A 72,089-nucleotide genomic window follows, 5' to 3' on the forward strand; every position below is an offset into this window, starting at 1 on the left:
TTCCACGCAGTCTTCCACCCCCAGTCTGCTGGACTTGTTGAGCGACACAATGCCACACTAAAACTAAAACTAGCCAAGATAGTGGCTACCACAGGACTGAAATGGCCAGACGCTCTCCCACTGGCATTGCTATTGATGCGTTCCACCCCCACCAAACACCACTTGACACCTTACGAGGTCGTTTTCGGCCGACCCATGAGCGTCTGGTCTGCACCAAAACCGACTTCAATTCATGACGTCCCGGATGTCCTAATGTCTGATTACTTGTATAAATTGACTGAAACTCTGTCATTCACCAACAGGTGCTGCATGCCATCCCAGATGCTTCCAGGGGTCCCGGACACGACCTGCAACCCGGGGATTTCGTGTTAATAAAGAACTTCAAGCGCGCCAAGAGTCTGGAACCCCGGTGGACGGGCCCCTGGCAAGTCCTCCTCACCACCTGAACAGCTCTTCGAGTGGAAGGAAAGCGGACCTGGGTGCATGCGCACCACTGCAAACGGATCCCCCCGACTCTCACGACGACCGAAGACGTGACCGTCCAGGAAGAGCTCCTGAACAAAGACCGACCATCACTGAACTGCTATCCAGACACAGAGACACTTGAACGTGCAAAGATTCCTGACCCCTCCGTGCCATCCAAAGAAGGGTATAACCTGCGACGAAAGGAGGGAGTTTCGGCTAAGCAGACCATTGACTAAGTCATAATTCTCAGATCGGTGGCCTAACACTACAAAGGCTGTCAGGAGAGAAAGCCAGACGAGGTTTTTGGTTCTGCCCGCTACCGAGCTCCCTTGAAGATGATGGAAGCGCCCGATAAGAAGATGATGGAAGCGCCCGATAAGAAGATGATGGAAGCAACCGGACATCCGAAAATTCGCGACAGAAACCCAAAGACAGACCAAATCCACAGTTCAAAGACAATTGCACTTTTTATCACGATCCTCTTCTGCCTTCTCCTCATGACCACACTCTGGATTGTGGAAGAAAACGCACCCGCTCATGAGACTTTCCTGACCACTGCACAGCCTACCACCATGAAGGAACATTATTTGATTTCTCTCTCACCCCAACTCAGAGAAAGGCGAAAGGAGTTTTGGAACAACTCCTTCGTGCAGCTGCTGCACCAGCACAATCTTGTCACCAATGCCACCAACTGCTGGATCTGTGGGTTGCTACCCCACGACACTGGACATTCGGTACACCTTCATCCCTTCACCCTTCTCAATTCACGGCTCCTGCCTTGCTTGGCTGATCCTTTTGCAAGAGAGCTATAGGGACAATGCCACCTCCAGCAAAACTATGACACATTTATTTCATGAGGTCCTACGAAACAAAATGAAGACACATTTCTGCCCGCAGACCTCCAACGACTCTATCCACATGGACATCCCTGCCAAAGAACAAATTGAAATGCAGGTGTTCAACAATCCGACCAGACCCACCTTCTCCTACCTTCGGAAGCGAACAGCCGCCTCCCTGACTGTGGCCCTATCTGTCATCATTGCACAGGCCTTATGTGCATAGAAGGGCTTGGGACACAGCTGGTGGGCCGCAGTGCTTGCCGCTTCACAAGGACTTTGGACTCCACCGATCCACCTTCCTTTGTATCCTCTCCAAACATGTACTTTGTTTGCGGCACAAAATCCTACACCTGGCTCCCCAAAGGCTGGGGGGGCACCTGTTTTATCTCCTTCATCCTTCCTCCGACCTACGTGGCTCCGGCGAATCACCATAGACAAAAATGAGCCAAGGACATTGAACAAGCCGACTCTACAGGAGCACAGTTCCTCGATGCAATGAAGGGACTTGTTCCACTCTGAGGCCCGATGGCAAACAGCCGTGCCATCCGACATTTGACTCAGGCAGTCGAGACAACAATGAACATCACTGCTGGTATCCTTGCAAACAACACAGCCGAGCTCCAAGCGGTCCGCCTGGTGGCTCTCCAGAACCGCCTTGTTCTAGATGTGGTTCTAGCGGATCGTGGTGGAGCATGCTGCATTATTGGGTCCCGCTGCTGTACATATATACCGGACAATTCACCCTCAGTGTACAAAGCCATCGAACATCTCCACAGACTCTCCTCAGAAGTTCACCAGGAGCAGGAAGAATGGTCGCTTGGTGGATGGTTTTGGAGTACTGTTAAGAACTGGGGCTGGAGACTGTTTACCATTATCCTGATTCCTGTGGTTGTAATATGTGGGTTCTGCCTAGGGATTCAATGCCTGCCGCCTCTGTGTTCATTATCTGCGAATTGTATCTGCCCTAAGACTGTGGACTTTGGAAAGGAACGCATGAGAGCACTGTATGATGTCGAGGTTAGGAATCTAATGCAGATAGACATTGATTAGACAAGCTGGCTAGATATGTTGAAAAGGGAGCACTGTTAAAACCTAGACTGCAGTGTCAACATTATCGGCGCCATCTTGTTCCCCTTTTGAGTCCATTCATACGCGTAAGCTGCAGCCATTTTAAAATACCATGGCCTCTCTGCCCATCGCCCACAGCCAGCGCGTCTCTCTCTCTCTCTCTCTCTCGACTTCCCAGGTATCCCCCGCGCGCTGACAGCCCCCGCTCTCACATGCCTTGGGCCATAAACCCCTCTTCAGCGCAACTCTGCCTCTGAACCCCATCCTGTTCCCAGCTCAACACCTCCCTCCATTCCTTTCATGATCCCGGGACCTTTGATAAAACCCCCTTTCCTCTGTGCCCGATTGTCTTACTCGTTCCCAGGCCGCCACCTGGCCCGGCGGATGCTGTTTATTGCCCCCCCCCCATACAGTAGGAAGCTTCTCCCATCAAAGGGTCCACGAGTTGATCAAAGCCCCCACCCCATGAGATCCGATCAACCACATACATTCTGTGAATCGGCGGAATATCCAGCTGCGCAACAATTGTCACCTGTTGTGACCGGGGTGGGGACTTCAACTGTATATGTGTGTGGGAACGGGCCTGAAGCGGGGATTCCCCCATTTTTTCTTTAAAGCCTACACCAGTCCCTCCCTGTCCCCCTGTATAATATTGTATATAGATTGTGAATGGGTAGGCTTTACTTGTGCAATGTAAAATTATTCTCTTTGTTGCACTGAATCACCCTAAAACCTTTACTTACACCTTCTTTCACCTGAGCACCAACTTCCTCCTTTCCTTTTCTTGCTGAAATTTTATGAAATTGTAAATAAACTGCAGTAGAATTGTTGTGATACGTTTGTGTTGGGTTCCTTGCATTTTTTGCGTTTTGTTGCATTTATAGCTGAATTAGCTAACCAATACATCTCCATGTGTTTGTATGTTCAGATTAAGTCTGACTATTTGTTGACTGTGAAGAAGTAATACTCACATCACTAGCCGTGTTTAAAATTGTGTCTAGGACCACTTTCTTTATATATAAACTTTAGTTAGGAGGTTGTACTATATGAAAACTCCCACTTTATATTTAGGAGAAATGAATAGAGCACCTTTTCATGGTACTGTGGCAGACATAGAAAAGGTTTGTGATGAAGTGCAGTTTTGTTTCTTTGGTCCTAAGCAGGATTCTAGGGAAAATAAAAAGCTGCTAAGAGGAGGAGTTTCAAAACAGGACTCATATATTACAGTTGATAGTTTTGAAAAGAGATTACAAAATTTAACACAGTGTGGTCTTAAAAACCAGAGTATATTTGTATATGTTGCCGATGTACTCACTAGAAGATTCAAACACTGAATGTTGACTTGTATTTAAAAAGTGAAAAAGTAAATAACGATGACTGGCAAAAGTTAGCTGTGCCTTTATTTGTAGAGGAACACTTTGACTTCTCCATATGGCAAGTTATATCTAAGTAGTGTTACGTTATATTAGAAGATAATAAAATGAACAACTCATAGATATTAGATACCCATTTTGTAAGATAATAAAATGTCTTCTGATGTAGAAAAACTATGAAGGGCCAACCATGAAAATAAATAAACATTTATGATTCTTTGCAGCATTGATAAGGGCTATTATGGACTGCGCTCCAGCACTCACCACAACTCCACAATCCATGCAGTATGATGCCATCCAGGTAAAGTGTGGAGCCGAATCTAGACGTTTACATTGGACCTCTGTAGGGACTCTCTGCCCAAGTGTTGTTGCGGCTGCCATTGAAGAGGTTCCTTCAGCCTTGCATTGCCTTTTTGCTGCTTTTACTCTATTGCTATGGTATGTTTGTAGGTGGTAGAGCATGGACATAATCCTACAAGAATATTTTCTATTTTTACCCCTTGACAATGTTTTGTGACATATTGTATATTGCGCAAATCTGCTCACAATGAACTCTCTTAGAGGATGTTCAAGATAGAAAAATGGCATGTTCTTCTTATTCTTTTAGTTGAAAAGTGTACTATCCAATGATATTCCTTCATCTCCTGGGGACACTATATTCTGTTTTGATTTTTTTTTTGCGGTTTTGTAAAGTCTTAAAATATTTGTGTTCTTTTTTATGATAAGGAAAAAGGCAACTGAGAGAGGAGGAATTTTCAGAAATGTGCACTGAGAAATGTGAAAAAAATGTGAAATAACACTACAGTCCCATGCAAAAAGTGGCCATTTTTTTTAAAGATATGGAACCATGTCTTTTGTAATAGTCTATACCTCTGAAGGGATTTTCTGGCTGCAGCCACTGGTGTAGATGCTCCTCCAGTTTCCCACCAATACTAGATCTCCAGTTGTAGATGTTTTTTATGATAGTTTTCTGGATGATATAAGATAGACATCGTCCCACATGAATATTTTCTGTTTGTCCCTCTAGAGAGGGTCTTGTCACAGATTGGGCATTGCACTAGTTTTGCAGCAGTTTTTAGTTCCCCATAAGTTTGGGTAACAATGGGTAGTTTGATGAGTGTTTGGTAATTATGTTCTATTTCTGAGTTCAGATGGTGAAAGTTATTTTTTTACCTGTTGTTTTTTTTTTACAAATGTGTTGTTAAAATTCAGTTAAACCAATATGTTACTTAACAGCTAGACTCAAACTATTTATAAAATATGTCTATATATCTTTTTTACATTTTGTCATTTGTATTCGTGACTACTGATGTCATTGCGACCTCAGGTGTTGGTGTGAAGAAAAAAAACAATTTTTTCAACAAATGAATACAAAGTGCAAAGTTAAATTAGTATCTGACTCAATAGCTACACTGAAAATGTATGTAAAATAAGTCTATATATATGTTTTACACTTTGTCAAAAACACCCTGGGCCTTATTTATGAAGGCCTTGCGCCACCGATGCGTCACTTTTTCCCATTTTAAAAGTGGCGCACCGGCGGCGCAAGGCCTTCATAAATAAGGCCCCCTGTATTTGCAGTGTGTCCTTGGCAATTGCACTCATAGAATCACAGAGGTACCACCTATGCAATCATAATCACCCAGGCACTACTCATGAACTTACGTAATTACCCAGTCATTACACACTCACTCACAGACCCATACAGCCACTCACACACCCAGTCACCAACTTTACAGCAACTCACAAACCCCCTTTCAAAGTTTATAAGTTACAGTTAGTAAATACAATTAAAAGTACCTTAAAATTCACTGAAAAAAACAAAAGTTATAGCTAGGAATTAGCATTTAAAGCTTAGAAATTCACTGAAAAAAAACAAAATATACAGGGACATTATAGATAGGAAATATATTTTTAAAAACTTAGAAATTCACTGAAAAAACAAAGGTTACAGAGATGTTATAGTTAGACTCAAGTTTCTCTTGTATACAACCAGTGAAATTCAGCAGTACTCGCGTCCTGTAATGCACTACTTATGAACTCACGTATTACATCACTCATGACATGGTCAGTAACATCCCTGATGACATCACTTATGACATCTCAAATGACATCATCCACAGAATGTGCGACACACCCACTCACACCCCAATATAACCTTTCATACACCCACTTCAACTTCTACACTATTGTTCTCAGAACCATTGACACACCCATATCAGTACTACACACCTACTCTCGGATTCATAGGTCTACACACACATCCACTCATACATGAATACAGCTACTCATACACCGACTCACACACTAATACAGCTACTGATATAACCACTCATACAGCCATACAGCCACTCACACACTGTCAGTCACCCATAGAGCTACATACACACCTACTCACACACCCATAGGGTAAATCACACAACCATGTATTCACGTATACAGTTATAGACACACACATTCACCTATTCATAAGATATTAACACACACTCTCTCATCCATACTGCCAGTGATACAAGCAAACATTCATCCATACAGCCACTCTCACAATCACTCATTTACCACTGACACAACCATACACCCTTTCAGCCACTCACATGTCCACTCACAGATCCATGCAGCCACTTAGACACCAACTGACAAACTGATACAGACATTCAGACAACTTAGTTACTCACCCAAACATTGACTGAGACACCTAATAACTCATGTATGCAGTCAGTTAACCAACCACTAAATCATTTATACACTCACCGATTCACCAATACACCTTGGTACATATATTTAACTTTCATAAACTGTTTAAAAACAGTCATAGTCCCTAGATGATGTCAGCAGTGATGTCATTTAAGATGTCATGACTGATGTCACTGACCATGTTATGAGTAATGTAATATGTGAGGTCATAAGCAGTGCATTGCTGGGGCACGAGTTATAGTTAGCTCAGCTTACTATAACTGCTCAATTTCACTGGTTTCACTTGTTATGTACGAGTGAAAAGTGAACCTAACTATAACTTCTCTGTAACCTTTGTTTTTTTCAGTGAAAACAAATAATTATATATATATATATATATATATATATATATATATATATATATATATATATATATATATATATTGACACCAAACTCCCACCAACGTAGGAAACGGAGTCGCACACCAACGGGTTGTCAAACAGGTAATTTATTCACTTAACGGGGGAATTTCCTGACGCGTTTCGTCCACCATTGGACTTTTTCAAAGGTTACCCCTTACACCATTGCTGCTGCCAATCCACAGGTGATTGCCAAAGTTCCTTTTATTGACCCCCAGTGGTCAAGACCTTCAATGGTCATTACGTGGTTTTCGAGGCATGCTGGATCCTGTAGTTTTAATGGCAACAGTAGTTTAACTGCCCTCCATTAGGCGGTGTTGTTTGGAAGTGTCTGTTTGTTCCGTGTTGCTGTTGGCGAACCATTTTCAAGTCCGCTTACAGAGTCATACCGATGCCGGTCATCGGTGGCAACCGCTTTCCCTCTCGTGCGTCACGACCAGGAAGAGGTGGTTCAGGTCGGGAAAGCCTCTGGCGCGCTTGCTGACTGTGCGTCCTCCCGCGGCAGAACCACACCGCCAAATATTGACACCAAACTCCCACCAACGTAGGAAACGGAGTCGCACACCAACGGGTTGTCAAACAGGTAATTTATTCACTTAACGGGGGAATTTCCTGACGCGTTTCGTCCACCATTGGACTTTTTCAAAGGTTACCCCTTACACCATTGCTGCTGCCAATCCACAGGTGATTGCCAAAGTTCCTTTTATTGACCCCCAGTGGTCAAGACCTTCAATGGTCATTACGTGGTTTTCGAGACATGCTGGATCCTGTAGTTTTAATGGCAACAGTAGTTTAACTGCCCTCCATTAGGCGGTGTTGTTTGGAAGTGTCTGTTTGTTCCGTGTTGCTGTTGGCGAACCATTTTCAAGTCCGCTTACAGAGTCATACCGATGCCGGTCATCGGTGGCAACCGCTTTCCCTCTCGTGCGTCACGACCAGGAAGAGGTGGTTCAGGTCGGGAAAGCCTCTGGCGCGCTTGCTGACTGTGCGTCCTCCCGCGGCAGAACCACACCGCCAAATATTGACACCAAACTCCCACCAACGTAGGAAACGGAGTCGCACACCAACGGGTTGTCAAACAGGTAATTTATTCACTTAACGGGGGAATTTCCTGAAGCGTTTCGTCCACCATTGGACTTTTTCAAAGGTTACCCCTTACACCATTGCTGCTGCCAATCCACAGGTGATTGCCAAAGTTCCTTTTATTGACCCCCAGTGGTCAAGACCTTCAATGGTCATTACGTGGTTTTCGAGGCATGCTGGATCCTGTAGTTTTAATGGCAACAGTAGTTTAACTGCCCTCCATTAGGCGGTGTTGTTTGGAAGTGTCTGTTTGTTCCGTGTTGCTGTTGGCGAACCATTTTCAAGTCCGCTTACAGAGTCATACCGATACCGGTCATCGGTGGCAACCGCTTTCCCTCTCGTGCGTCACGACCAGGAAGAGGTGGTTCAGGTCGGGAAAGCCTCTGGCGCGCTTGCTGACTGTGCGTCCTCCCGCGGCAGAACCACACCGCCAAATATTGACACCAAACTCCCACCAACGTAGGAAACGGAGTCGCACACCAACGGGTTGTCAAACAGGTAATTTATTCACTTAACGGGGGAATTTCCTGACGCGTTTCGTCCACCATTGGACTTTTTCAAAGGTTACCCCTTACACCATTGCTGCTGCCAATCCACAGGTGATTGCCAAAGTTCCTTTTATTGACCCCCAGTGGTCAAGACCTTCAATGGTCATTACGTGGTTTTCGAGGCATGCTGGATCCTGTAGTTTTAATGGCAACAGTAGTTTAACTGCCCTCCATTAGGCGGTGTTGTTTGGAAGTGTCTGTTTGTTCCGTGTTGCTGTTGGCGAACCATTTTCAAGTCCGCTTACAGAGTCATACCGATGCCGGTCATCGGTGGCAACCGCTTTCCCTCTCGTGCGTCACGACCAGGAAGAGGTGGTTCAGGTCGGGAAAGCCTCTGGCGCGCTTGCTGACTGTGCGTCCTCCCGCGGCAGAACCACACCGCCAAATATTGACACCAAACTCCCACCAACGTAGGAAACGGAGTCGCACACCAACGGGTTGTCAAACAGGTAATTTATTCACTTAACGGGGGAATTTCCTGACGCGTTTCGTCCACCATTGGACTTTTTCAAAGGTTACCCCTTACACCATTGCTGCTGCCAATCCACAGGTGATTGCCAAAGTTCCTTTTATTGACCCCCAGTGGTCAAGACCTTCAATGGTCATTACGTGGATATATATATATATATATATATATATATCACAGCTTCAAACATCCACGGACCATCTGTCCATAAAGAAAGCAGCACACGCAGGGGGTAGTTCCACGCTTAGATTTTATTCGGGAACTTCACAGCATACGACGCGTTTCGCCAGAGGGCTTCATCAAGATATGCAAAGAGCGAAGGCGCTCAACTCATTTAAATAAAATGTCTTACATCCGCATTTAGAGTAGAGAACAAAAAAGGACTATACAATCGATAAGAATGGATCGGTGTGATAATTTACAAGTTTAACCCAGTCTTAAGTTAAACAAATGTAATTCTATGTACAATACATAAACATAATCACAATAGGTGATGTATAAGAGCATATACTCGTTATCCAGCCCATGATGGGCAACAATAGTCCAAATGTCCTCCTCACACATGTGACGCCCTGAATGGGCTAGCCGTCGAACAGATTTAATATACTAGATGCTTGGGTGCAAACAATTGTGTATGTAATACTAAACAGTATGCAATCTAATAAACCATAGGAAACCACAATCATGGCAATAAGAGCCCTTAGTTAAATACTCAAGGCACATATTAGTCTCACAATATAAAGAATCGTGCTATAGTGTATGAGCGTACCCAAGTTCAAAATTGCGTTCATAGCAAACCACATATCGCCCTGGATGGGCAAGAATAAAACCCCTGTTCGGAGGTGCTCGAAATTGCGTGGGATGTTAAAACCAAGTTATCGGTACATAAGTTGCAGTCAAAAATTTCTTAAATACCAGATATCCTAACTTCATATACAGACAATGGAAGATACCAATCAAGAATACAGTGCATAAACCAGCATAAAAAGTCCATCATTATCAGAAGTGCATATAACTTAACCCAAATGAACTGAGAGTTCTTCATGCATATTGAGGCCGTTCGGGTGTTTGCTCTGCAAGTCTATTATATATCTGGACTCTAGCCTTCTAAGCTTAAGAAGGCGATCACCTCTCCAGCTGGTAGCCGGAACGCTAACGAGATAAATGTAACATAACAGATCCTTGTTACTATTGTGCTTCTTTTCGAAGTGCCTTGCTACGGGGTAGGTGACATCTTTTTTGGCAATAGCACGCATGTGCTCTAATATTCTCAATTTAACGGCATTGGTGGTACTACCGATATAATTTAAGCCACAAGGGCAGGTGAGACAATAGATGACATATGCTGTAGAGCACGTCAGGAATTTGGTAATCTTTTTCGGTGTAGAAAGACCTGGTATCTTAAAAGTAAGCGTCCGCCTACTATGTTTACAGGCCTTACACCGGCCACAAGGGTAGAAACCATTCAATGCAGGAAGTTTGGGGATATTGTCAGGAGCAGTGTAATGACTAGAGACCAAGTGGTCCCTAAGAGATCTGGCCTTTCTAAAGGTCACTAAAGGATTGCTAGGCAAATCTGCTTTAATGATGTTGTCGGACATTAAAATGTTCCAGTTCTTTTTAAGTATCTTTTTGACCTGCCCTGCATTCCGTGAAAAGGTGGTGATAAGGCGAAATGCCCCGTTATTGGATTTTACAGTCTTCTTAGGTTCTAACAGTGCTTTTCTCTGCATCTTGGTTGCTCTATCATAAGCACTGGCTAGAACCCCATCACTGTAACCCCTTATCCTGAATCGTTGAAGACTAGCCTCCGCTGCCTTCTTAAAATCATCCTCATTGGAATTATTGCGCCTTAGCCTCAAAAGTTCTCCATAGGGGATACTTTCAACTAATTGGCGAGGATGACTGCTTGTAGCAAAGAGGGTGGAGTTCCCTGCCGTCTCTTTCCTGAATAATTTGGTTTGCACTGTTCCTTTGTCATCTATGTATACAGTAAGATCAAGGTAGTTAACTGAGGTCCTGCTTATATGACCTGAGAATTTTAAATTCATGTCATTGTTATTGAGTACGTCTATGAACACACTGGCAGTTTCTACAGGACTGTCTAAGATGATAAAAAGATCGTCTATATAACGATGCCATCCTATAATTCTATTGTCCCACTCATGATTAGTGATACTCCAGGGAGCCTGCTCCTCCCACCAACCTACAAAGAGGTTGGCAAAACTAGGAGCAGAGCAAGCTCCCATGTCGACTCCAGAAATCTGCTTGTACAGTTGTTTACTGAAAAGAAAGATGTTATTATTCAGACTAAAGTTCATAAAGTCCATCAACATCTTATTATGTTCATAGTAACGTACAGGACGTCGATCCAGAAAACTGGCCATCGATCTCAAACCATCGTCATGTGCTATCAATTTCAATTCAATTTTATTAAATATGTTTTTGGAACTCCGTAGAGATCCACATATTATACAATTACAAACAAAATATGAAAATTTAAACCGTATATAACAACTCATGCAGGCAGTAATTATACAAAAACAATATACAGTTCAACTAATAAAGTTCTAAGAAACATTTAAAAAATTAAAAATTTTGTTACAAAAGATTCCATTTGGGGGACTGCAGATAGCATCCAACAAGGCTGTTGCGGAAGAAATACCAAACTGGATACATGCCGGTTTTATCCAGAGTCGACGGTAAGTCAATAATGCTGGACAAACTAGCAGGACGTGTTTAGAATCTTGAATTGCAAGGTTACAGTAATTGCATACATTAGATATGCCATACCATTTGGCCAACAACTTATTCAGGGGGAGCAAGTCCTGCCTGAGGAGTAGCCAAAAGCGGCGTAAGCCGTGGGGGATGTTCCATGACAGGTAAGGTTGTACTTGTCTAATTATATAGGAATCAACAACTTGTATGGCCCCCTTTTTTTGTATTATTAAACTCCGATCCCTCTCATAACTTAGCTTCCATGTAGCTTGTTTTAATTGTAATTTTAATTGGTTCATGGAAAGCTCTAGGATAGATGCTTCCTCCAAATCCAAGAGAGTGATGGCTCTCCTATAGTTCTTTATTAGAGTCGAATATTCATTTAGTGGGCCCATCAACTCTTTTGTGATAAGAGATCTGAGAGTAGTTGGCTTTCCTTTGATTAGACAAATAACCCAGCGAATCACTCCTGCAAGTCCCTGTGCCCAGCTACTCCTTAGGCCGAGTTCTAAACGCAGGGTTGCAACGCTACAACTGTTGTTAACCGAGGATACATTTCTCAGTAGGGAGCCCTCCACTGAGTCCAGGAAGCCCCATTCCGCTAGGTCAATTAATTCAACTCCATAAAGCAGAGTCGGGGGGACTTTTGCCCGAAAGGCCTCCAGCAAATGAACAAAGTGTCTTTGGCCTGTTGATTTATACAGTGCTCTTAGGCCTTTACCCTGAGACTTTGCTTTTCGGGAGCTGCTTTCAATATGTGATTTATTGCCCAAACTACTGGTGACTACCATACCTAGAAAGACATACGATTTTACTCTTTCTAATTTTTGACCTCCCAATTCCCAACTAATGTGGTCCAGCTTTAGTTTATTTCGTCCTTCCAAGCACATTATCTTACTTTTAGAAATTTTTATTTTCAGAAAGTGCTCTTCGGAGAAGGTGTGTAGTGCATGTAGACGATTATTAAGACCCTTAGGGGTGAGATCTAGGATTAAAATGTCGTCCGCATACATTAGACAGGAGATGTGTCTTTCGCCTAAGCGTGGTGCAATTCCTACACATGTCGATAAAGTGAGGGGAAGGTCGCTAACATAGAGGGAAAATAAGAGGGGAGCTAATAGGCAGCCCTGTTTGAGGCCATTTGCTGATGGGATGAGCCGGGAGAGACCTCTTTCTCCTCCCAACAGTACTTTACACCATGTGTTGTCATGCAGATCCTGGACCAAACATAAGAGTCTATGTGGCATTCCTAAGTTGTGTAGCTTTCTCCACAATACCTGACGGTCGACATATCAAAGGCCGTGGAGAAATCTATGAAGGCCGCATAGACTCTCCCTTTTCTTGCTCTTATGTACCTGTCAACTATTACCTGGAGGGCGGTTAAATTGTCCATGGTCCCGTGGTTTTTTCTAAAGCCTGTCTGTTCGAGTGGAAGGACATTTGAAGACTCCACCCATGCATTTATCCGTTTAAGCAGGCATCTAGTAAAAACTTTGCCGATTGCATCCAGCAATGCAATCTGGCGATAGTTCTGGGGGAGGAGACGGTCACCCTTTTTGAACAATGGGACCAGGATGCTTCCCTTCCAGGAAGGTAGAACCTTTCCGCTTAATAGGCAGGTATTGAAAATTGGACACAAAAGCTTGCTCCATTTGACCCTGTTCTGCTTTAACACATTGATGGGAACTTCATCGGGGCCCATAGCCCCTGAGCGTCTCATTTCCCCAATGGCAAGATCTATGTCTTTTTCTGAAAAAGCCTCTAACGGCGGACTTGTTTCTATTAGCCGTGCTTGGGGTGAAGCCGCGTGGTTACTGGCATAGAGGTTTGAGACAAAATCCCTCCATATATGTTCCTCAATAGGGATGGGAAGCGGACTCGTTCTCGTTCCGCACCCCTCACCTATAAGGGACCAAAATTGTCTCATTACCCCATTGGATGCTGCTTCCCTTATTTTTACCCAGATGGCGTCCTCTTTTTCTTTGCGAAGTGCGAATAAGAGTCTTCTCCTTCTCCTTTTTAGTATTGTTATTTGTCGAGATATAGCGTCAGTTCTATTTAAATATTGGGCCCTTATTAATTTATTCAGATCTACGTTGAGCAGTTTCAGGGGACAGGGGATTGTTTTGATGGACTTTTTCTTATTCTGTTTTTGTGCCCCTGTTATTATCGACTTCAAAAACAGGGAAAAAAGCTAGTTTTCGCGGCCATACCAGGAGGGGAGCTCAGAAATTGCTATATCTAGCATATCCTCCAGGAATCGATGAGCCCTTGCGTTCCAGTAGCATCTTCCGGAACTGTTACCAAAGTTTATTTGGTTACTGTTCAAAGTCCATTGATCACATTTGGGAGGGTTTACGTTCATCGAGATGGATAGGATTTTATGATCGCTGAATATGGTATCAGTTACAGCGATATCCTTTAATAACTCAAATGAATGAGACCCTATTATGACATAATCAAGAATCGATTCCCCTTGATACGATTTGTGAGTAAAATTAGCTGGGGAGTCCGAGGGAAGACGCCCATTTGCGATTATCCCATCGGTTTCTGCCAACTCATTTAATAATAGTTTACCCCGTTTATTTGTTAATATGCTTTCAGGGAACGTTGCTCGAGGGATATGGAGTGTTTCTTCTCTTATTTTGTCAGAAAATAAATTTAAACTAAAGTTGGAGATCTTGCAGTTCAGGTCCCCGGTTAGGATGATAACCGTTCTAGGGTCTTTCTCCTTAATACTCTGTATATGGAGGAAGATTTTGTTTAAAATTGCATTAAAACCTGCTTCAGGTGGAATGTAAGCATTTATCAAGGCCAGGCGGATTCCGGCTAAGAGGTTGCCTGACCCAAACAGAGTTACTACCTGGAAAAGTTTACTCGGGTCTATGAAGTGACCATAGTCCCAGTTGATACGGTTTGATAGAAGGCAAGCTATGCCCCCACTGGCGTGGCCTTTTTTATTTGCAGTGGCGCTACCTTCCAATGCAATATAATCCTTCCCTATTTGGATATTTCCATCGCACCATGTCTCCTGGAGGCATATTATATTTGCCTCTAGCGACAAAAGGAATTGTGTTTTCTCCGGATTATTTTTTAGACCTGCTATGTTCCACGATATTATGGATAGATCTGTGCTAAAAGTACTGATTGGATGATGGTTTACCTGAAGATTTTTCGGCCAGTACTTTGGGGAGCCAATTCCAATGATCCTTTTCCTCTCCGGAGGTAGTTTGATAAGTTAAGAAAGAGGATTTAGCATAGGAAACTACACGAGAGTCATTGGACTTGCTTATTTTTAATTCTTTGATTTCACCCAAATTGTTTATGTTACCTGTTGCAGCTAGCAGCAGGGAGGAGGGTGGATTCTGTTGGTTTAGCGATTTGGGGGCATTATTCCGTCTGGTGGGCATTAATACAGGAATTACGTCTATTCCTCTACTCTGAAGGTCATCTGCCCGTTGGAGGATGAGGTTAGCTACTAATTTAGAATGAAATTTCACCCTCGTAACCGTCCCCACTTCAGATTTTAGTTGCAGAACTATGTCTAGGTCGGCTGATTGAATAAGTTTCAGATTAGCAGATTCTTGAAAGTATTTCAACAAGAGGGATCTGTTCAGGATACAATCAGCTTCAAAAAGGGGAAAGAATTCCACCCATACAGTATCTATATTATTTTCCATAGATTCTTTACCCGGGGTACCCTTTGTAGGAGCTCCCGTGGAGGCAGTTATAAAAGGATTAAATGATGACATTTTTTGGGCAGGGGGATTTTGCTCATGCCCTAATAAAATTAGTTTATCTGCTTCCTGGCTCGTGACCCCTTGGGGGGGAACACCCTGGGAGGTTGCTCCCTGGAAGACAGATGCAAAAGGATTAAGTGCCAGAGTAGCTTGGGTAAGTGGCTTTTGCACCTGACCTAGAGAGGTCGATTTGTGTACCGCTTTTGTGTCCCTAATATTGTTGCTTTGTTGACCGAAGGTGAATATGTTAGCTATTGCAGATAAGGGGGATGTATGGGTAGATAAGGAAGGAGACGTTGCCTTAGATGGAGAGGCAGTGTTTTCTTTGGCTGACATATTGACAGAATTTGTATTTTTTCCCACTGCCATCTGTACTTGGTGTGTCGCTTTCGGTAAGGGAGAGTTTAAATGTTTCCTAAAGAGAATTTTCCTCCGCCTATTTTTTTCTATCCGTCTTAACAGTTTCCTCTTATGCTTTCCGTTCTTTTTTATTGACACAATTTTCCCTCTATTATCAATTTCTCCCAGGATAGCTTCTTCCTCTGTATCCCCGTCCCCCTTCTGCTTCTTAAAGATTGGGAACAGTTCATTTCCAGTTTTTGGCGGGATTTCCCCATGGGGTTTTATTTCAAAATCGTTACTTAATGAACCATTTAGACGGGGTGGTGGCTGGGGAGCACTTATTTTCTCCTGCGCTATTTTTGTAGTAATTATGGCTACTGGGGAATGATCTTTTATACCTATCTTATCTGAGGCCAGGGGAGGAGAGGTGGGCACCTTCCCGTCCACATCCTTCTCCCTTTGGGACCTCAACAGGACTTTTAAAATTTGAGTCACTGTATCAAGCACACAATCAGATCCCCCTATGAATTTTTCCAATAAGTGTAAGATGGAAGCCAGTAAGTGTTCTAAAATGTGGAGGGAATCAGAAAACGGTTTATCGAGCCCCTTACATTGGAAGGTATTTATTCCGGTCAAGTTTAAGTTAGGGCTAGAGGAAAAATGTGAGTGTGAGGATTTAGATGGAGTACTACTGTAGAGATGTAAGCCGGCGTGGTTTGACAATATCGGGGTGTTCTGGGGTAACTCAACTTTTGTAGGATCAGATTCTAAGTACCGTTGACATAGGACTTCATCCAGAATCATTGGGGACAATCCGTTGTGAAATGACATTTTGGTTGGTGAACTGTTAGCTGGCTGAGTAGCGTCATCGTGAGGTATTATCATGATGTTTAAATTGTCTTGCTCTATGTCTTTTTTTGTTTTTATGACTACCTCTGGTACGAGGTCAATGTTATTTTTCAGAGTTGAGAATAGGGGGGGTGAAAACTCACTCTTGAGGGGAGATTGTGGCGCCCTTGTAGGCCCTGGACTCATGTCTGCCGTTACCTTTTTAATTTCAGGGCTCTCTCGCAGGTTATTAGGGGCAGAATCTAAGTGAATAGCTCCGGAGTCCTTTGGGTCCATTGCTTTATTGTCCGCCCCTGTAGCTTTGTTTTTACCCTTTTCCCAGAAATTGAAGAGCTGACACGTGCTTTTCATGTTGGTAGATTGGCTATGTTTGTTTCGGAGAGGATTTGATTTTGTTTTAGTGCTAGATCTTCCTACTATTATTTTCCCTGATCTTAGTTTCTTTGTCATCGTGACAGGTGGACGATGTCGCGGTTGCACAAAGGAGTAACGTGGCCGAAATGGTTAAAGGTCTCTGGGATTACGCTACAAGGGAATATTTCTAGGGTCTGGGGCTTAAATACAGAACCTGCAACACACTGACTAAAGCTACAGACTCACAGGTAATATAAGACAAGAGTAGGATATGATTTACCGGGCGTAAGGGAGTGGGCCTAGCCTGGCCTTCTCGTGCCTCTGAGGGCCTCAGAGGGTCCGCCCTTGTCCCGGGCTTCTCCCGGGCGCTACCCGCGCGCTACCGCGCCGCGGTGTGCAGACACTCAATAAATTCGGCGCGGGGGTTACTGGGCGTGGCCTACAGGGAGAGCGTCACCGGGTGTGATTGGTGATTCACACTGCTGGGACTCTTGGGAGATTGAGTCCAGCGGTGCACACGCTCACAGCCCTGAAAGCCTTCAGCCCAAAAGAGGTGATGACAGTCAGCAGTTATGAAGCGGGACCCGCGGAGCGGGTCCGGCGAAAAGTAGCGCCTAGCAGAGCGCTTCCAAGGAGTCTAGCAGAGCGCTTCCAGGGGGTCGTGTTCAGCTTCCTCTGACCACCAGCGCCAAAGCACAGTCACGAACACAGCAGGAAAGGTATCCACAGGTTAGGCAAATCCGGTGCCTTTTCTCCTCACAGCTGGGGGCGTGGCCTACAGGGAGAGCGTCACCGGGTGTGATTGGTGATTCACACTGCTGGGACTCTTGGGAGATTGAGTCCAGCGGTGCACACGCTCGCAGCCCTGAAAGCCTTCAGCCCAAAAGAGGTGATGACAGTCAGCAGTTATGAAGCGGGACCCGCGGAGCGGGTCCGGCGAAAAGTAGCGCCTAGCAGAGCGCTTCCAAGGAGTCTAGCAGAGCGCTTCCAGGGGGTCGTGTTCAGCTTCCTCTGACCACCAGCGCCAAAGCACAGTCACGAACACAGCAGGAAAGGTATCCACAGGTTAGGCAAATCCGGTGCCTATTCTCCTCACAGCTGGGGGCGTGGCCTACAGGGAGAGCGTCACCGGGTGTGATTGGTGATTCACACTGCTGGGACTCTTACAGGTGTATAGACTGGCGATGTCTAGCACCATCATGCAGTAAGTATCTTTCCAAACAATTTTGTCCATGAATGTCAGAAAATGTTTAGTATCTCTCAGATATGAGGGCAATGACATGACCAATGGTGAGAGGAACGAGTCCACATAAATGGAGAGGTTTTCTGTGAGGCTACCATTGGAAGCAACAATGGGCCTTCCCGGTGGATTAAGTATGTCTTTATGTACCTTGGGAAGGTAATAAAAAGTGGGAATCACTGGACTGAGACAACGCAGAAACAAGTATTCATCTGTGCTGAGCATGTTTATGTTGTACCATTTGGATATCATGTCATGGTACTCTCCCTTGGGCTGAGTGGTCGCTCCCCAGTGTCCTCTTGTGTCAGTTGGTATCGTTACTGCACTGCTTGTTGCTAGTCTGCCTAATTATTGCTGCCGCTGTGTGCCTGGTTGCCGCTCTGACAAGTCTGCATTTCTGATTTAAAAATCGCCGCTTTTCTGTATTTTGCGCGTTTCCGCTGTGCTTGGTATCGTTACTGCACTGCTTGCTGCTAATCTGCCTAATTATTGCTGCCGCTGTGTGCCTGGTTGCCGCTCTGATAAGTTTGCATTTTTGATTTAAAAATCGCCGCTTTTCTGTATTCAGCGCGTTTCCGCTGTGCTCCCCCCTCCGCCTCCATTTTGTGTGTGTTGTTGTTGTGGTCATCTGTAGCCTGCCCCGCCTCCCAGCTGAGACGCCCTCCCACTGACCAGAACAGCGCTCCACCACCGGAAAGCGCCGTGACTCACTCCTCTCCCTTGGGCTGAGTGGTGGCTCCCCAGTGTCCTCTTGTGTCACTTGGTATCGTTACTGCACTGCTTGTTGCTAGTCTGCCTAATTATTGCTGCCGCTGTGTGCCTGGTTGCCGCTCTGACAAGTCTGCATTTCTGATTTAAAAATCGCCGCTTTTCTGTATTCAGCGCATTTCCGCTGTGCTCCCCCCTCCGCCTCCATTTTGTGTGTGTTGTTGTTGTGGTCATCTGTAGCCCGCCCCGCCTCCCAGCTGAGACGCCCTCGCCCCTCCCCCTCCACCATCCATATATGACAGGAGTTCCCGCGCGCAGCGTTTACGCGCAGCCACCGCGCCCAATCCGCGCCGAAGGTGCGCCAAAGGTAAGCCCGTCTACGCCCGTCCGCGCCTGGCCCGCGCCCAGCGCCAGTCCCCCTGCCCCTCGCGTTGCCCAGCCCTCCCGCATTACCTACGATGCCGCCACCCTCCTAGCCCTTAACCCCGGTCGCACCCCCAACTGCGTCCAAGCCGCTCCTGGACACACCCATGGACCATTCTCCTGCTACTCCTGCAAATTCATCGGCACCGACATCATCCCCGCTGCGACCACACCACAGATTCCCGACCCCAACCACCTACAATGCATCCTGCTCAACACCCGATCGGTCCACAGACACGCCATTGACCTATGGAATCTACTAGACACCATCTCTCCAGACGTCACCTTCCTAACAGAAACATGGATGAACGCTTCCTCCGCCCCAGACATCACCATTGCCATCCCTGAAGATTATAAGATCACACGCAAGGACCGTACCGGCCACACAGGAGGAGGAATCGCTATCGTCCATAAAAAATCAATCCGCATCTCAACCAGCTCTGACGCCAACCTCGCCAACTCCGAACACCTTCACTTCCAGATCCACATCGACCCCAAGACCACACTCAGAGGCACCCTCCTCTACAGACCACCAGGACCCCGCGCAAAATTCAGTGAAGACATCACGGACTTCATCACTCCACACGCACTCCCCTCCAAAGACTACATCCTTCTGGGAGACCTCAACTTTCACCTTGAAAAGAACAACGACCGCAACACCACCACCCTCTTGGACAACCTCGCCAACCTCGGACTTAAACAACTGGTCACTTCCCCCACCCACATCGCAGGTCACACACTCGACCCCATCTTCACCTCCAGCAATCATGTCTCCTTCAGCCACACTACGGATCTCCTCTGGACTGACCACAGCTGCGTTCACTTCACCTACAACAAGCCAAAACCCATCAACCACCCCCAACCAACTCTGCAAAGAAACTGGAACAAAATCACCATCGACCAGATCTCCTCATCGCTCCTTCTAAACACCCCAGCCCACTCTTCTAACCCAGACCAAGCCGCCGCCAACTTCACCCTATGGTTATCCAACACCGCCGACACCTTAGCACCACTGAAAAAACGTCAAAGCAAACCTGGCAACAAGAAGGCCTCATGGTTCAACGATGATCTTAAGAAGTCCAAGAAACTCTGCCGCTCCCTGGAAAAGGCCTGGAAAAAAGACCCAACCACTAGCACCAAGGACGCCTTCAAAAACGCCACCCGCACACACCACCAACTAATCCGAAAGGCCAAGAAAACAGCATTCAAGGATCGACTTGACAACAACGCCCACAACAGCAAGGAACTTTTCAACATCGTCAAGGAATTTACCAATCCCTCGGCCAACTCCAACGACATCACCCCCTCTCAAGTCCTCTGCGACTCCCTAGCCTCATTCTTCCACAACAAAATTGCAGACATCCACAACAGCTTCGACAACCAACCCGGAGACCAACCCACCCAACCATAGGCTGAACTTTCGCCCCCCTTGAACACCCTTAACGACTGGAACCCAATCTCCACTGAGGACACCATCCGCCTGATGAACTCCATCCACTCAGGATCCCCCACAGACCCATGTCCTCACCACATCTTCAACAAAGCAGACTCCGTCATAGCACCGCACCTCCGAGACGTCATCAACTGCTCCTTCAACTCCGCCACCTTCCCGGAAAGCTGGAAACACGCTGAACTCACCGCCCTTCTGAAAAAACCCACCGCGGACCCCACCGAACTCAAAAATTACCGCCCCATTTCGCTCCTTCCATTCCCGGCCAAAGTAATCGAGAAAGCTGTCAACAACCAGCTCGCCGCCTTCCTCGAAGCCAACAAATCCCTCGACTCCTCACAATCTGGCTTCCGAGCAAAACACAGCACTGAGACCGCCCTCATCGCAGCAACAGACGACATTCGAACTCTACTGGACAATGGAGACACAGTCGCCCTCATCCTCCTCGACCTCTCTGCAGCCTTCGACACAGTCTGCCACAGCACCCTTTTACAACGCCTCAGAAACTTCGGAATCCAAGGAAAAGCACTTGAATGGATCACCTCGTTCCTCACCGGAAGAACTCAGAGAGTCCGCCTTCCACCATTCAAGTCCGAGACCACTGAAGTCATCTGTGGCGTACCCCAAGGGTCCTCACTCAGTCCCACCCTCTTCAACGTATACATGAGCCCCCTCGCGGCCATCGCCCGCCAACACAACCTCAACATCATCTCTTACGCGGATGACACTCAACTGATCCTTTCTCTCACCAATGACCCCAGCACCGCCAAAACTAACCTACACGAAGGAATGAAAGAAGTCGCCGAATGGATGAAACACAGCCGTCTGAAACTGAACTCAGATAAAACAGAAGTCCTCATCTTAGGCACCTCCCCCTCCGCCTGGGATGACTCTTGGTGGCCGGAAGCCCTTGGAAAAGCACCCATCCCGACAGACCACGCACGGAACCTAGGCGTTATCCTGGATTCTTCACTCTCAATGAACAGACAAGTCAGCGCCGTATCCTCATCCTGCTTCAACATTCTTCGCATGCTAAAAAAAACATTTCGCTGGATCCCCACCGAAACCAGAAAAACAGTTACCCATGCTCTGGTCACGAGCCGACTGGACTACGGAAACACCCTCTACGCAGGTACTACCGCTAAACTCCAGAAGAAACTCCAACGAATCCAAAACGCCTCAGCCAGGATCATATTAGACATCCCACGCAACGAACACATCTCTGGTCACCTGAAAGACCTCCACTGGCTACCCGTCAATAAGAGGATCACTTTCCGACTGCTAACCCACGCACACAAATCACTCTACGACATCGGACCAGAATGCCTCAACTCACGCCTGTCCTTCTACACCCCCTCCCGCCAACTACGTTCTTCCAGCCAAGCCCTCGCCCCTGTACCTCGCATCAACAAAACCACCATGGGAGGAAGATCCTTCTCATACCTGGCTGCTAAAACATGGAACTCACTCCCCACTTACCTTCGCCTTACCCAGAACCACCTAGCATTCAGAAAACAACTTAAAACGTGGATATTTGACAAGTAATCCTCCTCCCCTCCCTAAGCGCCTTGAGACCCTCTGGGTATGTAGTGCTCTATATAAATTCTTTGACTTGACTTGACTTGACCCACGCTTCGATTGTAGTCTTTGTCACCCACGGTTATATAGGTTTTCGTGTCTCCCAACAGTCGTATGGCCTCACTTTCATATTGTGCAGCTGTAAGGAGCACAATGTTACCTCCTTTATCTGAGGGTTTACATACCAAACCAGAATCCTCGCACAAGGTTTGTAGAGCAATTTGCTGTTGCTTAGTGAAATTGTCATTAGACAATGTATATTGTTTCACTTTGCGTAGTCTAGATAGATCCTTCAAGACTGCATCCGAGAAGATGTCAATAGCGTCAGTGCCCGTAATGGGCATGAACGTTGATGCCGGTTTAAATCCACTGCACCCACCTTTTTGTTGGATGTCAAAGGTGGTCAATGTTTAAGTGTTAGTAACTTCACCAACGTGGCCCAAGTTGATCTCTTGATTGAGGCTTTCCATTGCTCGGAGACCCCCTATATCACGGCATCTCAATCCTTCGGTTGCACATTCACTCCCAGACCCAGCGTTCTCAATGTGCGGTTTCAGTTTAAAAAATTTGTGGAGTTTTAATTTTCTCGTGAACTTGAAGATGTCAATCCTGGTCTGCGCAAATTCAAAGTTCCTTTGTGGGCAAAAGGATAAGCCCAATTTAAGTATGGAATTTTCTTTGGTGGTAAGTACTTTGTCGGTTAAATTGATGATGGTCAGATTATCCTTATTTATGGTGTGTTCTTGGTTCAATCTTAGTTCTTTTTCTTTGGATAGTTCTTCATGCTGCGTGTTACGGGTGGGGAACCTAGTGGATTTCTTCCCGCAGCCCCCCCGCCTCGTCTTCCTCTTGCTCCTTGATTGTCCGGGGGCTTGCCCCTGTTTCCTTCTAGTTGGTTGTTCCGCATGACCTTGTATTCCACCTGAAAAGAAGAAGCCTCTTCGCTGTCATCTTCACTAATTACATCGTCTGCGTTGGTATCGGATTCGGAAGTTGCAGGTTCCACAGTGGTTGGACCGCTTGCCTTTTTCTTCAGTTGTTTCCTGGTATGCTCGTATTTTTTGGCAAAGGTTAACACTCTTCCCATTTTGTAATCATTTTCATCTCTTTCAAATTTCTCTTCTTTGCGCTGTTTGATTTTTTGTTCATATTTTTTCAGACGTTTTTTAATTAGTTCACGTTTTTCTCCCAAATTGGTCTGATCCTCTTCCTTTAGTAACTCATCCTCCAACTCCTTGATCTGTGTCAGAGCTTTATCTCTATCACTCCAGGCAAAGCGAACTAGTATTGCTAAACTCCCTTTACAGGATGCCGCTGTATGTTCTGCCCAGGCATCCAATAATTTGGGGTCCGGGTTCTTATATGCTGGGATAGTGTATATTCTCAATCCTCGAGAAACGCGGTCAACATCAATATAGGTCTGTAATGATGTTGCCTCCCACCACTTTCTGATCTCTCTTTCATAAAGCCGTTCTAAAGTGGCCAATTTCGTATTCAGAGTGGTGCTGCCTCCACCAGCTAGACTAGTGCCTGCCTTTTGTGTTCCATCTGGTTTTTTCTTATTTTTGAACATCCCTAGTTCCGCCTCTCTCCTCTCTGCCTCGCAGAACATTGTGAATGGTAGTGCAGCCGCGACTACCAGTATGAGACAAGCTGTATCCCCCTTCGCTCAGAGTTAATGCCAGCGCCCAACAATGATGGTAAAAGTCAGAATTAGCGCTCACCGCGCCTTACCCGAGTAATGCAAAAGCCTGTATAGATGCGAGAACAATCCTTTCTCACGGCAGTTTACTCGGGGTCCGGACAATGTGGTGCAGATAGCAGACAAACTCGGTGCAGTCGGTAATCAAAATCCTGAGCTCCAAACATGAACCCAATTTTGAACTTGGGTACGCTCATACACTATAGCACGATTCTTTATATTGTGAGACTAATATGTGCCTTGAGTATTTAACTAAGGGCTCTTATTGCCATGATTGTGGTTTCCTATGGTTTATTAGATTGCATACTGTTTAGTATTACATACACAATTGTTTGCACCCAAGCATCTAGTATATTAAATCTGTTCGACGGCTAGCCCATTCAGGGCGTCACATGTGTGAGGAGGACATTTGGACTATTGTTGCCCATCATGGGCTGGATAACGAGTATATGCTCTTATACATCACCTATCATGGGACTTGTGATTATGTTTATGTATAAGATGGCCGATCCATTCTTATCGATTGTATAGTCCTTTTTTGTTCTCTACTCTAAATGCGTATGTAAGAGATTTTATTTAAATGAGTTGAGCGCCTTCGTTCTTTGCATATCTTGACGAAGCCCTCTGGCGAAACGCGTCGTATGCTGTGAAGTTCCCGAATAAAATCTAAGCGTGGAACTACCCCCTGCATGTGCTGCTTTCTTTACGGACAGATGGTCCGTGGATGTTTGAAGCTGTGATTAACACAACGGGTACACCCCCTTTTGGCGTGCACCCGCTCACGTGTGCAATTGGCTGGTGTTTGGAGCTCAGGATATATATATATATATATATATATATATATATATATATATATATATATATATATATATATATATATATATATATATATATATATATATATATATATATATTCACTAAAAAAACCATAGGTTTCACATCAGTTATAGTTAGCTGGAAATTTTACTGACATAAAACCAATGAAATTCCACGTTATAGTTAGTTGGACTCACTATAACTTGCGCGCCTGCAATGCACTGCTGATGACGTCACATATTACATCACTCATGACATGGTCAGTGACATCACTCATGACATCACTGATGACACCATCCAGTGAATGTGTGTCTTTATGAAAAATAAATATGTTTTATATTTGTATTTGTAAAGGACGATGGAAGAGTAAATGGTTAAATAAGTGTGTAAATGGATGTTTTTATTAAAAGAATTGATTGGTTAACTGCCTTATTAAGTGTATCTTAATGAATACATATATTAACGAGTAATTTTTATATTTTAAAATATGTGTATCAGTGTTTCACTTTGTGTATAAGTGGCTGCATGGGTTGGTGACTGACTCACTGATTGTATGTTTTTTGAAGACAGCATATGTGCAGGACTGTATAGGTGGATGAGTGTGTATATGTGTGTGTTAGTGAGTGAATGCCTGTCTTTATGAGTAACTACATATGTTTTAATCTTGTATATATGAGCATTGATATATATAAGTCAGTATATGTGAGAGTGAGAGATTGAAAGAGTTCCTTTTTAAATAAGTATGTGTTTCTATAAGTGATTGTTTAAGAGAGTAAGTATGTGTAAGTTTCCTTAGAAGTAATGTGCTAATGTATGTATAGCTGTATATGCGAATAAATGGATGTTCAATAGTTTATTTGCATGTGTGAGTATGTGTGTGAGTAACTTTTGTAAGACTGTCGGTGTGTAACAGGATGTATATGTGTTTCACTATATATGATGAGTGAGAATATGTATTAGTGACTATATAAAACTGTTGGTGTATGAGTGGATGTGTATATAGATGGTGGAATTACTGAATTGGTTTTTGTAACTGGTATGGGTATCTCCATTTTTTGGGAAAATGTTAGTTTCTAATGTTTTAATATGTGTTTCAATAGTTACATTACACTGAAAGGAGGTCTGTCACTCTGTCACAAGGATGGTGTCATCAGTGATGTCATGAGTGATGTCACTGACCATGTCATGAGTGATGTAATATGTGACGTCATCAGCAGTGCATTGCAGGCGCGCAAGTTATAGTGAGTCCAACTAACTATAACGTGGAATTTCATTGGTTTTATGTCAGTAAAATTTCCAGCTAACTATAACTGATGTGAAACCTATGGTTTTTTTAGTGAATTTAATAGGTTTTTTAAATGCTAATTCCTAACTATAACTGGTGTGAAACCTATGGTTTTTTCAGTGAATTTCATTGGTTTTTTAAATGCTAATTCCTAACTATAACTGGTGTGAAACCTATGTTTTTTTCAGTGAATTTCAAACGTTTTTTAAATTCTAATTCCTAACTATAAGTCTCACTTTCTAAATAAGACTGTTAGCACTCTAGTTGTTCTTTAGAACACTCTGGTACATTCTGTCATTGGGCTACAGTTGGGCTACATCTAGTTGAAATTTGGGCTACATTTACATTTTTTGGTCTCTGGTGGCCATCTTTGGGCTACATTGGGCTACATTGGACTACATTTGGGTTACATTTTGGCATTTTGGCATATATATATAGCCCAATGTAGCACAATATATATTTTATCAAAGTTAATTTTCGTAAAAACCACTTAAGAATAGGGCTACCAGTCCCTACAATTTTTCCCAATTTTTTATTTTTTTATTTTTTGCTTTGGAGCGCTCCCGGTGCGCTTCCCGGGGAGCTCCCCGAAAAGCGTACTTTTATAAAGCGCCCCCGGGCCCGCTCCGAGGAGCGTCCCGTAAGCGCCAATATCGCAAACGAAAACATGATCATGACGTATCGCGTAGCCACGTCCGCGTGATACGCACGGCGTAAGCGCACCCGGAAGTACTCGAGCGAATACGATAGCGCAACGTAAACATCAGACGCGCTTACGCTACGTGACCCAGAGCGCCCCCGGGCGCGCCCGGGGGCGCGTAGCGTAAGCGCGTCGGGTCATGTGACCTGAAAATAACACTTTTCATTGGTTCATAACAGTTTTAGTTTCATAATGATGAAGCCCCTGGTCTTGTGACCTGAAAATAACACTTCTCATTGGTTCAGGACAGTTTTTTTTCTAAATGATGAAAGACCCCACCTTTTTTCCTTATTCTGACTTTGTCCTTTGACTGAGGAAGACCTGTTTGTACATCTCTGTACCTTTTTGATCTTAATAATGGCTTCAGTAGCAGCAGCAGCTGGTGCATCTGCCCCACCACCACCACCACAACCACCAACAGGACCAGCTCCAGATTATATTGGTGGTCAAGAACAGGAGGAGGAAGAAGAGGAAGAGGAGGAGGAGAGGAGAAGATGGCTGCCTGAAGAAAATACCCCATACAAACCCAAGCCACACATTGTATGGGAGTTTTTTTCAATCCCAGAGGGCAAGAAAAAAGTGAATGCGCCCAAGGTAACTTGCCTAATCTGCAATGATGAACTTTCACGGGGCAACCCAAACAAAAAATATTAATTTGGTAACTATACCATGATTCGTCATATGACCAGAAAGCACCCAAACAACTACTCTCGTGCAGAGTTCAGGGAACTGGCCAGTAACCTCCCCCAGTCGTCAAGGACCACCTCCCAAAGAAACCAACCCACTTCATCGGGACCAGAAACATCCGAGATGATGCCTTGCATTCAGCCAAGATTTGCTGATTTTAAAATCACTTGTTCTGCATGTGGCAAGCTTATCGCCTATGGTGAAAAAAGTGTTAAGCTCATCGTCCTTGCAGGTGATAATCACAAGTGCCCCAAAAAGAAGTCATTTTGGGTTTTTTTTGTCTTTTTGCTCCAGTTGAGCCAGTTTCAATTCCCTTTTTTTGTTTCTCCCCCTAAAAAAAATACAATAAAAATATAAAACTGTTTTGAAAAGCCAAAAAAAGTTCAAAAAGTTCAAAAAACACAAAAAAAATATAAAACAACAAAAAGAAGAAAAAAAAAAGTTCTTTTTAGAACTACCTCCAATTTCTAAATAAAGGCTTCTTTTTTTTATAAACTGTCATCTTTTTCCCTCATTTTACGCTCCCCGGTGCGCTACCTGGTGCGCGTACCGTGCGCTTCCCCCGCGCAAAACGAAAAAAAAAAATATTTTAAATGCCCCGCGGGGCCCTTTTATAGCCCCCACATCAAACCTAGGGGGTCAAGGGGGGGTCTACCCTGCCCCCTTATGGTCATTTCCCTCTTTGTTTTGCCCACCTCTCGTGTCTCGATCCTACCGAGACACAAGATGGCGGCCACTCCGGACTGTTTAGAATGTTTACAGACAACTGAGAGCCAATCAGCTTTCTGCGCGCAAGTCGCGTGGCGCGCCTGGAGCGCTCTCCGGTGCGCGCACCGGAGAGCGCCTATAGATATATATATTTTTTTGAACCTAAATTACTCAAAATCCACTGGAGCACATATCTTGAGACATAGCAAAGGCACATCGGGCTACCAGTCCCTACAATTTTGCCAAGTTTGGTGGAAATCCATTCAGCCGTTCGGGCTAAAAGTGAAATCGACCACCCTATGGAAATTAACATGGGGAAAACGTGTTTTGGGACCCCCCTTTTATCTCGGCCCCCGCTTGACGTATCCCCCCCAAACTTTCAGAGAAGGACCGGAGCCTGACGAGGCCATTTTCAGGAAATTTTCAGGCCGATTCGTCAACCGGTGCCAAAGTTATTCCAAATAGAATTTTGAGATTTAACATTGAAAAAAATCCTAACTATAACTACCTACTGGCGACCGCCAGTAGGTAATATATATATATACATGTCAGCAACGCGTCGTGGCTGACATGGTTGCACTCTTAAGCTAAATAAAAGAAAAAAAGCACGAAAACTGGGTCTACCTCGTCTTTGCTGGTGTGTGGCTGCTGTTCTCATGTAGAGACGGAGGCGAGCTCTTGCAGAATATATATATATATATATATATATATATATATATATATATATATATATATATATATATATATATATATATATATTAAAAAAAAAATATATATATATATATATATATATATACTACTTTGTAAATAAATAAAACATATTTAAATTACAACTTACTCTTAACTAAATTTAAAAGTGTAAAACACCAAAAGAATCTAAATCTGGTCCACTGAAGAAGGAGATATTGACACACGTCAGCATTCCCACCAAGAAAGTTCAATGGATAGAAAAATAGCTCAACATATGGTGCCAGAAGAGAAGACACACAGATAGGAAGGTGCCATAAATGATACCAAGGAATAGCGAAGGATTACTATGAGTACCCCTGTGATTTGTGATGCATTTAACTCAAAGCTGAAAGGATGTTTAGATGCTGATATACCCAGATATGAAACAAACATCTGAAACTTATTGAAAATACATACAATCAGAACATGGGACATCAGAACATTAAACCACGGAAAGCTCAACATTGTGAAAATAGAAATGTCTCATATGAAGATCAATACACTTGGAACAAGTAATCTGAAGCAGACAGGAGAGGGTCGCTTTCAGGCAGGTGGCCACAGAGTCAGTCAGTCAATTCTTTGTTTGGTCAATACAAGACAAGAGAACGACACAAAAAATACATCATAATAGCACAATGATAAAACTATAGTTATAAATGTCATAATATATAATAAAAAACAAGATTTGGTAATAGAGGCGCCTGGATACAGGCTGTCAAGATGTAATCCATACAACTAGATAAGTGCCCGCTATGTTAAATGGGAAAGCGTTAAGGGAACTTCATAGGGCACTTTATCTCTGTTGAGCAATCTATACACATTTCATTTTAAATAGTGAAAATTAAATCAAGAATTCAAGAATAAAAGGAAAATAAAATTCCAAGTATTGAGTCAAAGGATTTGAATCTAACAAACCTGCATTAAAACTATGCGTCACTTCATAAAAAACAGTTCATATGTTAAAAAGAATACTACACTGCTGGTCAGAAAGTAAAGTCATACATTTGCTACACTTAAGAGGCATACTTTCCTCCTATTTTTAGTGAAAAACAAATATAACTGATAAAAGAAAAAAAGAGAGTTTTGGAATCTAAGCGCTGTAAGTAATATAAATTATCTTTATATACACTAAAATATGAGGTGTAATAATGGACATATAAAACAACACTTTGGGGTGTGATACAATGCTCGAAAGAGCATAAAGTGTGTCATAGTTTTGGAAGAAACAGAATTGTAGGGGCAAGTTGGGCAACAAGGGAGATAGGTGAACCAAGAGCCTGTTAATGGGAAGGCTACTAAATAATGGTCTATACTTAATCTCAAGCCTGTGAGGTAGAATCTATGCTCAGTATTACCTACCCACAATAAATATGGTTTTAACCCTTCTGAAAGTGAGATTGACACATAGCAAGGGACAAATGTCATTTCTGTGGACCTCTCTATTCTGCCATATTTGGTGGAAATGGAAAACGTCTACTTTATCTCCTGCTTAGAATGCATGCAATACTTCCTGGTGAGTTAAAAAGAGAGTTCATACCAAGGTATAGGAAGGCTTGCTTTACATAAGCAAGGTAAGGGATAGAAGCCATATTTTTTTACATGAGACATTTCTCTAATACCAAGTAGAAAAAGCTAGTCTCAGGTGTGGCCCACAGTTTCAGCTACAAAAGCAAAGGGGCCATTTTAAATTGGTCCTCAAAGTAATGAAGACCAAGTTCTAGATGTGAAATAAAACTTGCCATTGTTTTAAGAATGGCCAATAGCCTGCACAAGAATTTATTTTCAAGAGTCTGCAAATTTCCCATGCCAGCATAACCCCAAACACCCGCACTGTAGGCATTTTCTCTTGTATGGCAAAGTCATTTCTCAAATTGGCTTATGGCCTAGATTTTTTGCAAAGTCGAAGATTGCTTCGCATGCTAGCACAAACATCTGTCTTTCTGAGTAATTAGCCTATCCCAATTCAGGTTGACATCAAACAAAATACCTCTTTGGGCTCACGCCAAATCAAGGGCATTAATGTAAAATAAAAACTGAATTGGTGCTAGGATACAACCCTGCCTTACCCCTCTTGTAACCCGTATTGATTGAGTACATTCTCCTTTTTTAGTGTAATGCACTTTTATAGTTCTATCACAGGGTAGACGCTTGAGGGGATCTAGTAAGGTGGTCTCAATTCCTGCAAGATCCATCAGCTCCCAAGTTTTCCCTCTGTCAATAAAGTTTAAAGCACAGGAGAGGTCCATAAAGGCCATGTGTAAGCCACCTCTCCTAGCTTTGACTTGTTTCCCTGTAATTAGAGATGCATTGATAGCTTGTTTAACTGTGCTTAGCCCTAACCAGAATCCATAATGAACCTCCAAAAAGAAGGAATTTATGTCAGCCCAATCATCCTGCTTCCCCAAAATTAGTTGCCCTAATATTTTAATGGATAAATCCAGTAATGAAATAGGGCGGAAACATGCCAGGAGATTCCTGTCTCCTTTATTAAAAATTGGCATGATGATTGATTCTGACCAAGACACAATTGAGCCACCCCTTCGGCTGGCTTGGTGTACATTTATTATTATGGGTCCCCGGTAGGTCGGATTATTCCTAAACAAATTGAGAGTGTCCATGACGGGGTCTGACGCCTTCCCGGCCGGGCATCTCAGAATAGCCTTGGTTACATCTGCCACCTCAATGGTATTGTCAAAATGGAACTCGGCAGATGAGTGTAAAAACAAGTGATCTAATATTGAAAGCGGATTGTGACATTTCATGTCCATATTTGGACATTAAGAAAAAAAAAGATGATTTATGATTTCCTAAAAAGCTCTACTATCTGTAAAATGTGCAGCTGCTTCCATTTCTTCCCAAGCTTTGTTTCTGATTTCTTCCTTTCTCTTCACTAGGAAACATTTACATTCATTACCAGCATTCCTAATTGCAATTATATTTGTAGGAATTGTCTTAGTGACATTTTTAAGGATTTTAAGGACAGCAGTACAATTAGGGTTAAACCATGTATGAGCTAGGGGGTCCCTTGAGTATGTTTTCTCTGGTCCATATAAGTGAAACTGTGCGACGAACCACTACAAAACAGGCAAGATCTTTAGCTGGGTCAGCTTCAACAGACAGGCAGTACATTATGTCCTCATATGTATCAATGAAGCTAAATAAGTTCTTCAAAGACCTGATAAATTATCAGGTCCTTGAAGAATTTATTCATCTTGATGATATGCCACTTCGTACAAACACCCTATTTGAGGAATATTGTAGTGGGGTCCTATTCCTGGCCTTAGGGCTTGCTTGTAAAGAGAAAGAAAAATTAACAATAATAGGATTATGATCACTAAATATAGGAGAGCGAGTTTCATAACTTTCTAGTTTAGGGAGAAATTCTTCTGAAACTAAGATAAAATCTATTGTGTCACCCCTGCCACTTCCAACAAACTTAGGTGGATTAGAAAAGCACAGGCGTTGCAGATCAAGTGAAAAGTGTAAATTATGTGCCAATACTATCTGGTTCAAGTATTCCACATATGCTGTGTGTAAGAAGTGACTGATGTCATCGCCTTGCCCATCCTTTATCCCACAAACACAAATTCCACTAAGGAGTCATCTAGCGATATTAAAATCTCCTTAACAAATAAGAAACACAAGGCTGCTTTCACTATGAGTTAAATCAATAAATCTATCCAGCTAATCTATAATACAAACTGGTTGCACTGAGAAACCATTGAAATAAAAACTGATTAACAAAGAATTTACTGAGTCTGGCTGTAAAAATGTTTATTTGATAGCATGGGGTAGAGAAAATATGATTAACACTCATATTACTAGCGGTAACAGAGACTAAGGGCCTGATTTAGATCTTGTCTGCGTCATATTCAAAAGCAGCTGTTGGAGAGAGTCCATCCAATATTACCACCGGACTAACTACGAAGTGCCTTTTGTGAGAATTTGGCCTGGTATATGCTGTTCCCTAATTAAAGTGGGAATCTTATATCAGTCCAAACAACCCTTATTGATGATTAGGTTAAAGACAACGGGGCAGATTTATGACGGACTTGCGCCACGTTTACGCCGCCGTTGCGTGACGCAACGACGCGGAAACCTGGCACATCCCTGCGACCTATTTACAACGTGACGCATCTAGGCAGATGCGTCACGTTGTAAAGCCCTGCGCCACATGAAACCTGCATCAGGTTTCATGTGGGCGTTCTGTCGCAGGGTGGGCGTTCCCTCGTAGGAAAGCCCCTTAAAACTGACGCAGTGAAATCTACAAGATTTCACTGAGTCAGTTTTACGAGGCTGCTGCGTCAAATCCTTACGCCTGCTTGAAGCAGGCGTAAGGAGTGACGCACCACGTTATGTATGGGTGGCCTCTGTACATTGCAGGAGTTGCGTCGCACTTGCGATGCTACTCCAGCAATGCGACGCCCGTACACCACAAGATGCGTCACGCATCTGCCCTTCCTTGCACCATGGTGCGCCGCATTGTAAATGTGGTGCATCTGTGGTGCCGCAAGGAGGGAATTACGTGACGCATCAGTTCTGGCGCATCCCTGCTGATTTGCAGAGATGCGCCAGAACTCATAAATCTGCCCCAACCTTTATAGAAACCTATCCTAGCGGTAGTTGTGGAGAGCAGCCTTCAGGCTAACTCTCGAAGGAATGTAAAGCAGCTTGTCTTACCAGATCAGAACCTCCTGAATAAACAAATGAAAGAAGAACCACACAAGAAATATATAAAACATATGTATTTATTACTAAACACTCTCTACTAACCTCTATACGAGATTAGAGCACAAGGCAAACAATACTTAATCAATAGAAAGACAGTGAATAGCACAATACACAGTGGACTCCCTGGAGAGACCGAACCATATACTAAAAAAATTGGTATAACAACAACGACTTCTAGAGCACATAGAATCGCTGGGACCCCAAGGAGCCACCCAAAGGTGTGACACAGGGAGCCCACGGAGGATGGGTGTAGTGTGTGAACACAGACGTGAGTTCTGTACAACTCTATGGGAAAGTCGCGGTTTGAAAATTACAGTTTAAGGACATTTCGGAGAGGACTTCATGCACACCCTTTGGAACATAGAAGGTTCTAAGGCCAGCACCCTTGTGAGTACCAAGGTACCTGTGTTACCTATCCCCTGGGAGCTAGGAGCATAGGGGTGAAGAAACCAAATATTTCCAATACTCCTTCTCAGGGGTCTTACCAATAAGTAATCCATTCAACAGTGGCAAAGAAATCAACACAGAATCTGAAATATGAAAAGACATCTTTATTATGATTAATTGTGAGGCTCCGTCGCCCAGCCACTCTTAAAGCAACTGAATGAGGGAGTCTGCTGCATGGCCTTCGCACAGGCCTTTTATACAGAATATTCCGCCTCAAGCACACATTCCTGCTTTGAAGTGCATTATGTTGGAGATTCCCAGGACGTGCATACAAAGCATCACTTTCAAGATAAGTCCAGGCTAAAAAAAGGATTGCACACATGCTTGGTTTCCTGTTCAATCAGGCCGGACAAACCCACCATAAAACCTTCAACCCAGATCAATGAACATGTCTTAAAGGAAAGGCAGCAACAGATGGGACGGAGATAGGAGTGGTGGGAACGGTGCCATAAAAGGTGGGACATGTCCTGCTCTTTGAACTTTATTGCGCCAGCTGCTGAACAAGGAACTGGCTTGGGAGGTTAGCCTCAAGCAACAGGGTCAGCTGTCGTCAGGTCATGCAGAAGTCAGCACAAACCCATGCTAAGGTTATGTCCTTTAAATGCTTGCTCTGCCATGGGGAGAGCCTACTGTAAGGGCAACGAATAACATGGCTGCTATTTACAAGATGAAACCCAAGTGTTCAATGCAAAACCTTCAAATGCACAGTGAATCCATTGGTGTAACATGACGAAAATACTCATGAATAACGCATTCATTATTTGCGGTTCACTGATACCAAATTCATAACAGAATCATGACATTTAAAACACAGGTTCAGAACCCCCAGAACCACAGAGCATCCTTTTGCCCTTACATAGGCAATAACCTATACTCATGCTAAATCTGAGACCATGGCTATATTCATCACTAGCTGGTGTTGATGTAAATACTGTACAAAAGGAATTATCATTAAACTCTGACCTAACCAGTTCATGTTCAGGTAAAATATGAAGCTCATGTGAAGAAACAGAAAGAGTATGTTGGGAAGTTGGTGCAGACGTCAATTGTGTAGAAGGAAACAAACCAAAATATAGTAGCCAATAAAATACATAAAAGTATTAAAATAGATAGAGCTATACCGCACTTAGAGAACAATATTGTATAATGTCTGTTTTTCATCTCTTGCTTTTTATCGTCATTCCTCAATACAATCTCCATTTTCTAATGTCGCTCACGCAATCTTGGTAGAGTACATCAGCTGTGATTATTAGCAGGTCATAGGGACACTGCAAGTCCTGCAGGCCTACTGCCACTACTCAGGTCACAAACTGAACCGTTTGTACTCCTACGTGACCCTGCAACTGGCAAATGGTAACCAATCAAAAATTTAACAAAAAACCATAATACAATTCAGCAAGGGAAAAAGAACAACAAAAGGTCAAATGCGTAATACTTGCACAGTCCTAAGCAGAAAGCAAATCATAGAATTTTCTAATAACGTTTTATATTGCTTCCTACGCATTTCAGTAATTCATTAGATGTTTAAGTGAAACAATGGTGTTCCTGATCAATGCTCTCAGATGAGAAGGGATACTGTTCCACAGAGAGTGGACTTTATTCTGCTTTTACTAAACAGAAATACTTTAAAACAATGCCAGCAAAGCAGCAAAAATTATTTTCCAAACTTCAAGTCTATATAAGCTCACAGAAAATACCCAAAGTCCATCAGATCCGCTTCCAGTGTTTTCTTCGCGTTGGGCCTCTTCAAGTCAGGCCTTTCATGAGGAGACAATACTGTTTAGTTGGAGTGCCGCTCGGGGAAAACACTCACAGCTCACTTGAAAGTCTCAGTGTTTCAAAACAATGCACCAGTGTCTCTTCTTGGTGGCAGACACTACAAATGATGTGCTGTTTATTGATCAAGGGCACAAAGCATCTCGTGCAGATCCAAGAACTATTTAGCAAGATCAGCAGCATTTTCAGTCTCCAACACTCATCATTTAGTGTCAGAGGACGCTCAAGCTGCTCTCTCCTGGGCACCAGAATGTAGTGCCTTTTCCAAACGTGAATCCTTGGGTGCACTGCCTTTCCATTGGTGAAAAGCAAGAAGTGTGGATGTGGCCAAGACTCGGGCCAATGGCTCAAGGGAATGTACACTGACAGAGGGTTTCCAGCACATAACAGGTACAGAGCCCAAACAACAAATAAACGAATCAGCTCCTCCTTTCTTCTGCAACGCCTTTCGCAAATCAAATGCCTTGCTTTGGAGGTACCACTGATGTCGCGCTGATGATCGTTGTCCAGCTTCGCGACTTTCTTGTTGCAAGAAGTGTAGAGCCAGGAAATCTGTTCATCTTAGAGCGGTCACTGATGGGGTGTGAGCTTAGTGTTGATCACAGGTCTGCAGGGAATCACTCTTCCTTTAACTCTGGAAGATCTTAGCAGGACCCTAGTGATGTAGGATATGTAACACAATTGTTAGTTTCCTTCAAATCAAACACAAAAAGCAGTTCATGTGTTTTAACAAAAGGACTGGCAAGCAGGTGACCTGCAATCTGCAAGGGAGTGACAATGTGCCATGAGCATAAAATACAAGAGCAAAGGCAAAGGGCAAAACAGTATCTTTAGAATCTTCAGTTATGTTCTTTTCATTATTCTCTGTCATCTATAGCTACACAGGAATTCTATCAAAATGAATTTCCTCACATAGTGGCATTGTCTAATGGGGTAAATACATGTGTTCCCTCAATGACTAAGCCTAGGTGTTCCTAAATTCCTTATCTAGAACTTCTCGAATAGAAAGATAACATCATTCACATTATCAAAGACATGAAGAAAAGTCCCTTTAAAAATGTGCATTAAGTGCACTATGCAATACAAAAGGCTAATGATCAAATGTGAAGACAAAGAACAAACACTAGAAAGTCCTGGTATTTGCATGTTTAGAACACCTCTAATCCCACCAAAAATTAAAGCAGCAGGAACACAAGAAAGCTGAAAAATTAAAAATAGACATTGGAACCAGCCTATCACTACCTTGACAGTCAGTCTGAAAAAAACATTTTACATAACATGGGGGAAAAAACATTTTACATAACATGGGGGGTCCCGAATACATAACTACGGTCTAGAAGTGTACACATAAACAATACACCCATAATAATAAATGGGCTGACTGGTGAAAGGAATATGGGAAAAAGGAAATGGAGTTAGAACACAACTAAAACACAACTAAAAATGCCTAATAACTAAACATAATGCGACATTGGTCAGGGGCGGAACAGCAGAGAGAAAAAATGAAACCTGGCTTCCTTTCAAGGGACAAAGCCAAATGCTATTTGGGAAACAAAACCTGATTAAATAACGCCATATAAAAATTAGGTCACCTTGAGTCACAGATCTATAATTCTATCCTTAGGTCCAATCAAGGATATATAACAATTTAGGGCTGCCTATTCCTTTAATAGAATGAGCAGTAAGTAACATCAGGTGATACACTTTGAACCCGTTATATTTGTTTAGTTTTTTTTTCAATACAGCCAAATGTATAGCCAAAGGTAGGCATGCACTGGTAAAAGTGCTGCCATCCTTCCTCACAGTATGCAAACCATATCTGTGAAATTTATCATTATACCAAATTCATCCAATAATTGTGTAGTGGTACGTATCGTCATACGGACCACTTCAGAACACAGGAGAACTTGTGATGGTAACAACAAAACATACAAAAAAATGCAGCACCATGGCATGTGTTTTTTATGCACTTTAAACCTGCAGCCAAAAACCCAATATTTGGGCCTGTCTAAATTGTCAGGTCAAAAACTCCATACAAACTCTATACCCAGCGTTTGACATTTGAGCACAACACAGTTGTAGATCAATTGTCAAAATATAATATGTCATGACAGCTGTAAATACCTCAAACATAAACATGTACATTTTTTTCTGTTAAAGAAATGACGCAAAAACACATCTTTTGTCAATTAGCCAAACTCACGTGTCTTCTCTTCTTAAGAACAATTCATGAAAAAATCTGTTGGCAAAAACAGAAAAATACACAACACAAAAACATTGTACCATACACAAAAAATAACTGTTTATTACTTAACTGTTAATGAGCAAATCTGTATTGAACATAGGCCTGTAACCTATAACCTTCACAATTGTCTGAAAAAGGCTGCATGTTATTTTTATCTAAAACTGGATGCATCATTTCGTTTTCTGTAAAAGAAAACACAGCTAGCAAACATTGTAGCAGTCCTGCCAAGCATTTAACACGATGTTTAAAGAAACCCCTTTTCATCTCTCCATTTAAATCAAGGTCCTTCATGTTACCACGGTGAAACCAGAAACCTCACCCGTAGCAGCTGTTCAGAGAGGTCATTCTGCATTCCTTGGAAACAAAGGCCTAATTAAAAGGCTGTAAATGGCAACACATGAGGGGCCTTCTCCATAATTTATGGGGAAACACTTAAAAGAGAACATCCCAGCGAGCGCGCTGAGCCAGCTTTTGCAAATTCTCCCAGCCCCCGGCCTCTGCCACAGTGGAGCTGACAAAGCCAGTAGGCTGGATGTAATCTGCAATAATTCAAGCTATTTAAAAAAATAATTTCTCTTTTCAGGCGCTAAAATTATCTCAATTCCCATATTATTAGACTACATTCACTGTCAATTTGTCTCAAAAGCTAAAGACACACAGACCAGTTTTTGAGAGTAATTACTTGTTGCAATCCTATGGCACACACTTCATCAGCGTTAAATAAGCAAACTTTCCGTAGGCCTAGCTTGAAGATAGAACCTCCAATCCTTATATTAAAACAAGCCTGTGTACTGGCACATTAACCCACTGGATCACAAGAAAGCACAACCTTATATCAAAACCTAAATGCATGCATTTGCTTAAGGCTGAGACACTTTAAGGAAAGCAAAAATGCAGTTTAAACAGTGAATTTACTCAAAATCGACTTTCTGATTTTGGGCATTACAAAATGAATATTTTACAATTTTCTTGCAGAATATGGATTACTAGAAAGTCTATTACATAATCCAAGAGTCAGGTATCTGAAAATAATAATTTATACGTTATAAAAATGAGCTTGCTTGCGCCTATGGCAAGCGAATTTATACACATGAATTCTTGTCATTTTAGTGATGCAACATAACGCAAATCACATTTTAATGCTAAGAGGTCATAGTATGAGTGCTAAGCTTTATGAATATTAAAAAACGATTTTGGTAGCACTAATTTTTATGAATTATTTTTCATAATTAATAATTTTTGTCTTCTAATAAAACCCAATCATTTCTGTTTGTGATTGTTTTACATATAAGAGCCCGCTACATCCCTTGCCTCTTATTGAGATGCATTAACTCACAAACCTGAGCGCATATGCCTAATTTAAAAAGCGTCACATTCTGCGTCAATTTTAGGGCCTCTGTCATGTAAAAGGGGGCGTCATGCAAAATTCCACCCGTGTTGAACTTTAAAAAATTGCTGGCTGAAGAAACATTCCTATGCAAATATACTGCAGCTAAAAACGTTTTGCCTGTGAACATTTAATACAGTGCATTTAAGTGAACACGCTGTAAATGCATTTATTTCTGCAAAAACATGTAATTACGTTTTTGGCTGGGGCCTTATTTAAATCCATTAAATGTGAACCACACACATTGAGCACATTTCAGACATAAACAGAAAGTGTTGAAAACATTTAGGACACACAATACAGCGCTCTCCAACCATTTCTTGTAAATCGCGTCGTCGCAATGTACAACAAAACTCACAAACAAAATAGACATGTAAACACACATTTTAACCACGCATTCAAACACACATTTAAACCCACAAATCAACACTCAGAACGAAAACAGGACAGTCCGGACTATACGTAGCTGTAAGTCATATTTACAAGAAACACTGCTCAACAGTGTAAAAACCAAAAATACACTCAATTCACTAGCTGCAGCTGGCAGAACACCAAAAATCGTTCTGCATATCCATTCATAAAATTATACAGACCAAAGGATCCTTGTTATGTATTATGACATATTTTAATTCCCTGCGGATACAAAATCACCAAGGAAGAAATATGTTTGTAAAACTAACCTATTTAGATAAACCGGCTAATTCAAGCGCATACAAAGTTGGCCAATACAAAGCTCCAAATTCGCTAAGATCAGGCATCATATAGCTCACTAATCCAGCATCAAACTTCAAGGGTTACGGGATTTACCAAGTCCCTGCAAAGAACAAATACCCTCGGTTTTTGGCGTCTGCAGGCGTCAAATAACACAACAAAGAATCAAGTACTAAGAACCACAAATGCAATGGAACCATGCAACAACAAAAACGCTAGCAAAGTGTCACCGACAAAAACACTAGCAAAGCGTCAACAACAAAAACACTCGCAAAGGTGCATACGACAAAAGCACCAGCAAAGTGTCAACTACTAAGGACTCTGGGAGCGACCCACTTAAATGAAACAACCAAGTTTCAACAACAAAGGCCAAGTTTCAAAGTACAAAGCAAATGTCAAACACATGCCAAGTTCACAAATTTGAAACAAATGTTCCTAAAACGGAACCACAAAGCTAACTGGGAGCGACCCACAAATACTTATCAAAGCTGTACCAAACAAATAGGTGTCCAAATTCTAACTGCCAATTTCTAACTGCACTAACAGTCTCTTTAAAAAAACTTGCGCCAAAAAGGGTTGCTCAGTCAGGAGTGACATCTTTTGGAGAGTTTTAAGTCAGAAAAATCAAAAATATGCCGGGCCGCAAAGACAGAGAATCCCCCAGAACCTCCGTGCACAGAGTACCTCTTTTAGTAGATTTCTGTCCTGCCTTCCCCAGCAGAATTCTGTTCTCTGAAAAATCTCTCCTCCGGGTAGTCACTTCACGATGAGCCCCGAGTTGGGCGCCAACTGAAGAAACCAAATATTTCCAATACTCCTTCTCAGGGGTCTTACCAATAAGTAATCCATTCAACAGTGGCAAAGAAATCAACACAGAATCTGAAATATGAAAAGACATCTTTATTATGATTAATTGTGAGGCTCCGTCGCCCAGCCACTCTTAAAGCAACTGAATGAGGGAGTCTGCTGCATGGCCTTCGCACAGGCCTTTTATACAGAATATTCCGCCTTAAGCACACATTCCTGCTTTGAAGTGCATTATGTTGGAGATTCCCAGGACGTGCATACAAAGCATCACTTTCAAGATAAGTCCAGGCTAAAAAAAGGATTGCACACATGCTTGGTTTCCTGTTCAATCAGGCCGGACAAACCCACCATAAAACCTTCAACCCAGATCGATGAACAGATAGGAGTGGTGGGAACGGTGCCATAAAAGGTCGGACATGTCCTGCTCTTTGAACTTTATTGCGCCAGCTGCTGAACAAGGAACTGGCTTGGGAGGTTAGCCTCAAGCAACAGGGTCAGCTGTCGTCAGGTCATGCAGAAGTCAGCACAAACCCATGCTAAGGTTATGTCCTTTAAATGCTTGCTCTGCCATGGGGAGAGCCTACTGTAAGGGCAACGAATAACATGGCTGCTATTTACAAGATGAAACCCAAGTGTTCAATGCAAAACCTTCAAATGCACAGTGAATCCATTGGTGTAACATGACGAAAATACTCATGAATAACGCATTCATTATTTGCGGTTCACTGATACCAAATTCATAACAGAATCATGACATTTAAAACACAGGTTCAGAACCCTCAGAACCACAGGGGTCAAGTGGTGTTGGAAACCTTTGTTGTTTTTAATGACATGACTCAAAGAAGTGCTGCTGCTGGGAAGATGAAAAGTGCCTGGTGGAATCTAAGCCTGGATCCGAGTTGAGAAGAACTTGAAAGTAGAGGGGACAGAGTCTGGGTCACTTCAGGGTGACCAGGGGCTCGGTAGACGAATGCCCACTGATGTCGGGTGCTTCAGGTGAGAAGACTGGATGCTTGATACTGTAGCCACGGGGACCAGGAGACATGGATGATGACCAAAGTCTGGAGGTGAGCTGTCCCACAAAGGATGTCGAGTGCTGAGGGGTCAATGCTTGGATTGAACACCAACTAGCCTTGGCAAATGCAACCGACATGGGCAGAGGAAACAAGTAACAGTAAGGTCCAGCATGGTCCTGGACACTCTCCAAATTATGGGGAGTCAGGGCCATTTGGAGCAACCAGAGAAGCTCAAAAGAAATCAAAGTTACCTTCACAGGGACCCACAGGCCAAAGGACGAGGGATCGCAAAGGGACCTCAAGCTGAATCACGAAGTACAGGGCCATGGAGCACTGATGAAGTGGAGGGCGAACATTTTCAGGGGAAAAACTGCTTGGGATCAGAACTACATGTAGCCCAACGCACAGTCTCAGGGATTTCCAAAATGCCTATGCTGCTGCAAAAGTACACGGTGCACAGGGGTTCAGGTTGCACATCCCCACGAGGGAAACTGGTCTCAGAATTGCTGAGAGAGCGGATCGACCTCAGAGACGCTCTGGAACCCACCTCCTGTGTTGCAGAAATCTTCAGAGTCCTCAGGAGCTCAGGAGATGCAACTGTCAGATGCATTAAGGTGCCTTCTTCAGCAGGGGAGTAAATCCTTTACTACAAGGGAGATTCTTCTGTTGTCCAACATTGTGTGATAGTCAAAGCACTTGGTTTCTGCTTGCAAAGTTTCATCCAGGTAAAATCTAAAGTCTTGTAGTCAGGGTTCCTACTTTATACCCAAGGAAGGGGTAAAAACTCTGGACACCCACCTATGGGAGGGTTAGGACAGAGGGGTGGTTACACCTATGTCCTTAGTCCAGTTTCGCACCAGAACAGGAGCAAATGGCTCCTGCAACCAGTTTGAGCTGCACTCTCAGAGTGCACCTACCCGGCCCCAATACACTAAATCCTGTCTGGGAGGTGGTCACACCTTCCTGTGACAGGAAACCTATTGTCAAGCCTTTCCCTGCTCAAGCTCATCTCAGTAGCAGGAGGGCAGATGCGTGTCTGTGGCTAGCAGCACCCATTTTGTGATGCCCAGGTCGAGAAAGCTGGTACCGGGTAGACTGGTCGCCCACAGTAGTGGTTCTACAAAAGAGGAATTATACCTCCCACACCAGTTACTGGTGTGGAGGTATGATTCCAAGGTGTTAGCATTTCCCGCGAGGTAATAATGCACTTAAGTACATATATGGTTTGGCTGCATCACAGACAACCCAGGGAATAGATTCTGATGGCTGCAGAGGAGTTCCTCTCATGCAGGGGCACTGTCTCATACAAAAAACAGCTCCTTGCCTTCAGGACTGATAAGGCCTGCCATAGGAGTGACTGACAGGTTTATATGTGCAGTGATTTAGAATAGATATAGGTAACCTATATCTAAGTATGGGGTGCATGGACCACCTTACACAGGCTGCAGTAGCAGACCTTTGATGTCAGTTTGAAGGGTTGGCATAATACAAGCTGCAGCCCGTGGGAGGGCTCTGGGGTACCTATGACCTGAGTACCCCAGTATTCAATCTGGAGTGTACCTAAAGTATATGCAATCAATTTAGAGGAGAAAGCAGCTAGACTGGGCTCCTGGATAGCAGGATCCGAGGCAGTCTAATTTGAAAACAGTGATATATCAGCAAAAGGTGGAGGTAACTATAAGAAGCGAATCCTACTCTCCTACACCCCTCCCCCAAACGTAGAGACATTAAACTAACATTGACAAGTTGAGTCTTCATGCTCTAAATGGAAATATCTGAAGAGTCCATCTGCATTGGCATGGTTACTCCCAGGTCTATGTTCCACTGTATAGTCCATCCAAGTAGGGAAATGGACCACCTCAAATGTTTGGGGTTTTCACCCTTTATCTGTTTTAGCCATAAGAGGGGCTTATGGTCTGTCTGAACAATGAAGTGAGTGCCAAAAAAGTATGGCCTCAGCTTTTTCAAGGTTCAAACCACAGCAAAGACTTCCCTCTCAATAGCTGACCAGCGTTTCTCTCTGGGGGTCAGCCTTCTGCTAATAAAAGCTACTGGCTGATCTTGACACTCGTCATTCAGTTGTGATAACACAGCCCCTACCCCTAAACAGACCCTCCCCCAACTCAGATGCATCAGTTTGAACAATGAGTTGTTTACAATAGTCAGGACTTTGCAGAATGGGATCAGTGCGCATGGCCTGCTTCAGGTCATCAAATGCCTTTTGACAGCTAACTGTCCACTGAACTTTCTTAGGCATTCTTTTTTAAATTAAAATATTCCAAGGAGTCATTATGAATCGATATCCTTTGATAAACATCCTGTGGTACCCAGTCAGGCCCAAGAAAGCTCTGACCTGAGTCTGGGTAGTGAGAACAACCCAGTCCTTGATGGTCTGGATTTTGCTCTCCAATGGTTGAACCTGACCTCCACCCACAGGGTGGACTAGGTATACAACCTTATCTGGCCTTGATAGTGAGGCCTGATTTTTGCAGGGCCTCCAAACATTTCTCAGGTGGACCAGGTGATCCTCTCAGGTGGAGCTAAAAACAGCAATATCATCTAGATAAGCTGCACTATAGGCCTCCAGACCTGTAAGCATTTTGTTCACCAACCTTTGAAAAGTGGCAGGTGCATTCTTGAAGCCAAAGGGCATCACCACAAATTGGTAGTACCCACTAGGGGTTGAGAATGCTGTTTAGGCTTTGCGTCCTTAGCTAATATGATTTGCCAGTAACCAGCTGTCAGGTCAAATGTGCTCAGAAACTTGGCTGAGGCCGAAGTATCTATGAGTTTTTCTGCCCTGGGTATTGGATGGGCAATGGCATCCATCCTAGTGACTGCATTGAGTAAATTGTAGTGAACACAGAACCTTATCTCTCTCTTGCCATTCTGGGTGTGAGGTTTGGTACCAAGACTACTGGGCTAGCCCAATGGCTACCTGATGGCTCAACTACTCCCAATTCCAACATTTTCAGGACTTCAGTCCTGATGCAGTCCCTGACATGGTCAGGTTGCCCGTAAATCTTATTTTTTACTGGCAGACTGCCACCTGTGTCCAATTCATGAGTGCACTAGGTAATCTTACTTGGAATCAGTACAAACATATGTCTAAACTGATTCAGGACTTGCCTACAATCAGTGTGCCCTTGGCCAGTGAGGCCGCCTGCTAAGGCTATACCATCAACTGAACCATCATCAGGGTTCTGTGAGGGCCAGTCAGGGAGTGGAATACTCTCTACCTCCTGTCCCTCACCAGTAGCCATGAGCAAGCCCATGTCTGCCCTGTCAACATATGTTTTGAGACTGTTCACTTGGGCACCGTATGGGGGCTCCTAGGTGTTCCAAGGTCCACCAGGTAGGTAACCTCTCCCTTCTGCTCAATGATCATATGAGGGCCACTCCAATTGTCTTGGAGGGCTGCTGGGCCACAGGCTCCAACACCCATACTTTCTGTACGGGCTGATAAACAGTCAACAAAGCCTTTTGGTCATGCCGGGCCTTTTGCAATTCCTGGCTAGCCTCAAGGTTTTTGAATGCCTCATTCATGTACTCAATATTAAAACAACAAATTTCCTTTTCCAAAGTTTTTTTCGAGGATGGAAAATCCTGGCAAGTCGCTAAACTGTATAGCGACCTACCCTTCAGTGTGAAGAAAGTCTTTGCCCAGGTTACCAAATTTACAAAACTCTTTGTAACAATTATTAATAAGAAGATAACTCCATAAAGAATAAATTGCAATAAATTAAGGATGAAGGTGGACATAATCTGGATTAGACTGAAGCTAGTATGAACCCGTTAAAAGATGGCAGCCACATTTACCACAAAAGATTGAGTATTTTGCACCATTCAATCTAATGACAGCCAGGTGGGGGCTTAATTGCCAATTAGGCTTGCTATAAAAAGACAGCAACATCCTCCCTACACTTACTTGCAGAATGGAAGCTGAGAAGGGAGGACGTCGAGCTGGAATCACCCATTTTACAAGTAAGTACTCTGGGCAGGAGGATACCAGGGAGGGAAACTTTAACTCCGGGACCCAAACACTAATAGACTGCATTTACTCTCCTACAGTTTGGAACAATTTAAAAATTCCAAATCAGTGGTTCTGCCAAAGCATAAAAAAGAGGACCAATAAGGGCAAATAAAACCTTTTGGGATATAGCCAAGGTAAGAACACCTTCATTTGATTATATGGAGCAGGATAAGAACATATAATAATGTAGTGACCATTATGTCCATATTCTGTTGTAGTTTCACAAGTGGTAGTCCAGGATCTTTTAATAGAAAGACATCCTCCCTACATCCTTGAAAAAACTATCAGCGGTAAGAATAAGAGGGAATTGGGAAAAAAGGAAATGAATAACACAAATAGGGAGAATATGTGATAATAAGACAACCTCCTCCCCTATTAGGAAAGTAGACCACTTCTTCATAAATAACAGAGAAGAATTTTTCAAGATCTTCTCTTAGGTAACTCTCTAAAATGGTACACATGAGGGGATGCATGGAGAAAATGGGGGAGGAAAGAGAAGCAAAGTAAAGCCACGCCCATTGGTATCCTATGTTTTTTCTGTAGCAACCAAAGACAGGAAGATAACGCACTTGGACATCCAAACAACTTGCCAGGAAGGAAATAACCCCTCCGTAAGACAAATTAGAAACAAGGTTAAGCTGTAACATTAACAAAGAAATAGGGTAGAGCTCTCTTTCTCCCTTAATACAGCTTTATTTATTTGATATCTGCCAAGTTTTTAATCCCACAGACTATTGGAGGTCCTGCGGAGACCCAATAGGTATATGACATTTTTTTTTTAAATGCCCGATTGGTCATTTTTAACATTAATAAAGGTTCTTTTTAGAACTGTCGCAGAAATATAGGAGCTGTGAGAATTTCTTGTGGGGTTTCCAAATAATAGGGTTATAGATAGAGATTTATATATAAAATGAATAAGTAATGCATAAGCATAAAAACATCAGTGTTAGGAGCATAAACATGAGCAGGTTCATTGATTTAACTGATTGTCATTGTATATCTTTTAGATGTGCTTGTAATGAACAATGTCCTGAAGAAGGTGCAAGATTATGTAGATCACCGAAACGCCGCGTCGACAATTTGTTTGTTTACTATTAACTGTAGTGTGACCAAGGAAAAAACATTTTTGGGTTTTTTTAGCAATAAATTGTGAATTTGAATGTTTTTTCACTAAAGATGTTTTTATAATTGTGACTAATTGTTTTCAAGTGATGCATAATATGATTCCAGTACTGCCCTGATATTTTAACAAGACCTTCAATAAATAATTGAAATTTTAAGCTCATGTGTGATAATGTGCCCCTGTTAATAATTGTTACAAGAGTTTTGTAAATTTGGTAACCTGCGCAAAGACTTTCTTCACACTGAAGGGTAGGATTTTCCATCCTCGAAAAAAACTTTGGAAAAGGAAATTTGTTGTTTTATTATTGTGACCCATTACTTTTCCAGCAAAAGAGTACCTCCTACATACTTGGTCATTCATGTACTCTGCCATCCTGGAGCGGAAACCAAGTACATAGTCTACAACATCATGTTTAGGGGGTTTGAGAGGTAACTCCCTACCCTCCTTCACTAGACATAAAGGACCCCTAACTGGATGTCCAAACAGAAGTTCAAAACGGCTGTGACCAACCCCATTCTGAGGAACCTCTCTGTAAACAAAGAGAAGGCAGGATAAAAGTATGTCCGATCTTTCCTGAGCTTTTCAGGTAGACCTTTATTCATGCCCTTGAGGGTTTTGTTGACTCTTTCAACTAACCCATTGAATTGTGGGTGATAAAGGGTGGTACCATTTTTATTTACTCCAAACTCCTTCCACATAGCAGTCAAGTAGCAAAACATAAAGTTTGCATCTCTGTCTGATATTACCTCTTTAGGAAAACCCACTCTGGAAAATATTCCCAGAAGGGTTCTAGCCACAACATGAACTGTGGTAGTCCTAAGAGGGATTGCCTCTGAATACCTAGTGGCATGGTCCCCCACCACTAGTATCAATCTGTGCCAAATGCAGTTTGAGGACCCATGGGACCAACAATGTCAATCCCAGCGCTCTCAAAGGGAACCTCCACCACGGGTAATGGTATCAGGGGGCCTTTGTAGTCCCAACTGCCTTACCACTGGCTTGACACAAGATACAGGAACAACAAAACTCCTTTGTGTCCTCTGACATATGTGGCCAATGAAAGTCCCAAGTCTTGTTTTGGCCTAAGTGTCTTGCTAATGGGATATTATGTGCCAGTGTCAATAGGAAGCCCCTAAACTTCAGAGGTATAAGCAACCTCCCGGTAGCACCAGGTTTGGGGTCTCTACACTCGAAGTATAATAGTCCATCATCCCAGTAGATCCTATGGGACCCACTGGTACTTCCCGGAGACTCAGTAGCAGCCTGCTGTCGGAGGGGTTCAAGAGAGGGGCAGCTCAGCTGCTCCTGGCTCAGATCTGCCCTGGAAGGGCCCCCCTGTCCCCAAGAACTCAACCTGATCAGGTTCAAGTTTCTCGGAGACAGTTCTTTCTTCAGGACTAAGATCATCTCCCTCAAGAGACTGATCAGCATTCTGAGGCAGGGAAGAAGGCACTGCCTTACCCCTACTGCTTCTTCTCTTGGAAGGAACCTGGTCCATTATTCCAGAATCCAGGGCCTGTTCAGTGGAAGCCATTTTTGCCTGTGACCTAGTCATGGCAAATACATCTGCAGGGATGCCCAGCATTTCCAGGCTGAAGTTTCCAAATCATTGCCAATAAGCATTCAACAGGGAGGTCTGCACTTACCACAGCCTTCGTAGGGCCAGTTACCCCTCCCCAGGTGAAATTCACATCTGCTGAGGAATGGTCTGTCCTGACATTGCTTGCATCAGTCACGTGATACATCTCACCAAGTATGATTTGTTCAGGGGCCACAAGATCTTTTGTCACAATTGTGACACTTGCACCTGTGTCCCTGAATGTCATGGCCTCCTTACCATTGATCAAAGGCTGCTGTCTGTATTTACCCAGATTACTGGGACTGACAAATAAGGATGCAATATCATGCCCCCAGCACAGACTAACACAGCCTGAGTTGTAATTCTGACTAGGCCAGAATTCATCTGAGATCCCAGGGTCAACCCTACTACACCCTTATTCTGTGTACCACCACTTTGAAAGGAAGTAGGGGGAACAGTTACCTTAGTGACAGTGGTGGCTGGAGTAGATTCCTTGGCCCTTGAACAATCAGCATCATTTGCCCAATGGGTTTTCTGTTTACAGAAATAACACCAAGGTTTCTTCTTGGCTTTACCCTTGTTTGATTTTGATTCCCTACCAGATGAAGACTTTTGGGGCCCTTGTGAAGACTTCTGGTCTTTACCTTTCTCCCCACCCTATCTGTGATTTTGGAATCTTGCTTCATAGAGTCACCACCTTGGTTCTGAGCTTTCTGCTTCTGACCCATTTGTCTGCCTTCTTTCCCAATTCTTGGGGAGAGGTCAGATCAGAGTTCACCAGGTGCTGATGCAACAACTGATTTTAACAATTAGTAAGGATCTGCTCCCTCATAATTAAATTGTACAATGCTTTAAAATCACACACTTTACTGCCTAGTAACCAGCCTTCCAGAGCCTTGGTAGCACAATCTACAAAATCAACCCAGTCCTGGGTCTGTGTCTTCTGGGTGTCTCTGAACTTAATCCTGTACTGTTCAGTGGTTATGCCAGTCCCATCTATGAGAGCACTTTTCAGGACTGCATCCTCTTCTCTTACAGTGAGGAGCTTGTCTCTACCTTTGTCAGCAAAGGGGAGCCACAAGATAGCTGCCCACTGCTCTTGAGGGACCCTCTGTACTGTACAGGCCCTATTGAGTGCAGTTATCCGTTTGTGGATGTCATCCCGATTCTGCTAGAGAGGGACAATCTTGTTTAGGTTCCTATGATCTTGAGTGCATTCTCTTGGTTTAGGGGCACTATTGCTGCTACCATGGGACTGTAGTCCCATTCTTCTGGAAACTCTTTGGAGTTCCAAGGATTCCCTGTTTAAGACCAATTGTCCTTCTTGAACCTGAGCTCGGCTCTTTCATACTCAAGGAGTTATTATAAGAGGATTCTCTTTTATGAGAAGCAGAGGTCCCTACAGAAGTACCTGAATGAGTAGATTCCCTGGAGGGAGACCAAGCAAGATCTTCTAGGTAAACTTTGTACCCTTCCTGGGGGAGAAAAGAGTCTGCCACTGGGGCCTTCTCCTCCGTCTAAAGGCAAAGTTGGAATGTCCAGGTTAGAATCATTTTGATCCTCCTGGCCAGTGTTTGATTCCAGATCAAAGAAGTGTTCACTTCCTGCTCTGTCCTTATCCACTCCCCCAGCCCCTTATCAGACCCTGGAGTCTTTCTGAGGTTATCTAGAACTAATATTTCTATTAGGCGGTGAGTGCTGGACCCTCCCCCTGTACTCAGCTTCCTGGATGCACACATATTTCTCAATTCTTGGAATGAGATCTGGTTATACCTAGTTGGCAGAGAGCCACTGGCTTCTCCTCTAGAGGACATACTAGTGTTATGTGGTGTTGGCACCTACAGAACCTAGTGGGAACTAAGGGCCCGATTTACACAATGAACTTAAGACTCAATCCTAAACTTACTACTATTTTGGCATTCAGTCAGTCAAAATACTCTTTATTCGATTTTTGTTAAAATCATAAAAGACATAAAGCAAACACAAATACAATTTTTTTTTAAAAACATCACTCGATCTCATTACAAAAAAGTTTTCTGCTTAATGATTACATTTCATCAGATTGTTACACAAAAGTACAAATCTATTTACAAATATTAAAAATTTTCTTTTAAAAACAAATTTGAGTTAAAACAGGTCTGTCTGGGGTAGTCTTTTCTTCCTAGATCTAAATGCAGCGGTTAGATAGCAAGCAACACTAAACATGGTGTAAGTATCTGCTAACATTTGGAGGAAGATTAAGGCTGGCCTTATTTGAGTAAAGCCCGCCGCTTTCAAGACAGGGAATAGATATTTTTTCCTTTAACTGCTATAAAAATCACAAAAAAATATAAAATGAAGGGTGTCTTGAACTGAAAATTGATCACATCCGCATGGCGGACCATCATCAGGTTTTGACCACACCGGAAAATTTCCTAGAGAGTAATGGATTAAGTTCATCCTGAATTTAGTTAGTAGGAGTCTATGAAGAGGATTAGTCACGATTTTTAGATAGGGTTCCATGGTGGGCGAAGTCGTTAAAACAATATGTGCCCTCACCATGGGTTTCCTCAATTCCAAATCTTCTCTATCCATACGAACCCTCTCCAGAAACATCTGCTTAATCAATCTGACATCCTCCCTCCTGATGTTGGATGGGTCGTTAAAAAGTTCCGGTCTCCCCAGCATTAGTAATGTAGATTTAATATATTTTAGCCAGGGAATTCTCATGGCGTTATCCCTTGCAATGACGTCCTTAAGGATGGCATGGTTTAGCGTCAGCTCGGGGTTCAACCATGTTTTGGCCCAGAAAAGGAGGGGGGCTAATTTTAGTTTATCAGAGATATATGGTAAACCTATTTCCTCATGGATAGAGAAGGTAGGTGTGGAGTCAGGGACAGATAAAATGTTCCTAATGATACCATTTTCTACCCTCTGTATTTTTGCCGTCTCTGCATAACCCCAAATCGCAGATCCATACATAGCGATTGGAACGCACTTACTGTTGTATATTTTAATCACCGCCTCCATTGGTTTGGCTCCCAATCTTTTTGTAAAGGCCAGCAGGGCTGATGAGGATCGTGATAAGCTAAGACTTTTTGCTTTGATCTGGGGGGCCCAGGACCCTCTTTGATCAAAAAGGACTCCCAGGTAAGGAAAGACTGGAACCCTAGAAAGAATCTCCCCTTTGCAAATAAAAGATTTTTTCTGCAACATATTTACTTTACGACCAATAATCATAGTGTGGGACTTGGAGACGTTGATTTTCAAGTCTAGATTCTCCATAAAGGAACCAAAGCGGTCCAGAAGAATTTGTAGGCTAATCCCAGTTCGTGCTATCAGGACGGCGTCGTCCGCGTATAGGAGGGCTGGGATCTGAGCTCCTCCTACACGGGGAACATCAGCCAATCCTGTTTCTAGGTGTTTCCCCAGACCATTTATATAAATAGTAAAAAGAAGGGGGGCCAGGATGCAACCCTGGCGCACCCCTTTTTCAGATTTAAAACTTTCCGTGCACCTTCCGTCCCTGGTGACTCTTATTTTTGCCTTGAGATCTTGGTGTAACCTTGCCATAAATGCCACCAAGGGCTCCTCTATGCCTAGCTCTAGTAGAATAGTCCATAACTTACTCCTATTCACCAGGTCGAAGGCCGAGGAGAGGTCCATAAAGGCCAAGTAAACTGACCCCTCCCCGGCCACCGTGTACCTGGAGACTAGAAGGTGGAGATTGGAACATTGTTCCAATGTCCCCCTATTCTCACGAAAGCCGTATTGAATGTTCGAGAGTCCCCCATTCAGTTCTAAATTTTCCCTTAGTTGGACCAAAAGGACTCTACCTAAGATTTTAAAAGTAGAGTCGATAAGGGAAATTGGGCGATAACAGCCGGGGTCCTCCCGATTTCCCTTCTTAAAGATGGGAACTATTATGGATGTTGCCCAAGTTTGAGGTAGGGATCCTTCGGCTGCTGCTCTGAACACTCTGGTCAGTACTTTACTCCAGAGTACTGGGCAATATTTAAAAAAGTCTGCCGGGACACCGTCAGGGCCTGGTGCCTTATTTTTTGTGGTATCCATAATGGCTTTAAGGACCTGCTCTTCCGTAAAAACCACTGTGGCTGCACAGTGAGCCACCTCAGTAGTACTTGGGCAGACTAATGGTTCACCCCCATAAATATTGCTAAAATGCTGTACCCATCTCTCGTCGGGAATTACACAATCTGTGTTCAGATTGTTCTCCCCTGTAAAAAAGGAGTGGTTAATGATTTCCCAGAACTGTTTACTATTTTTTAGAACATCTACATTGAGTAGATCATTCCATGCATTGTTCTTGATCTCATTTTTCCTTGCCCTCACATTGGCTTTATAGGCCCGTCTCAGATGAGAGATTAATTCTTTATCCCTTTCATTGGCCTTAAGGGCCAGTTTCAATTCTCTATGTGCCCTTGAGCATTTGCTATCAAACCATTTGTGTGGCTTTGTGGGGTACTTAGATTTGGGTTTTGTAAGATCCCTGACGGTTTGTGCACAGATACAATTAAAAGCTGCGACAACCTGAAGGTTCGTGGCACTTTCGTCTAGACAAGTTTCTATCGGTCCCTCAATTTTGGGAAGTAAGGTTTCCATAAACCGTTCCTCCATGGCCATACCCCATCTGAGCGGTCTGCCCTGATCACTGGGCACCGCCAAGGCGCAAACCCGGGGCTGATCCACCTGTCTGCGCCATAAGTCACTCCAGTGTATTGCAGTTGACAGAGGGTTATGGTCACTATGGGGTGAGACAGTAACTTTATAGTCACTTGTCTTTGAGATTAAGCCTACAGACATAAATATGTAATCAATTATCGTCCCCTTAGTTGTAGCTTTAAAGGTGGGGACCTTCTCATTAGAAGCAGTTTTGTATGATTCGTATATGTTAAAATTGGCACACAATAGGTCAAGTGACTCCCCCATTTTGGTGTGTTCAAAGTGAGGAATGCAGACTCCGGCAGGAGAATCTGCATCTAGTGATTGACAGGGCAATTGACATTTGTGGCTATTAAAATCACCCATTAAAAAAATATCGAAAGGAGTATGTGAATTTTGACTGTATTTATTTATCAAGTTCTCCAAACAATGCACGTGTTCAACTTCATTTGGTCCACCCCAGGCGTTGTAAAAATTAATTACTAGTATGATACAGCTTGGGGAGACTGTCCATTCTATTGCTAGAATGTTTGGGGAACCTGAATTCTGTAGATTAAAAGTTCCTGCTAGTTCTAAAGAAAAAAATGTAATAAGCCCCCCTTTTGCTCCCCCCGCGTTACTGGTACTAGCGGGTATTATGAAACTTAGGAAGCCATCTAGGGAAAAGGAAAGTGAAGTGTCCCACGTTTCTTGCAGAGCTATGACCTTATGTTTAGAAATGTATTGTATCCAAGTAGGGTCCGATCTTTTAGCTCTTATTCCTGCAACGTTCCAGGTCATAAATGTACATGGTAGGGAAGTTACCCTCTCAGGCATGGCTATTATAGGTGGTGTTAGGGGTATGGGTAGTCAATCGTTAGTGTTCAAATCACTTAAAGGATTAAAACGATTAACCAGATCCATAATAGGGCCTGTGTTATGGTACGTTGGTGAATTTCGACTCGCTTTCCTAGTTACAGTTTGCCACCCATTAGCTGCTGGGACCATATTTGGGGGGGGCATCCTGTGTGAATTAAAGTGGGGCTGTGGGGGGTAAAAAAAGCCTAATGGAACTGCCCTGAGACTGTCGCTTTCCTTAATATCTGATCCATCCCAGAACAGAGTACTCGGGCAATGGTCGTTATTGAAGTTTATCACCACACAGTCACCTTTCACATTTTTAGCCCGTTTTCCCACCCATCCTACCCTTCTTGCGGCTATGATGCTAGAGGATGTGTTTGAGTCACCGCTACTTAGATCATCGCACCATTTTTTTGCTTTTCTTATAAGTGCGGGAGTTGACTCCTCCTCGCCTTGCCTTAGCGGGGTCACCCCTAGAAAAACAGCTACATAGGGTACTACCGCAGGGGGCAGATTTAGATGAATCTTGCTTCCCAAGTAATTAGTTCCCCCTGATGTTGAGGGGACCTCCTGTTGGGTAATAGGTATGGGTGGTTGGGGAACCTGTAAGCCTACTATGTCTGATTCCATGGGCTCGGAAGTGACCTCAGGAAGTGGTAATGGTAACTGGTGTGCTCTGTGACAATCTACGACCTTTTTATCGCCAAGATGCAAGCTATCAAGTTTTTTTGCTATATCATCTATCAAGACACATTTTTTTAGCAAGCCTTCGAGACATCTGTTCATAGTGTCTACTATGTCCTTTGCAATTCCCACTAAAAGGGGTTCAATCCTTTCCTCGAAAAGAGCCTCAATAAGGTCCTTCAGGGACTCCTCCGTCCCATGGGTGACTCGAGGAGGGGCCTCCCTCTTCTTACGTTTTTTCGAGGAAGATTTTGAAATTCCCAAAGGGTCCAGACTCACAGTGGGGAGCAAAGTTTGGGATGCACAAGCTTGAGGTAAAGTGGAAACAGTAGCAGTAATGGGTTTTGTTATGATGACATCAGGCTCTAAAGGAATGGCTTGTGCTTCGGGTAATATAGCTGAGGAAGGGGACTTAGCTATTAGACCCAGTTCTTGCTGTGCTGTGGCAATTTCTTTAGTTAAAGCCCCCACCGCAGAAGTAAGGTAGGACAGGATGGAGTCAGATTGTTTAGCCACTTTAGCCTTTTTCCCGCCATCGTCTGCGGTAGCTCCGCTTTTCCGCTTACCCATGTTTGCAGGAGATGTACGGTGGGTGGCCCAGCCCTGCCTGGTCTTGCCGTGGACTGCCGTAGACTGTCCCGCCCTTGTCCCGGGCTTCTCCCGGCGCCGCCCGCGCGCGTCCCGCGGTGCGTGGGGCCCCGCGGCAGAAGTAGGCGGCGGCTGACGCTTGTAGCGCGTCACCCTCGGCGACCCCCCGGGGCTTCTGGGGGATGTAGTTTCCCCTGGCCGTTTCCCTCACGGCGGCGATTTTCCTCTGTTCCGTGTGGCCGTTTCCCTCACAGCACGAAACTGCCTGCAGCAATGCACCCCGTGGCAGGAGTGCTCCCTTTAGCAACAACGCTGCTCCGCTCACAGAATGCACTTACTACTTTTGGTATTCACAGAAGTTAGGATTTTGTCTTAAGTTTGTCTTAAGACAGACTTAAGACAGACTTAAGACACACTTAAGACAAAATCCTACCTTCTGTGAATACCAAAAGTAGTAAGTTCATTCTGTGAATACCAATAGTAGTAAGTGCATTCTGTGAATACCAAAATAGTAGTAAGTTTAGGATTGAGTCTAAGTTCATCTGTGAATCGGGCCCTAAACTCTTTTGAGATGGACAAAGGGTGTGCTAGACCCTTGACTTACCCAACTCCAAGTTCAGTAGAACTTACTTATTCAATATTGATGTATTATATGTACTTAAATTCCGTTAGTGGTTTTCAGTTAATTACTCAATGAGATTTATCTGGTAAAAGAATAGCAAGCTTGATTCCCAACCGCTACACACTAATGTGAGAAGTTGGCCAGGTATAAGCTGTCCACTAATTAAAGTGGGCACCTTGTATCAGTTCAAACAACCCTTATTGATGATTAGGTTAAAGGCAACCTTTATAGAAAGCAATCCTAGTGGTAGCTTTGGAGAGCAGCCTTCAGGCTAAGTCTCAATGGAATGTAAAGCAGCTTGTTTTACCAGATCAGAACCTCCTGAATAACCAAAGGAAAGGAGAACCACATAAGAGATATATGACATATATGTATGTATTAATAAACACACTCTATCAACCTCTATACGAGATTAGAGCACAAAGCACACAATACCTAATCAATAGAAGAACAGTAAATAGCACAATATACAGCGAGCTCCAGAGGGAGACCGAACCATATACTAAAAAATGGTTCAACAACAATGACTTCACTAGACAAAGTGCCTAGATCACGTAGAATCACTAGGACCCCAAAGAACCACCCATAGCAGTGACACAGGCAGCCCACAGAGGACGGGTGCAGTGTGTGAACACAGACGAGAGTTCCGGACAACTCTATGGAACAGTTGAGGTTGTAAAATTACAGTTTAAGGACACTTTGGAGAGGACTTCAAGCTAATCCTTTGGAGCATAGACGGTTCTAAGGCCAGCACCATTGTGAGTACTGATGTACATGTTTAACCTATCCCAGGGGAGTTGGGTGCATCGGGGTCAAGTGGTGTAGGAAACCTTCGTCCTTTTCATTAGTGTGACTCAAAGAAGTGCTGCTGCTGGGAAGATGAAAAGTGTTCAGAGGAAACCAAGCCTGGATCCAAGGTGAGAAGAACCTGAAAGCAGAGGAGACAGAGTCTGGGTCACTTCAGGTTGACCACGGGCTCGGTAGACGAACACCCACCGATGTGAGGTGCTACAGATGAGAAGACTGGATGTTTGACTCTGCAGCCACGGGGACCAGGAGATGTCAATGACAACCAAAGTTGGGAGGTGAGCTGTCCCAGTCAGGGCACATCTGGAGTAACAAACGAATCCCAATCAAAATCAAAGTTACCTTCACAGGGTCCCACAGGCCAACAGACCAGGGATCGCGAAGGGACCTCAAGCTGAATCACGAAGTACAGGGCCATGAAGCATTAGTAGAGTGGAGGCCGTAAATCTTCAGTGGAATTACTGCTTGGGGTCAGGACTACATGGAGCCCAAAGCACAGCCTCAAGGATTTTCAAAAAGCATATACTGGTGCAAAAGTACACTGTGCACAGAAGTTCTGGTTGCGCGGTCCCCACAGGGGATACTGGTCTCAGAATTGCTGAGAGAGCAGATCCACCTCAGAGATGCTCGGGAACCCATGTCCTGTGTCGCAGAAATCCTCGGAGTACTCAGGAGTTTGGGAGATGCAAACCAGTCAGATGCATTAATGTGCCTGCTTCAGCAGGGGAGTAACTCCTTTACTCCAAGGGAGATTCTTCTGTCATCCAGCATAGTGTAGATCATCAAAGAACTTGGTTTCTGCTTGCAGAGTTTAGTCCAGGTAAAATCTAATGTCCTGTAGTCAGGGTTCCTACTTTATATCCAAGGAAGGGGTTGGACAAACTTTGGGGACCCACCTATGGAAGGGTCAGGGCAGAGGGGTGTTTACACCCATGTCCTTTGTCCAGTTATGCACCAGAGCAGGAGCAAATGACTCCTGCACCTGGTTTGAGCTGGACTATGCACAGAGACACCAAATGTACCACCAGTGCAGACTTTCAGGCACTCTCAGAGTGCACCCACCCAGCCCAGGACACTAAATCCTGTTTGGGAGGTGGTCGCACCTCCCTGTGACAGGAAACCTATTGTCAAGCCTTTCCCTGCTCAAGCTCATCTCAGTAGCAGGAGGGCAGATGCGTGTCTGTGGCTAGCAGCACCCATTTTGTGATGCCCAGGTCGAGAAAGCTAGCACCGAGTTTACCGGTGACCCACAGTGGTGGTTCTACAAGGGAGGAATCATACCTCCCACAACAGACTGGTGTGGAGGTATGATTCCAAGGTGTTTGACACTAAACACGACATGTTTCTAAGCAGCCTTTTTAAAGTTAGCATTTACTGTGAGGTTATAATGCACTTAAGTATATATGGTTTGGCTGCATCACAGACAACCCCGGGAATAGATTCCAAAGGCTACAGAGGGACTCAGCCCCAGTCACAGATCTGGGTTGAATCCATCCTCGTTCTTTAGCACACTTCGCCACCCCAGTTCAGATCCAGCCATATGCAAATCAGTCTTGGCCCTTTGTCTCATGGGTACAGTCCAGCCTGAACTGCCAAGCCAGGTCTTCCCTGGACCGGAAACAAGCATTCCAGGACTGGTTTTAGGGTAACACCCCTCATCATCCAGGCTATCTTGAACCCAGTGGAAAACTACTTTGGGAACTATAGGGGACTTACAACAGGTCCAGTGCACCTAGCAGCAGTTTACACACCGCTGCCCGGTGTCCTGGACAAGAAGCAGGAACAGCTCAACCTGCTGGACATCAAGGTTGTGGGGCTCGGTGAGTAAGTATTTATTTCTTGTGTTCTTTCTATGCTAATATTTTTTTTCCAAATAGCATGTTGCTTACACTCAGAGGTAAGTTAAGTTTATATTACAGATATTATGTATCCCGCCAGGTGCTAAGTGGCACCTAATCATACTCATTGGCACTCGCTTTGGCTGATTATTTAAGAACTCATGCAGACTCCTCACTTGTAACTAAGATGGTGGTGGTAGCAAACATCAATGAGTGTAGTAAGTGTCTGTGCATTGAAAAAAGGGAGACTGAGTTGGCCTGTCAAAGCGGGTTAAGATTTAGAATAAGATGAGAAGCAAAGCTCATTCATTGCAATGCATTAGTAGCTCCAAAATGTAGTTTAGGAAATTTGGAATAGGGCTTAGGTTTAGGAAATTAGGAATAGTTGCCACTCAATACTAATAGTAGTATAAATGAGCTGATGTAGAAAAGTGCAATGTTACTGTGTTTGCCTTTGCCTGTTAAAAGGTTTTAGGGGAGATCATTAACTGTATGGCTAACTTTCTTATTTTATCTGCTTTATTTCTTACATCAGCAGCCAGAGGCAATAAGAGGGCTAGCAGCATGGAGGCGGGTCAGGGAGCCAGGAATGCCACAACCAGTGCTGTGGCGGGTGGAATTTCCACCTCCATCATTATCACCAGTGCTGCAGCCAATGCTGACGGATCTGCTGACCCCATGTAAGTCCTCCTGTTAATATGATTATTATTTCCCTAACATTTTGTAGTAATAAGGCTGGAAAGCAGTTGAATCTTGAAGAGATTTATTATAGGCCTCATGGAAGAGGAGCCTGCAAGAGGACAACCAGCTCAAACAGACACAGCTTCAAGAATAATCTTTAGTGCATTCTCATATCTCTAAGCAATCTGGAACATTCTAATTAGAACAGAGATGATGCATTCATAGGCAACTTTAAGGGAACATAAATACAAGCATTACATAACAACACAGAACACTACATTACCTTACTCTCTGCCAAACACAAAAAAACTAAAAACTTAATCTCTATATCTTACAGGTTTAAAAATCGCCCAGGAACTTCTTCTGAAGGTACTATGAAGAAAATCTGCATAAGTAGAGAATAAACTCCCCTTTTCAGAAGAGGAATGAGAATCATCTTGCGGAAGTTTGGAAACTTTGCTAAGGTTCCACCAGAACCCGCCGTCTACCTACACAGCATTACCCACCAAGGATGTGCCCGAAAAACTCTACTTCAGTACAGAATTATTTTACATTTTTACGGTTTTAAGACAAAACCTTGCTTTTGAAACAAACTCAGAACTTTGTGTAGAATGCGATCATGTGAAGTAATGTCCTTTGCGAAAATTAGTACATTGTCTTGGAAGACCAACACACCGTCGACTTCTTTAAGAATGTTACTCATCACCCTCTGGAATACCGACGATGCTAATGCTGAGCAAAACTTCATCTGTCGATATTGAAAGGTACCCAGAGGAGAAACAAATGCTGTAAGGTGACGGGAGCCGGGGTGTAGCTAGACCTGGTAGTAAGCACCTGCAAGGTCGAGCTTGGAAACAAACTTAGCTCCTTTAGTTGAAGCGAAGAGGTCATAGATCTTAGGAAGAGAATATGAGTCAACCCAAATCTTCTTATTAAGGGATCTTAAGTTAACACAGACCCTTAATTGGCCATACCTTTTCCTAGCAACCACTAAAGGAGAAAGCCACAGAGAAGACTCTGCAGGCTCAATGACACCCTTCTCACACAATTGTAATAATTCCTTTTCCAGGTCCTCCCTTACGCTATTGGGAACACCTCTAAATTTGTGTTTTACTGTGACAGAACCATCTGTTACAAATATTCAATGTTTAAAACCACAAATCTTTCCTAAATCATTTCCAAAGATAGAAGGAAATTTACTTTTCAATGTTTTAATTTCATCAGTACATTCCACAACAAGTTCTTGTTCCTTGACTCCTGGTTTGAGAATCATTCCAAGGAGGCCTTGATGTAACCAACCCAATGTGTTAAGACCCTTCAACGCAACATAGATCTTCCCTTTGATTTTCCTCCACTTGAAACACATTTCCTCTTCAAAGAATCCAAATAATTCAATGTTCCTACCTTCATATGATACAGGAGAGCAATCAGGAGGACACAATGGCTGACCACCTCTCCACGTTTCTTTGAACAATTTTTGGCTGATCATTGCTATCTTAGCACCTGAGCACCTGAGTCAACTAAAAATGTTATACTCTTATCTCCCACAGTGATATCAACAATAGGATCAACACACGATGCAGGATCACCTTGAACATCATCTTGTGAAACAGAAGAGTCATGTGAATTACAATTAGTTGCAACTGTCGCAGGGATTCTGCTCCAACACAGAACCTAGCACAGAGACCCAGGACATCAGTGAATTGTGGTGTACCGAAAAACTCACCTTAGTGCCTAGAAACCCTAACCAGCAAGCATCAGTGTCACATTAGCTCTTCGTCCTATAGCAAAGGAACCAATGATCAGACAACCCAGAATATGCGACTTAGGCTATACTCAAGAATGGTGGGAAGCAAGAACACTCTTTCTTTATACTCTCATACCAGTCCACAACAGGAGTAAAAAGAGACACTGAAAAATATTTATTTTAACGACGTGCTCTAAGATGCAGTATTTTTAATAATATAAGCAGACATATGATTAGAAATAATATGATCAGAATTCTTACAATTCCATGAAACACAAAAGGAGAAAATATATTACAATGATGGTGAAAATCGGTCCTATAGCGCCTAATCAATCACCCTCCCTAGGTAGGAACAATGTTTTATAAAATAGAGAAGGTCTCTTAGGCTTGTACGGAGGACCCCATACCTCTAAGATTAGCAGAAGCGAATCACATCAGGATCTGCAAAAGCTCTCTGTCTCTCTGGAAAAATGGGTTTCTTCCAAGTGTCTAAAATCATGCTTACAGTGTAATATTAAAGGTGCTAGAATCACGTTGGCTGCAGCTGCATGTATTTTATGGCTAAAACATGAGCCGATCAATCTGAGCAACAGCTACCTTGTTATGATAACCTTGGAGGCTTTAGAACTCAGGGGCATATTATCAAGGCAGCGAAATGAAATTATCGCCGCTTTTGCGGCTGTTTTCGGGTGCAAAGCAGCGATAATTTCATCGCCCTATTAGCAAGCTGTCGCTAATATTAGTTAGTGACATCTTTTAGGATGATAGCGAGCGGTTTGTGGCTTGCTTTGCATGTAAGCGATATTTATCGCTATGACATGCAAAGTGGGCGTACCCAACCATTGGGCGACTGAAAGCAGTCGCTAAGGTCGCTATCGCCTATTAGCAAGGCAGGCGTAGCGCTAAAAAAATTCACGCTTAGCGCGAATATCGCTAAACACTAACGCCTGCTCAGACCAATTCTTAGCCATTATATCCAATGGGAGGTGGATATTCTGGCTAAGACCCTATTGGCGATGATGCATGAATATCGCTGGTTTTCCAGCGATATTGACTTATTTCGTTCGCCGCTATCACCGGTTATTTTATCGCATTGGAGATAAACGTTGCTAATAGCACATTATTTCTGCGATAAAATCCATTGATGCTTGGCGATAAAAAAGATGTTGCTAAGCATCTTTAGCGATAAATATCGCTAGTTGTTGATAATATGCCCCATAGTGTGCAGACTATAGTCACGATGTAAGTCTAGGGATGCTGTAAACAAGCCATTCTCATGTGAAGCATTTCACACAGCCTAACTCACAAAAACAGTTATATGCAGTGTCGTTTTCAAAAGCAGCAAAAAGGTAAAATGGCGTTTAAACTTGTAATAAGCCTCTGCTAACTTAACAATGTGTGCAACAAGGCCCAGCCCCTACTACACAACTGAGACTACTTCTGTGTCAGAAAAAGAATTGGATTCAACTACACTAACAATTGGTTTCTTCTGTCCTCTCCTCTTTAAACAGATTCTAGCAAAATACCCTACTTTCTTACAATAATTGCAGGTAACATTAACTGTAGGGCATCTGGATCTCTTAGAATGAGGAGGGTTACCACACCTCAGGCATAACATAGAACCAACATTAAATGGTGAATAAGCATGGGCGAATTTTGCGAATTCGCGGTTCGTGAATTTGCGTATTCACAAATTCGCAATCCTCAAAATCCGCGAACTCTCGCAAATTTGCAGATTTTTTCTTTTTTTTGTCTTCGCAAGGGTTTCTGCCAGTTCGCAAGGGTTTTGTAGCAGTTCGCAAACGCAAACTTACTTGTCGGGTCGCAACGGTCGCGACTATGTTGTTTCTACGTCTGGTTCATCACAGCACCCTCTGTTTCACCACTGCCACCCTCTGGTTCACCCATGCCACCCTCTGGTACATCACTGCCACCCTCTGGTACATCACTGCCACCCTCTGGTTCATCACTGTAGATTACGGGGGGGAAAAGGCAGCACATCTGCCCTGCTTCAACTGACATGAATTAATTTGTGGTTGATTAATGTGTCACTGAGTCTGGCACCTGCTTCCTTATCTGTAATTGCTATCTGTTGCAGTGCAATTTTTTTTCACAGGACCTTTGTGGTCTACTTGTAGCTATTCTCTGAGCCTGCTGTGAGGGTCAGAGCAGGGTCATAAAATAGTTGCAAGTAAGCAACTGAACTCTTGAGGGGGCCCTCAGGAAGCACTACAGGGAATGGTTACTAATGATGAGGTTGAACTTTTGCACCTGCTGAGTGCTTTCAGTTTTGCAAAAATCGTTTTTCTGCAATTTTGCGAAATTCGCGGGGCGCGAATTTGCACGAGATCGAATTTGGAAGCCGCGAATTCGTGCGAATATGTGTTTTGTTTTTTTGCGGCGGGTTAGTTAGCAAGGTTTTGTGCGTTTTAGCAAGCCGCTTGTAGCGCAACGGCACAAAGTTACCCTCACGGTCGTTCACGGGCGTGGCCATTTTGTTTGCGTGATGTATTTCCGCTTCCGGGCGCTATGTGTAATCTCGCAAAGTGTGCGGCTCGCTAGTACAAGTTTGCGTGTGATCGCGAGGAAAATCTCGCGCGAACTTACCCACGCGGTCGTGAACAGGCGCGGCCATCTTGTTTTTCATTTATTGCTATGGTTCTGGGCATGCTTTCTGTATCCTCTGTCAATCTCTGCCATCCTTTGCTTGTTTGAAGTTTTTTTTTATCTATTTTACTTATTATCTACCCCTCTATTTTTCTAGCTCTATATTTTTGTGTTTTCTGCTACTTTTGGTTCATTTTAAACTACTTTTTAAAACTCTTTTCTTTTCTTCTTCCCTATTCTATTTCTTGTTTATTATTTACCTTCCTTTCTGCCCAGACCATGGTAAAGGAAGCTGGGAAGCAGCCTGAGAAGGGGAAGGGTCCCGCACCCCGTGCCCGGGTCCCGTGTGGGCGTTTAAGGGGGGAGACAGTCACAGCCCGGGAGATCTTTAGCGCGGAGGAGGTGGCCGCACTAGTCTTTTATGTCCAGCGCCGCCTCCCCAGGACCATCATGGCAGGCGGCAAGATCGCTAGCGGCTACGGGATCCGGGAGCGCCCGAAGCGGTGGGAGAAGGTGTACTCTCAAGTCCGGCACACCTACAACCTTTGGACGGATCTCCTGGACCGGGAACGTGACTTGATCGACCTGCACGGCCTCGAGATTCCCGGGCTTGGTGAGTAGTAGTAGCTATTTCTTCACTACTCTGTTTTCTCCTGCAACAATGCTGCTGATTACATTATAGGTAAATTATATTTCAAAATCTTCTGTGCATTTCAGGTGCACTGCTCTACTTCTCAGTAGCGTTGCTACTATGCTTATTTTTTTTCGATTCTGTGTTCATTTCAGTGGCCTGAGAAATTATGTATGAGTGTAGTTTAAAGAACTGCGTAATGCTAGACACTAAGGGTCAGATTTTTAATTACCGGCGCATCCCTGCAAAGTAGCAGGGATGCACCACTAATTGTGCGCCACGCCACCACCACCCATGGTGCGCCGTATTTACAATGCGGCGCACCATGGGCCCAAAACGTCACCAAAGCGTTACGCATCTGTGCCGTAAAGGCGGCGCATTGCTGGAGTTGCGTCGCAACGATGGCGCAGCTCCAGCAATGCTCTGGGGTGCCCTATCTCCCCAACGCTGCGTCAAGCCGTACGTCTGCTTCAAGCAGGCGCATGGTTTGAGTCACGCATCATTGTCCTAAAAGTGACTGATTGAAATCTTGTAGATTTCCCTCAGCCACTTTTAGGATGCGTTCCTGCACAGGAACGACCTCCCTTGCACCGGAACGCCCCCTGATGGCGCAGGGCTTTACAACGTGATGCATCTCCCATATGCATCACGTTGTTAATATAGGCCGCACCATGGCGCCTCTTTTGTTCTGCCGCTGCATCACAAAAGTCACGCAACAACGGAGCAAAAGAGCCGCAAGGGGCCCCTACAGACTCAAGTCCAGTCCTACCTTTGTACACCTGGCAATAAGAAGAAATAGTGGTGGTGGATTGATAGTTTGAGTATTTTAATGACTGGTTAATGTAGTAGGAAACTTTTTAGTGTTGTCGCTGATCTGCAATCACAATGGAGTTTGTCTGTCACTTTGCGTGCTGCGGACTGCTGCCTGCCAGTCCTAGGCGAACCTTTTTAGTAGTTATTTTAGTGAGTTACATAACTTTCCAAGTTGACGTTCCGCAAATCAAGCAATACTAATATCGTAGTAGACCACATGAGATAGGTCAATATATCCTGTGGAATAGTTGTCTATTTGCTATTTCGCCAAAATATTTTGTTATTGTTCTTTTGTAATGTTTTGGGCAATACATTACAATATGAACATAAGTACATTTTAAGCCTGTCCCACATGTACATTTACCATTATCATCTATGAATATGTTTCTTATTTTCTCATTTGTACGTGCAGGGTTAATGCCTATTCTCACCTTTAGTAATTCCAATCTCAACCAGCAATTCGGTACAGTATCTAAATACGGATAAAAATTATCATTACTCCAGCTATTTAATATAAAATGCACAGACTCTTTTTGTTTCAGGTAATCCATGTCGATTTGTGTGGAAGTTTCATTATCCAAGATTATTAGAGCACTCTTTCGTTCTTCAATACATTATGACTCAGGGTCAATTTTTACTTTTAAGGTTTCACAAATGGAATGGTGATTCTTTCTAGTAGCTTTTGCCCAATTCAATTTACTCTGTTGGATCTCCCTCCTGCACCAACAAGACACTTTCTCTGCCTCTCCTGATCCCAATTGTTTCCAAAATCTACAAAGATTTACCTGGACTTGTATATTCCATGCTGGCCAATCTAGTTCTAACCTAATGGCCTGTAACATTGTGGAGTTGGGCAGCGAGAGAAGAGCTTTTAAACATTTCCCTTCCTCCTTATCCCATGAACATTTCCCCCCCAAACACAAGATTTCTGCCCCATATTGCATCTGCGGGGGAATCATAGTCTTAAATGCTTTCACCACTGGTCTGTGTGATATGTCGCCGTAATTACTATTATATTTTTTCAACCCACAAATTCCTGCTAGGCCTTTTATTTTCTGGGCCTGTAAGTGCATGCTCCAGTTTAAACATCTATCGAACCATATTCCCAGATATTTATATTCATTAACGATTTCCAATTTTGTCTGACCCAGGAACCACCTATATTTCAGTTTTTTCTTTCCAAAACACACTATTTTTGTTTTTTCCATATTTACTATTAGGTGTTTGGATAAACAATATGTCTCAAATGCATTTAGTTTTCTTTGCAGTCCTATTTCCATTTGATCAAAGATAACTAGGTCGTCTGCATATAATAAACAAGACAGATGCTTTCCATTTACCTTTGGGCTTACTCCTCTTTCAGTTATTAAGACATTTGGTAAATCAACAAGGAAAATTGAAAATAAAAGACGAGCCAATATGCAGCCCTGTCTTAACCTATTATTGATTTCTATCTCTTGCATTAAACCTCCTGCTGTGTCTTTAATAACTTGTGCCCAATTTTCAATATGCAGCTTTTGAATAACTTCTAAGAGGTCCTCGGGGATATTGTATCTTTTCAGCGTCTCCCATAAACATTCTCTATCTGCTAGATCAAATGCTGCCCGGAAGTCAACAAAGCAGCAGAATAATTGACCCTTCTGTTCTACTGGCTTCCGAGCCACAGCCCACAAGGCAAAACAATGATCAAGTGTTGAGTGCCCCTCTTTGAATCCTCCTTGTTCTATCGGGATAATCGCATTTAGTTCGACCCATTCCTTCAATTTTCCCACGATTATTTTGGAGAACACTTTCACACCAATATCTAATAGATTAATTAATCTATAAGTCTTTAGGTCCTTCCTATCCCCTTTGTTGTGTAATGGCCTGATAATGGCTCCCCTACATGATTTTGGGATTATCCCTGAGGTTAGTACTGCTGTAAACATATTTGAGGAAAATTGTGCCCACCAATTTAACTATGTTTTAATTATTACTGCAGGTAAATTATCAGGCCCTGACACATGGATTAAATTTCATCTCTTAATGGTGTTCTTTAGGTTTCCAAACGAATATAAAGGAATAAGATGTTTTACTGCATGGCGCCTCCATGTTTTCTCCCCACCAATTTCTGGCCCATTGTTACACTTGTATAATTGATTTAGGTGCTCCTCCCATGAAGCCTTATCAAATTCACAGCTTATTGTTCATGGAGATCGTCCCGCTGCATCTTGGACCAACCTCCAGAAACCTTTAATATTTTTTCTTTCTACGGTTTCTAGTAGAGACACCCAACATGTTTCTTTAAAGCTTCTTTTCTTAGATCTCACTAACATTTTATAATCCTTCCTCCATTTTAATAAATTATTATAGCTCTCCTGATCATATCTTAGCTTCAACTTTCTTTCTTCTCTCCTCAGTAGCTTTTTCTTCTCTCTACATACAGAGTCAAACCAGCCCAATTGCTGTCTGCCACCCCCTTGTAGAGTGTGGCCCTCTTTTTTTATCTTCTTTAAATTGTCAGATAACCATAGTGCTGCCTGCTTAATTTTTTCTTAAAACCATGCGACACTCGGGCTCCATGCTATCTCAGAGGCTAAGTTTTCTTGTAGAGTGTGGCCCCCTTTTTTTATCTTCTTTAAATTATCAGATAACTATAGTGCTGCCTGCTTAATTTTTTCTTAAAACCATGCGACACTCGGGCTCCATGCTATCTCAGAGGCTAAGTTTTCTTGTAGAGTGTGGCCCCCTTTTTTTTATCTTCTTTAAATTGTCAGATAACCAGAGTGCTGCCTGCTTAATTTTTTCTTCAAACCATGCGACAGGAATATATTCCTCAGTCAATTTCGTAGACAGTCTTTTTGGGTAACCCAAACCTTGAGGCAGAACTTTTTCACAGACTCTTAAAGGAGCTCTCACTATTTCACACTACAGTGGGATAGTGGTCACTTTCTTTGCGTTTAATTACCTCAAACATTTTTACTGAGAAAAAATTCCATGCATGTACAAAGAGATAATCTGTGGGGCACAGTTAATTGCCTCTTCTAAATGTTTGTTCTGCTGGTCTATCAAATTCAGATCTACCATTTAAACTAACTAGTCCATGTGACCCTAGAAAATTCCCTAGCTCTTCGTCTTGCTTATTCATTTTGCCAATGCGGAAAAGGGGCTGGCATTATCTCATATGCATCTCATTAATCCACGGGTCCAACTTTACGGAAGCTAATTTATGGTTAAAGTCTCCCTAATAATTAGAAAATCCCTGCCATATTTATCATTTAAAAATATCAGATCTCCTTTAAAATGCCCCATTTCTTTGACATATTCTTCTTGGGTACACCACTGCACATATATGTTAACCACAATCACATGTTCATTTTGCCTTCCCTGGTCCTGTAGACATACCTCACTGGCCAACATCCATTTACAAGAGGTGGGTATCAAGGACACCTTGTTTATTGTTTTTGTTGAAATTAGAGTCATGAGCCCATCAGATGGGCAACCAAATCTGGCTTTCGTAGCCTCTTTATAAATCTGAGTAAAGCCTTCGACTACAGGGGTACTGTCGAATAGCCAAGTCTCTTGCAGACAAATGATGTCAGCCTGACGTGAAACATTTTTTACACAGTCCATCTTTGTTTGCTCTTTTAAACATTAATGTTCCACAAAATTATTCTTAGACTATGCGACAACCCTTTTCCCTAATCGATTCCGCTAAGATGATCAGACTCATTTTCAGCCCACCAAGCTGCATTTAAGTCTCTATCCTCAATGCTCCAATTTCCCCAATTCTCATCCCGCTCATAGTTTTCAACAACAATTTTAATTTTTTCTCTTGTTCCACACAACCAAGTTATTAAGCTAACTTGTCTTTTCCCCAAGACTGCACGAAAGTTCAAGAAATTACTATCTGGCTGGCTTACATTTTCTAATTCTGCCTCGCTTATTAATCTTATTACTTCCTATAGTATCTCTTTTTCGGCATTTACTATTGCAGATTTAATCATCCCAGAATATACTTCAACTTTTGTCAATTTCTTGCCTTTACTACTTGATAAAAGTCCAACCTGCCTTAGATCCTTTGATTCAATTTTACTTAGGCTTGGACATTTTGAGAAGGAAAATAAGAGTTGCGAGCGATTTAACGGTGTAATTTTCCTTAGCTTTTTCCTGCCCTTGGGTACTTCCTGGGGTTCATAGTATAACCACTTTTTATCTCTTGGTTCTGTAACTCCCAGATCTCTAATCTTTTCTTCACTTATGACTCTTTTTCTATTTGGGCCAAATACCTTAGCTCCCCCTTTCCCTATACTTTTTGGGTTGCTTTTCACTTCCCTTAAATTTACCTTTTTTTCAGACCATTTCTCCTCCCATACTTCCTCTTGGTTTTTTTTTTGTTGGAGATTTTTTTCTCCTATTTTCTTCAAACTTGCCTCTTGGAGACTTTCTTGCTTCTGCTACTTTTCCTTCTTAGTAACTATAAAGGGGTCTCTTCTTACTGTTTGTACATTTGATATTAGTGGTTTATCTTCTTTACACTTTACTTTTTTACTACCAGTTTATTTCCCTTTGAGCTTCCCTGAGTACTGGGTGAGTTTTCTTCGTTGGAATCTAAACTTTTGCCACCCATAACTCCACTGTTCATTTCTTCTCCTAATTAACATAAGTTGTTTCGATATATACACATCATGAACATGATTCAGTTGATCTAATGCCTCGGTATCACCTGTACCCCCTATGGTGGAAGTATCCAACACAGGTCTAATGCCCTGTAATTCACACACGGTGAGCTTTAGGCTCAAATCTTGTGCTTTTAGTATTTTAGGATAATCAAGGAAGTGAGCAACTTTTGTGGCTTCATTTCAGACGGGACGTGTTTGTGATTCCACTTCGCCAGAATCCTAGGCGCTGCAGGACAAATGACTGTTTACTGACCTGTTTAAAATTCATACTGGTCACAATTACTTCAGACTGTGTCTAAAAAGCAGATAAGACTCCGCACGAGTGACACCGGGCGATTTCTGCGTTATATATACATGCATGGGAGTGAAGATTTGACTTCATATCCAGCCTTGATGAGTGCTTTCCACATCCACTAGTTAAGGCATTAGGATACTGTGATCCACCAACGTTTTCACTGCGTGAAACTGTGATTGCGATTTGCGAGCAGATTACAATATTTCTATACAGATCAGCACTGATAATGGTCCTGAGGATGGTTTCATCAAATCATTATTAAGAAACCGAAACGTCGACAATACATCTCATCCCCCTCTTTGTTTTACTCAATGTGTTTTGGGATAGGTGTTTTTTAGGTTCTGTTGAGTCACTTAGCAATTTATTTATATGTGTACCCACAGTCCTAAAATCTTATTTGTTTATTTATCTGTATATGAAGTTGATTTAATGAACTATTTGATAAAAACCTTTTCGTATACACCTTGTGTCTTTGTTTATATGTTATATGTTGATAATATAAATTGATCAGTTTTGATTAATTCACCCCAAGGATGATCCATTGATCCTTTCTAGAATAATTTCAACTAACAAATATAGACTGAATAAGTCCCTTGAAGGCAATTTTACCCTTCTACTTTTAGTATTTTAGGGCCAGATGTAGGTTGCCAAATACCGGTCGGTAACGGCCGATTTCAGCCGTTACTGACCGGTATTTGGATATTGAGATGTAGGGGACCTGAATTTACAGAATCGGTAAAGTTACAGATTCGGTATATTTACCGATTTGGTAAAATACTGAATCGGTAAATTTACCGATTCTGTAAATCCAGATGTAGGTGGCACTGAAAACAGTGCCACAGGCCCTTAGGAATTTACCACCAAATAATACTTGGTGGTAAATAATGAATTTCTGTGTACATGCACATCTGTGCATGTACACCGGTGCCATGTGGCACACATACATGCCCTGAGGGCATGTATGTGTGTCACATTGCACACAAGCCAGAATCAGGGGTGCAACAGGGTGTCAAAGTGACACCCTGTCCCCCTTGTAAATTCAGTAATTTTATTGAATCGGTATTTACCGATTCAGTAATTGATATTGATTCCTGTGGGCCTCAAAGCTCATAGGAATCAATGGCAATTACCGAATCGGTAAATACTGATTCGGTAATTACCGAATCTTACCGATTCGGTAATTGAATCAGTAAAAATACCTACATCCCAATCGCCAGTTCTTAAATACCGAATCGGTATGAATCGGTATTTAAGAATCGGTAATCTGGGATTACCTACATCTGGCCCTAAGTATTTTATTATTTGAGAGTGTAACTTCTAACAGGCCTTGCAAGATCTTTTGTAGCATTAAAATAATGTCCAGCAGTGAAGCCGATGGAGTTGCCGACAAGTCTAGGTTCTCGGTGCTATTACGTAGCATATCTTCCATAGTCTTGGAGACACTGTTTACCCATTGGCCCAGACTTTTATCTGCATTTGCTCTTTCCTCCTCCTGGGCATCACTATCATTCTGAGCTTGCTCTTTATAAGTTTTTTCCTCATACTCTCCATCTCCGGTGTTGAGCTCGGAGAAGATCCTGGGTGATGATGAAAGTTTTGACTCCAAATTGATGTTTATTTAGATTGAATTACAATGATTAGAAAATTAGTCTTCTATACATTCAGCACATTGATCGTTTGTTTCTTGGATTAAAATTAAGTCCTTCTCTAAATCTTGAGTTTTTTTAGGCGTAGGTGAAATGTTTTCCCACAAAATCTTTTATTGATCTAGAAACTGTGTTACTTCTTTTCTTG

This window comes from Lissotriton vulgaris, chromosome 1_1 (assembly GCF_964263255.1).
Source record: "Lissotriton vulgaris chromosome 1_1, aLisVul1.2, whole genome shotgun sequence".
Classification (NCBI taxonomy): Eukaryota; Metazoa; Chordata; class Amphibia; order Caudata; family Salamandridae; genus Lissotriton; species Lissotriton vulgaris.